The 72,089-nt window shown below is 32.5% G+C and overlaps 3 protein-coding genes and 1 pseudogene across 7 annotated transcripts; 3 read left to right on the plus strand and 1 right to left on the minus strand.

Annotated features, from left to right (window-relative positions):
* The window catches only part of LOC131656547 (uncharacterized), a 7,210-nt pseudogene extending 1,383 nt beyond the window's left edge, over nt 1–5,827 (plus strand).
* Nucleotides 5,828–12,025: 6,198 nt separating this feature from the next.
* On the plus strand, nt 12,026–26,430 carry LOC131662348 (protein ENHANCED DOWNY MILDEW 2-like). 3 transcript variants are annotated; one of them, XM_058932113.1, is made up of 19 exons: nt 12,026–12,407; nt 12,608–13,071; nt 13,178–13,274; nt 15,893–15,952; nt 16,072–16,223; nt 16,402–16,498; nt 16,612–16,710; nt 17,523–17,770; nt 17,867–17,959; nt 18,042–18,533; nt 18,698–18,848; nt 18,928–19,029; nt 20,232–20,324; nt 21,238–21,279; nt 21,518–21,628; nt 24,314–24,385; nt 24,517–24,635; nt 24,984–25,047; nt 25,145–26,430. In XM_058932113.1, the coding sequence occupies exons 2-19, from the start codon at nt 12,656–12,658 to the stop codon at nt 26,279–26,281; spliced, it is 3,645 nt and encodes a 1,214-aa protein (XP_058788096.1). In that variant the 5' UTR covers nt 12,026–12,407; nt 12,608–12,655; the 3' UTR covers nt 26,282–26,430. The 3 variants fall into 3 exon arrangements, with proteins under 3 accessions (XP_058788096.1, XP_058788097.1, XP_058788098.1); XM_058932114.1 differs by having other exon boundaries at nt 12,613–13,071; XM_058932115.1 differs by lacking the exons at nt 12,026–12,407; nt 12,608–13,071; nt 13,178–13,274 and adding an exon at nt 13,290–15,584.
* Nucleotides 26,431–28,192: 1,762 nt separating this feature from the next.
* LOC131656548 (probable long-chain-alcohol O-fatty-acyltransferase 5) lies at nt 28,193–29,534 on the plus strand. The gene has a single exon (XM_058926243.1). The coding sequence runs from the start codon at nt 28,368–28,370 to the stop codon at nt 29,406–29,408; it is 1,041 nt and encodes a 346-aa protein (XP_058782226.1). The 5' UTR covers nt 28,193–28,367; the 3' UTR covers nt 29,409–29,534.
* A 12,000-nt stretch (nt 29,535–41,534) lies between these two features.
* Nucleotides 41,535–52,680, minus strand: LOC131662351 (nodulin-25-like). Of its 3 annotated transcripts, XM_058932116.1 has the most exons (23): nt 52,529–52,680; nt 52,402–52,455; nt 52,123–52,176; nt 51,949–51,984; nt 48,506–48,553; nt 48,350–48,385; nt 47,506–47,562; nt 46,668–46,715; nt 46,106–46,159; nt 44,551–44,598; nt 44,339–44,401; nt 44,183–44,236; nt 44,016–44,069; nt 43,838–43,891; nt 43,665–43,718; nt 43,489–43,542; nt 43,309–43,362; nt 43,146–43,199; nt 42,975–43,028; nt 42,796–42,849; nt 42,436–42,489; nt 41,853–41,969; nt 41,535–41,749 (listed from the first exon to the last, which is right to left on the minus strand). In XM_058932116.1, the coding sequence occupies exons 1-23, from the start codon at nt 52,632–52,634 to the stop codon at nt 41,730–41,732; spliced, it is 1,281 nt and encodes a 426-aa protein (XP_058788099.1). In that variant the 5' UTR covers nt 52,635–52,680; the 3' UTR covers nt 41,535–41,729. The 3 variants fall into 3 exon arrangements, with proteins under 3 accessions (XP_058788099.1, XP_058788100.1, XP_058788101.1); XM_058932117.1 differs by lacking the exon at nt 46,106–46,159; XM_058932118.1 differs by lacking the exon at nt 42,796–42,849.
* Nucleotides 52,681–72,089: the final 19,409 nt, after the last annotated feature.

Here is a 72,089-nt window from a genome sequence, read left to right on the forward strand (position 1 = left end):
CACGGCTTCAAATGCGCGATTTTGAGCGGCGGAATCAATTCATTCGGCGAATAAAGCTCAAAACCAAATAATAATAAATCACCAATTTGGTTGATATGTTGTCATTGTTAGATAGAGCATTAAATAATCTTTCCAACGCTTCGAACCGGGCGCAAATCGGAGTTATGGTTCTCAAGATATGGCCAAAACAAGATTTCAATTTTCTGTTGAGCGGGCTAAGCGGGCTTGACCGCGCTAAGCGCGGTCTGGGCGGTTTGGAAAGTCATTAAATAGGGGAAAATCACATTTTTCTAGGGTTATGATTTGGGGTATTTGTTCCCAAAGTCATCACAACCATTTTTGAGTAGGGAGAGCTTGAAAACAACAATGGAGCATGCATCTTGATGATCGGAGGTCGAATTTCTCATCGATTGGTGTTGACAAACCAAGAAATGTTTGGTTCCTCTTCTTCTCTTCTCTTTGTATTTCTCTTTTGGTGAGTTTATATGTAAATACTCTAAACCCATGGATGTTTGTTACTCTTTTTACTAGTTGTATAAAGTTTGCTTTACAAATCTTAATCGGTGTTTCCTTGATTTTTTTGCTTAAATGTTTTGGATTTGTGTTGTTGTAGAAATAGACATCACAAATCTTGATTAGGGGGATATCTGTTAGCTTTTGATTCTAGATATAGGATTGGGGTTAACATCCATATAATATCTGAGTTTAATGTCTCTGTGTTGTTCGATCGGTTGAGACATCGTCGAAAGAGCAATATAGTTGAATTCCCGTCGGTGTTGCAGACATGGACATTGATGTGAGGGATATGTGGTGATTCTGATGAGTATTGTAGATTGAGTACGGCAGAGTGATAAATCTAAGTTTGTGAGGAGTAGTTTAGATTCAAACCAGATAAGCTATTCTCTATCAAGAATGAATTTATTTTATGTTCATATGTTATGTTTTCCTTGTTTACTTAAAACCCATTTAACCCAAACTCAAGAACTCAAAATCCGTCGAACGGCAGTTCAGTATCACCAATCTCTGTGGACACGATAATTCCCGGATAAATATTTCCAAAACTTTTGTTGCTTGCCGCTTTACCGCTTCAACAAAATGGCGCCGTTGCTGGGGATTGGGGTTTTTATTGAATTCGCATTGCGATAGTTTCTTTGTTTTTGAGTTTTGTGAATATCATATATTTTGTGCATATTCTCATACTTATATATTCTTATATTGATACATGTTTATATTTTCATACTTATACATGTTTGTGTGTTTGATTTTGTTCCTCTTTACATTTGCTATTTAGCAAAGTGAAGTTGGCTAAACATATTGAACTCGGATAGTTCGTAAACTCTAAATCTTCACTTTTCAATTTGTTTAGCCAATTAAGGATTTTGTAAATATTGTGTTTTATGTATATTTGTGTTTTTACACATACTTGTATATACTTTTGCTTTTGATTCGTTTGTTAAGTGTTTGGTCAGGTCGCTTTCTTTATGTTGCGTTTGAGGCGAAAGCATTGACGTGTTGCGAGGAAGTCACTTGCCATTCGCGAGACAATAAAAGGCGTCGAGCTAACGACGTAAAACAAGCGCTTGTTGGGAGGCACCCCAACGCTTTTATTTTTCTGTTTTTCTGTAAATGAGTAGTGTAGGTGGTAAGTGGAGGCTGCATTGGAAATTCTGGTTTTCTGGTTTTTTTGGTATAGCGCGCTTAGCGTGCTCACCGCGCTTAGCGCGGCCTGGGAGTTTTGTCCAGTGAACTCTTTTTAATGGTTCACTCGGCTCGCCTTTTTCCACTTCCACCAAGGCCTTATAGAGTAGTAATTATTAGTAATATGTTTTAATTCTTTTGTTGTTGTTTAGACTCAAATTTTGGCTCGATTACTTGAAGTCGCATTTGGTAATTCTTCAATTTTGATTGACTCAACATGCCAATTGTGCGATAATGATTGTTCGAATTTGTACACAGCAAGGTACTCGTTTATCGCTTTCTATAGCATAACATGTTTAGGAGACTTTTCATTTGTACAATTTTTCATTCTTTTTGCATAACTTGCTCATGACTTGAATCACATTAGTTTTCCCTTTTTACCATAAATGTGAGGTGGCTTTCCATTGTGTATATATGCGAGTGACCAGCATTTCTTGTTTTAACTGGATATTATTATGTTTAATCTTTCGTTTGTATTGAATTTGTGAATGCGCGAAAGTGATCAAGACACTTGTTTGATTTTGAGCACAACTACCATAGCCAAATGTCAATTCACCTTGTGAGAGTGTAACCATTCGTAACCCCTTTGAGCCTTTTTGTCAATATCCATATTGTTTTTGCTTAATGCGTGTCTATGAGCGTTTGGTTTTCATTTGTGTATGGATGTTGATTCTTTGTTTTCTTGAACCCTCAACTATGATTTATAGTTTGAATTTTTACCTTGCCTTAGAAAGTAGGGAGTATTCTTATTATGATGATAGTTGTATTCAAGTTGGGGAGAGGATGTTTGCTTACTTATATTGTGGTTGGTGTGAGGTTGTGAAAAGAAAAAAGAAAAAAGAAAAAAAATTGTGAAAAAGAAAGAAAAGAAAAAGAAAGAAAAAAGAAAAAAAAATTGGAAAAAGAAAAGAACAAAAAGAGTTTGGAATAATATTTGTGTTAATAAGTATTGTGTTTGGTGTGAAACATGTGAGGAAGAAGAAGTTTGATTGAAATTATATTGTTTGAAACTTTGTGGAAGTAATTACTCCCTTAGGTTTAGGCAAGTTTTTGTTTCGATTAGCTTTAGGACTTATCACTTGTTTGTTAACCAAGCCACATTACAACCTTTAAAGCCCTATGTTTCGTGCCGTTTCGTTTTCGATACTATTTTTGGATGAACGCATAATTTTGTCTATTGTTTGCAAGTTTGTCGGGTGTGTGTAAAGTCCTCACCTTTCGGTGTTTTTCATCTACTGATGAATTTTTGCTAGGCGTGATTCGTGATTGAGCTTGTTTTGTTTTAGAATGTTTTGTATGATTTTTGTACTTAGGATTCGTTTCTTTTTCATGTTGTCGTTGTAGGATTGTGGTAAGTATTTACTTTGTTGGTACGTTTTTGTTTGAACCGTACAATTGTTTCGTTTTTCCTAATCTTGTTGATTCTTGATTCTTTGATTTTAACTTTTGAGATTTGAGTGTTTGGCCTTGTTTGAGGATAAACAAATTCAAGTTGGGGAGAGTTGTTAAGTGTCAAAATGTAGTTATTTTGTGTTTGTAAATAGTGGCATTTATCGATACTTTTTGTTAATACCGTTCGAATAATACCCCGTTTTGTGTATAAATACGTATACTTTGTAAATATATGTATCTTCATATACTTTTATACTTTTTGATAGTTTTATATTCATTTTGTAGGTATTGAGGCGTATTTGGAGCATGAGCAATAACGTGGCGAAGACACGGCTTCAAACGCGCGATTTTGAGCGGCGGAATCAATTCATTCGGCGAATAAAGCTCAAAACCAAATAATAATAAATCACCAATTTGGTTGATATGTTGTCATTGTTAGATAGAGCATTAAATAAGCTTTCCAACGCTTCGAACCGGGCGCAAATCGGAGTTACGGTTCTCAAGATATGGCCAAAACAAGATTTCAATTTTCTGTTGAGCGGGCTAAGCGGGCTTGACCGCGCTAAGCACGGTCTGGGCGGTTTGGAAAGTCATTAAATAGGGAAAAATCACATTTTTTAGGGTTATGCTTTGGGGTATTTGTTCCCAAAGTCATCACAACCATTTTTGAGTAGGGAGAGCTTGAAAACAACAATGGAGCATGCATCTTGATGATCGGAGATCGAATTTCTCATCGATTGGTGTTGGCAAACCAAGAAATGTTTGGTTCCTCTTCTTCTCTTCTCTTTGTATTTATCTTTTGGTGAGTTTGTATGTAAATACTCTAAACCCATGAATGTTTGTTACTCTTTTTACTAGTTGTATAAAGTTTGCTTTACAAATCTTAATCGGTGTTTCCTTGATTTTTTTGCTTAAATGTTTTGGATTTGTGTTGTTGTAGAAATAGACATCACAAATCTTGATTAGGGGGATATCTGTTAGCTTTTGATTCTAGACATAGGATTGAGGTTAACATCCACATAATATCTGAGTTTAATGTCTCTGTGTTGTTCGATCGGTTGAGACATCGTCGAAAGAGCAATATAGTTGAATTCCCGTTGGTGTTGCAGACATGGACATTGATGTGAGGGATATGTGGTGATTCTGATGAGTATTGTAGATTGAGTACGGCGGAGTGATAAATCTAAGTTTATGAGGAGTAGTTTAGATTCAAACCAGATAAGCTATTCTCTATCAAGAATGAATTTATTTTATGTTCATATGTTATGTTTTCCTTGTTTACTTAAAACCCATTTAACCCAAACTCAAGAACTCAAAATCCGTCGAACGGCAGTTCAGTATCACCAATCTCTGTGGACACGATAATTCCCAGATAAATATTTCCAAAACTTTTGTTGCTTGCGGCTTTACCGCTTCAACAGATGGGGCTTCAAATATGAGAGGTGAGTTTAATGGTTTACAAAGAAAGATTCTAGATGAAAACCCTTATGCTTTCTATGTCCATTGTTATGCTCACCGTTTGCAATTGGTGGTTGTGTCTGTTGCTAGTAGTTGCTCATCTATTCATGATTTCTTTGAGTACATCTCCTTAATTGTAACCACAACAAGTGCATCTTGCAAGAGAAAGGATGCTATGAAGAAGGTGCAACACCAAGATATTTTGAATAAACTTGAGAGTGGTGAGATATCTCAAGGAAAGGGCTTGCACCAATCATCTAGTCTCGCTAGACCCGGAGATACTAGATGGGGTTCACATTATACTACCTTGATTCGTTTGGATCAGATGTGGTCCTCCGTGTTAGAGGTGCTTAGTACTGTTGATGAAGATGGACGTGGACCATCTCAAGCGGCGGGTTTGATAGAAAAAATGGAGAGCTTTAAATTTGCTTTCATTTTGAAGCTTATGTTAAAGTTGTTTGGTATCACTAATGAACTTTCAAAAATCTTGCAAACAAAAGATCTTAATATTGTGCTTGCTATGGAATTAGTTGATGATGTTAAAGCTCGATTGGCTATATTGAGAGAGAGTGGTTGGAATGATTTATTTAGTGATGTCCAAGAATTTTGTTTTGCTCAAAGTATTCCGGTGCCAAATATGGATGAAGAAATACCGGTTCGGGGACGTTCAAGAAGAGAAGGGAGGACTGTCACTAATCTTCACCATTACCGTGCAGAGATTTTTTATGTTGCTATTGACAAAATATGTGTGGAGATGGAACACCGGTTTTGTGAAGGAAGTAACGTTGTGCTGGATTGCTTCTCATGTCTTGACCCCAAGAACTCTTTTTCTAAGTTTGATGTTGATAAGCTTGCTCGTCTTGCTAATATTTATCATGCAGACTTTTCTGATGATGACCGTGGAACAATAAGGGAGCAACTTGAGACTTATGTACATCAAGTGAAAAGGCATGCTTCTTTTACTTCTTGTGAAGATGTTCAAAGTTTGGCTATGAAGATGGTTCAAACTGAGAAACATTTGGTATTTCCATTGGTTTACAAGCTCATTGAGTTGGCTTTGATATTGTCGGTGTCGACAGCATCTGTTGAAAGAGCTTTTTCAGCAATGAAGATTATCAAGTCTAATTTGCGCAACAAGATCAACGATGTGTGATTCAATGACTTGATGATATATTACACCGAGCGGGAGATATTCAAGTCACTTAAAGATGTTGATATTATTCGAACATTCACCGCAAAGAAGTCTCGGAGAGGGCATTTACCTGTTAATTTTATTTAGCACACTATTCGCAGGTGAGGTTTCATCTCTCTTATGTAGCACACTTTATGCTATATAAAATTCCTGGCTCCGCCACTGCTCGCAAATGTAGTTCGAAAAGACAGTTGCGAAAATATTCCAACTTTCATTTAAAGAAACTTGTGATGATGAAAAACAAAGTTTTATTAAAGAACAATACATCTCTACAATGGCCATTTTCCAACTTCAGTGTTGCATTTTCATTAACAATTTACATGTTTGAAAAACCATACACAGAACACTCAAACTCAAGTGATGTCAATGAAAATGAAGACGATTTTGATTTTTGGATTTTGTGGATTTAAGGAAGAAGAACAATAAAAACCCGTAATTATTTTGTGATCGTTCTTTCCTTCGGTAAATTGTTCATAAAAGTTGGTCTAAACCACGTGGCATTCCACATTAGTTCCGCATAGCCTTATCCATTGACTTTGACTAACATAATAGATGGAAATGACTAATGTGATTCAATTCGTATAGTTAAAAGTCAAACATGACCTTTTTAAAAGTTAAGAGATCAAACTTGATCCCGAGTCAATAATAATGAATGCAAAATGGTATAGATATAATTTATTTGTTTTGAGTCTTAGTTTTGACTAAACTCAACACAGATAGGCACATACACACTGTCCTTAATACACATGATATATGTAAATTTTGAACATATCATGGATCCTTGTCTTCAACTCCTCACACTTTTTGTTTAAAGTCCAATGTGTCACCAAGTTCCTAATTTAGATAATAGTAAATTAGGTTTAAGTATTTAATAGGATAATTAATTCGATTTTATTTAAATTTCCATGTTAAAGTATTTAATAGTAAATTGTGTTTTGACTGCGTGACATGTTAAACTAATAAATGATCAAAATTAAATATAAAATTACTATTTATTTAAATAAAATATAGAATATTCTATTTGAATAAAAAACCAATAAAATTATAGGTTTGAGTTTACAAATTTTTGAATTTACGAAATGATCTAACAATGAATTTTTAGGTAAATCCTATAAAAAGAAATATCAATTTTTTTCTTCATAAGTTGATAAGTAAGGTTGATGAATAAAGTGTGGGAATTAATCTTCAATCTTAAAGATAATAACTCGAATCAATTTTGATGAACAATAATCATTCTTTCTGAATAATTATGTCTCTTGTTACTCACTCTTCACTCGAGTGAATCAACCATACATTAGTTGAGAGATGATTCACCTATGAAGCTCCGACACGCCAATCAAAAGGTGTGTCCCCGCACCGGACACATATCAGACACTGACACGCGTACGACACGTATCAGTCAGGTTTCTGAAGTGTCTAATAAAAAGATAAAATTAAAATGCAACAAACACAAATACAACTCATTATTTCAAATAATGGACACGACAACCTCTTGAATTTTCATAATTTAATATTTACACTACATAACAAAAACAAAAATATATTAGAAGTATACGTAGTAGCTAGGAAGAGTAATTCATGACATAGAATAATATATATTCAAGAGTGAAGACACACCATTTTATAGGAGAGACCATTGTTGTATTCAATATCTTTTGGAGTATGCACTCAAAATTGGGAGCAGAGAAATGAAATGAATCATCATATTTCAGCAATTGGTTAAAATAATCAAAAACAAAATTTTCAAACAAAAAAGAAAGACAAAAATATTGTGTTTTGACTGCCTGACATGTTAAACTAATAAATGATTAAAATTAAATATGAACTTATTATTTATTTAATAAAATATAGGATAATCTATTTGAATAAAAAACCAATCAAATTACAAGTTTTTGAGTTTACAATTTTTTTGAAATTACGAAATTTTCTAATTATGAATTTTCAGGTCAATCCTATGAAAAGAAATTATAAACTAGAAAAATTTTAAACAACAATTTTTTCTTCATAAGTTGTTATTTAAGGTTGATGAATAAAGTGTTGGAATTAAACTCCAAATTTGGAGAAAATAATTCGAACCAATCTTGATAAACAAGAATCAATCTTTCTAATTAACTATGTCTCTTGTTATTTACTCTTCACTCGAGTGAATCAACCACACCTTAGTTGTAAAATGATTCACCTATGAAGCTTTGACACCCCAATCAAAAGACATGTGTGTGTCCCTGCACCAGACACGTATCAGACACCGAGACACGTATATTATACATGTTTTTTAAGTGTCCAATAGAAGAACAAAAATTAAATGCAACGAACACAAATACGACACACTATTTCAAATAATAGACACGACAACCTCTTAAATTCTCAAAATTTAAAAAAATAAAAAACATTTTTTACTTTTCATATTTCATTTTCCCACTATAAAAACAACTTGTATTCTTTGTTTTTTTTTTATTTTCTCGGTTTGTTTTCATCTTCGCCGCACGCCGATATTCCACCGTCGTCACCACTGGTACTCCACTCATTCTCTTTCAACACTCATTCCTTTTATTTCTTAATTGAAAGTACTAAATTTAAGTCATTTTTCTGTTTATTGAAAGTACTAAGTTTAAATATACATAAATTTTGGTTCTCATTTTAGACTCTTTATAAACTGTGCTCATAAATTGCATTATTTTAATAATATACAAAATATTTATAGTCATGTATGTGTCCTATGTTTTTTACATTAGCAATGTCCTCGTGTTCATGTCTCGCGTCTGAGTTCGAGCTTCATAGTGATTCACGCTGCACAAAGTTTTAAAGGAGAAAGAAAGATGAATTTTCGGGAAGCAGAGAGAAATTAGGGTTTGGGAGAAAAGGGGAAAAAGAAGAAGTAGAAAATTTTGTAGAGTTTCCCTCTGCCTTCAAACTGAGAATTTTATTCTGTCGAGGCTAGCTCCTTCGATATTTCGATAGTTTACTTCGACACACAAGAATTTCAGCAACAACAGAATCTATCGAATTACATGCTTTGACACAAAATATTACACTTTCAACATACAATTGGGTAATTTCTACATATGTTGTTATGTAAAGTTGATGAAAAAAGTTGGCTTATTGTTCATTGATAATTGATAATGATGATAATTGTAACAATGTAATTGTAATTATATGTTTGAAATAATAATTTGATACAAGTTTGAAATTGAACCAGCTGATATTTTTTACAATACAATAAATCTAACTGGTACATTATTTAGCAGACAAAAATCTTCAACACAACTAGACATGCTTCATCTGCCCTTCAATGTCAATTCCTCTACTGCAAATCAAATTCAGTCACCTAGTTATCTTAAAAAATTATAAAACTATGTGGGATGAGATACTAATCTTAGTGTGTTTCTGAGCTAAACCATAAAATCTCTCACTACCCTTCTACCCGGTTCAAGGTATATGGATGTTGTGGCACTACACAATCCTGGTTCATTCACATGGAAATCTAACTCTGAAGTCGTGTTATCTAAGTAAATCATCCAACATTATGCATCACGAGCCACTCATCCTCTATGGAATCTAAAGAGTCATCGACAACCATATAACCCCGACGACTTATCTCATAAACATAACATTCGAATTTTGTATCATATTTCCACTCCAAGGATATGAAATGTGTATATTCCCCTACATTTAAGTATAAAATCGTGAGTGTAACCATCTCATATAACTCATAGTCCATGGGCTATACATGCTAATACTCAATTGTCAAGTGTGGCGTACATATAATTGATTATCCAACTATAACTCATGAGACTCTTGTTCCGAGCATGCCCGGGCGTACCGCCAGGGTTATATGTTGTGACCAGGATGACTCACATCCATTCAAAGCTAAGTTTCCAATACACATTCTAAGATCACCGATTCCATCTTTCACTCTACTTTTCAATTATAATCTTAACCATTTAAAAAGCTTAAGTTAAAAAGAATCAATTATAGATATTATTTATTTTTCAGATACACAAATGCACATATACAAAAGAGATCAATTTTAAAAAAATTACTTTTATAAAAAAATGTGTACCAATTTTGCTAATTTTCCTTTACTTACCTCAATGTTTTCCCATATTCTTTTCTTTGATTTTTTTGTTAAATTCAAGAGTTTATAATAGTAAATTATATTTAAGTATTTAATAGAATAATTAATTCAATTATATATTTTCATTAAAACATATCTTAAAATTTAGTGACTCCTTATAATTCAAGAGAGTCTTATATTTATAATAATAAATTAAATTTAAGTATTTAATAAGATAATTAATTCAATTTAATATTTTCATTAAAATATATTTTAATAGGATAAATAATTCGTTTTTTTTCATTAAACATATGTTAATTAAAAAGAATCAAATCAACTTATTAATTACCGCAACGAATCAAATCATTTCATTCTAGAGCAAATATCCTATTTTTAATTTTATATATATATATATATATATATATATATATATATATATATATATATATATATATATATATATATATATATATATATATATATATATCGGATTAAACTATTTTTAAAGTTGTTAGAAATTGAACTTGTGACCGTGTGGTTAAGCCTATGCAAAAGTGAAGATGATTTTGAAAAGTGCCACACGAGGATATTGATGATGCGACACAAATGTATGTTGTTGAAAGGTTATCATGAGAATGTGTGCCTTAAATTTAATATAATATAAATAGAAATAGACGTGACTAGTTTTATGAGAGTCTAACTCTAATTCAACACTCTGGCTTACCATCATCTCCACGTGTACTCATTTTGATAGAATATTGGGTCCACATATTGATTTAAGAACAATCATTTCTTATGCAATGCCTTTCCTTTTCTTCTCAAATAAAAACCACTAATATGACATTTCTTCAGTAATAGTAGAGGTTTATATTTCTCAAAGTTTAGCGTTCATGTATCAACATATGAGATGCTACAACTTAAAATGGAACTCGCAAATGTAGTTCGAAAAGACAGTTGAAAAGAGATTCCAACTTCCATCTAAAGAAACTTGTAATAATGAAAAACAATCTAAGTTTTTTAAAGAACAATCCATCTCAACAATGGCCATTTTCCAACTTCAGTGTTGCATTTTCATTAACAATTCACATGTTTGAAAAACCATACACAGAACACTCAAACTCAAGGATGTCAATGAAAATGAAGACGATTTTGATTTTTGGATTTTGTGGATTTAAGGAAGAAGAACAATAAAAACCCATATTTTTTTTGTGATCGATTTTTTCTTCGATAAATTGTTCATAAAAGTTGGTCTAAACCACGTGGCATTCCACATTAGTGCCGCATAGCCTTATCCATTGACTTTGACTAACATAATAGATGAAAATGATTAACGTGATTCAATTCGTATAGTTAAAAGACAAACACGATTTTTTTAAAAGTTAAGAGATCAAACTTGATCGCGAGTCAATAATAATGGATGCCAAATGATATAGATATACTTTATTTGGTTTGAGTCTTAGTTTTGGCTAAACTCAACACAAATCGACACATACACACTCTGTCCTTATACACACGATATATGTAGATTTTAAACATATCATGGATCCTTATCTTCAACTCCTTACTCTTTTTATTTAAAGTCCAATGTGTCACCAAATTCCTCATTCAGATAATAAACATGTTCATTAACAATAAAAGTAGATTCATTTGAAATTATGTTAAAAACAAAATGTTGCTTGATCTTGTCTTCTCCACTTTCAACGTATGAATCTAAATTTTTAGGTATGACATCAATACTCTTTTGAGAGTTCATTTCACCCTCAAACAACTTTTCATGATGATCTAAACAACAAGCTACAACAAATCATTCTTGAAATCACTATCAATACCAAAATAAAAAGCCGTCCCTTCCCATTACTATTTTTTTTTTAATGAAACAAAGAAAGATTAAATTATAAAATAAGACAAAACAAAAGGCAGTTTCATTCTATTTAATAATCTTTTCATACATTAGAGTAATAAACACATTTGTAGATAGTTTTTATTTATGTTTCATTTTAAAAAATTAGTTTTATTTTTCTTATATTTATTTCCAAAGCAAGTAATATTTATCTTCAACAATAGTCTTTCATTTTAAGAAAATACGAGACTTTCACCGTAAAATAATTTTATATCAATAAACGATATATTCCCACAAATTCTAAATATTTTAAAATTATTTACATGACCATTAAGTTGTCTATGATGCTAATCTCCATTAAATTAATTTTTTTCTTCAAATTTTTAAATTTAACCAAATACAAACTCGGAAAGAATATTGAAAATAATTTCTCAATATCATAAACATAAGCATACATAAGCAAAATGCAGGCTCTCACGGGGTCTTTATTGTATGATGATGTATTAGAATTAGAGTTAGATACATGTTGCAGTTTCACTGATATCAACACAACGCAGCCGGAGTTTATCGCCAACCACCAGAAAAGCCAGAAAATCCGCCCAAACTTCCGTTCCTTTTCCGATTTTCCTGCAGCGAGCACAAGGTTACGATTCCACCGCAACACGTGACGGCGATAACCGCCATTACAAAAACCGCACCGTAGAATCGCGTCATAGAAAAGTTCTATTCTGCACCGCGATTCCGAGCTAGAACTTGCGATTGAAACATAGAAGGTGATAGTAGTTAATCTTAACCATTTCATTCTAACGTATTATTAGAATTTCAACTTGTATGTTATCAATATATAGCTTTAAGTTTCGATTCTTCGTGTATAATTATGTAATTAGCATTTATCCCTTTCGTTTCTGTGTATAGTTAACTCTCTTATTTGATGTATAATACATGTTGTAATTGTTCTTTTGTTTTTTTGCAGTTTAGGTTTTAAGTAGTTAGGGTTTAGGTTTAGGTTTAGGGCGAGAAAATGGCATCATCGGATGACGAAATTGATACACAGCCATTGTCTGTGTCGAATTACCATTTTGAAGACGATAAAGACACGCCGATTTCTTTTTCTGTTTTGCCTATTCAATGGAGTGAGTCTGAGAGTCCGAAAGGGAAGAAAGAGAAGGTGTTTTTGCACGGTAATGCAGATAACGGTCTGAAGAAGATTTTTATGCAAGTTATAGCATGGAGGTTTGATCTTTCTAATGTGAAGCCTGAGATATCAGTGCTATCGAAGGATGGTAAATGGATTAAACTTCAAAAGCCAAGGAAGAGCTATGAGGATACGATAAGGACTATTTTGATCACGGTTTACTTCATGCATTTCGTGAAGAAGAATCTAGAAACATCAGCAAAATCTGTGTGGGATAGCTTGAGTAAGAATAAGGATTTTAGGTAATTTTCTTAGTTATAGACTTCTTTCATTCCTGATTGCTGTGGAAGTATTCAAGTAGTACATATAATGAATTTTTTAAAAATATATACATTTATTTTCTTCCAGTTATTATGAAGTTAAACCTTCGCATAATGATTTGTTAAACCATATGGCTTTAATGAGTGAAGCTGCCTCAAAGGATGCTGTCTTAGCAAAGTCCAAGGTACTAACTAACCTTCTCAAATGTGCTGTGGTGGTAATCTTGAAAATTAGCATTTGATCTTTCTCTTTCTCTCCTTTAAAGTGTCCTTTTGGGAGTTATTTAATCAAAATATGGTTTGCAAATATAGTTGAATATTTTTTGTATTATTTTAAATTAGTTGCTTTGAGATTGAAACTTATGTCCTGCATTAAACATTGTTTCTTTGTATGATGGCTGATGCAAGACTAAGAAGATTTAATGAAACATGTTTGCAAATCAGCCGTGGATGTTTTTTGGCCTTTTTTGTTTGTTTAGGGAAGAAGGATTAAGCTTAATCGCACATCTATTGATGAGTTCTGGTAAAATGTTTAGGAAGAGGTAAAGTAGGATTGCGTTTTTGAAGTAGATTTTAAATTATGGCATTTATTAAGGGGCTCTACTGAGTATTAAGGTTGTTAACGGGTGGAATTTATGAATACTAATATCAAATAGTATGTTTTGGTTAAACTTAAACTTGTTTGTTTCCTTAACTGTAGTTGGTTTTTATTAGTGTGTTTTACGTAAGTCATATCACTTTTGATTGTTAATGATGAATATTTCATGAATTTTGAGTAATTTGTTTAATTTATCAACATTTATGTGTTTATAGTATTAATTATTTAATCTGTATAAAATATTTTAGAATATCAGTCATCCCTCTATGCCCTATGCAACTATAATGTTTTCCGGTTTGGCCGCTACACAATGCTATCTGGGATTGAAACTATAGATTTTGTTTATAAATGTAATTTGTTAAATGTTTTCACTGTACTTTGCATGATCTCTGTCCCCACTTTTTAAAATTGTCATTATCCATTCTTATATCATAAGTATATTTGATTTTGATAAGATACCCTCAACCATAACTGTGCGATATAGCCTACATCAGAATGACTTCTATAAATTTCACTTGTATTAAATGGAGATTGCATAATTTAATTTGAATTAATTGATGGCTGTGTAAGATTTCTAGGTAATAAAATGAAGTTCATGCAGTGGTTTTCAGTTACAAACCTTTGCATGGGATTGAGTCACCAGCCTAGACTGTTAATATCCAGTATGAGAAATGTGGACCAAATGGACTGTTAGGACAACGCCAACCACCTAGCCCAGTAACTAGGGCTGTTCAAAAAAATCAAGAACCGAACTAAACTAAAGTTGAAATAACCAAACCGTTATGTTTGGTTAGTGAAACAAACCATAATGCACAAACAGTTCTAGAATTGAAACTGAAATCGAACCGAACTGAAACTGAAGCCGAACCAAACCAAATCTGAAAATGAAAAATACTTAAAACAAGTTAAAATTATTTTTTAAAAAAAATTGAAAAATAGCTTAACGGTTCGGTTCTTTAGTAAGCGGTTCGGTTTGGGAAAAATTGTCTTCTAACAGTTTGGAATTTCGAAATGGTATACCAAATCAATGATTTTGGCTGGTTTGGTTCTTAGTAAGTTTAAACGGTTCGGTTCAAGTGAATTTTTACTATGGTTTGGTTCGGTTCGATTTTCTCACGAACAGTACCATGAACAACCCTACCAGTAACCAACATGTTTATCCTATAATGAATAGGAAAGAGCATAGTGGGTTTGTTGGGACTGTCCATGCGGCAAAGAGTGAAAGAGAAATTCAACAGTGTAGTAGGATTCTGTTATAGAGGTGCTGAGAGGAGAGAGAAGGGTATCAAACAGAAGCATACAGTTTGTCAGAGGCAGAGAGCATCGGTTCTTTGGTATTTTCTTTTGATGTTCAGAAATGATATTCCTTATGTTCCATTATTTTCTTTCGTTCACTGTTTTTGTAATCCCAGTTCGCATCATAGATGCGGCATAATATTTCTTTTGACCTAGGGTGAAAGCCAGAAGCAGATTCATCCATCACAGGGCCCTGCTAGACTAACATCTATTTTCCTAAATATGGCTTTTGCTTGTTTATTCCAAAAGTAGTCTGCCTCTTAAAGGCTACAGATAATGAATTGATCCTAATCAAACTATTAATGATAAGGATTCTGTTGTGCATAATCTTATCATGATATAAAAGTTAAAATCAAAACTAGAAGTGACACGGATTCTGTTATACATAATCTTATGATAAGGATTATGTTATGCATAATTCTGATCAAAAATGCTAATCCACATTTTTTTTATAAATTAATCCTAATCAATAATTCAAAATTTAAGCTAGTGTCTTCTTTTTTCTTTGGAGCTACGTACCATATCAATTTCATTTGACATTAAGCTTGCCGAGATGTGTGATCTCAAATACTGTTCTACAAAACTGCCCTGTTATGCAGTGGTAATTTCTTCATCTCTCTGTTTATCTTACAATTCTATCCCTGTTTTCCTTGTATGTCAAACTTTCTCCTCGCTTGCTTTCACTTTAATTATGATATATTTACTCTCTCTTTTGTTTTGTTTTAAGAATTTAGTTATCCATTGACTTGCCCTTTTACTGTCTGATAAAATTGTAGCGCTGATTTCTTTAACTTAATATTTCATTTCTTTTTATTTTAAGAAAGACGATTAATTTCTTGTCTGTCTACTTCACATTTGCGTCTTACTTTAATGACAATTTATTGATTATTGATTAATTCATTTTAACAGCTTTTGCTCACGGTTCTGGAAGATAAGGATACAATGAGGATTAAGAAGCTTTCCGATGAGGTTTGTCAGATATTAGTTTTTAGTTTTCCTTGAAAAATATTTTTCTTCTTTGCTTCCTTTAATTGATGTCACATATATTGTTTGTGATATTTTTTGAAAGCGTATTTTATTGATTCCAGGAAGTTAAAGAGCTAGCACGACCTGGATTTATAATTGATGATATTGACAATGATGAAATTGATGAGACTGTTGCAGATGAAGAATCAGATGAAGAAGATGCGTTATTTGATTCTGTTTGTTCGATTTGTGACAACGGCGGAAATATTTTGTGGTACAGTTTTATTTGTGTGTGGGTTAATATAATTCTATTTGGTTTCTTTCTCCTGTATATTTAGGTGACATTGCACATTTCTCAAGAGTACCCGACATATTATTGCTTTCCTTTTTGTTTTAGAATTGTAGTTGATTCTTTCTTTTTCAAAATATGTGTTATAAAATGATAAATGCAGTTGTGATGGAAAGTGTATGAGGTCATTTCATGCTAATAAGAAGGATGGTGAAGATTCTGCTTGTGCCTCTCTTGGATTTAGCCAGAAGGAAGTTGAGGTAAGCTAATTTTATTTTCTCTTAACATTTCTTTTGGTTGTCTTCTTCCATTTTATTTTTCATTGTATAGTTACGTGAAAATTTGATTGCTTTTGTGCATTTCTTTTTCGCAGGAGATCCAAAATTTCTATTGTAAGAATTGCGAATATAATAAACACCAATGCTTTGCATGTGGCCGACTAGGCTGTTCTGATAAATTTGCTGGTGCTGAGGTATAATTATATCTAAAAAATTTGCTGCTCTCTTTTGATGACTTTGTTCATATATATTTTCTTCTAGCTCTATGGAGGGCCACCCAATTCGTGGTAGCCAATATATATAGTAGCTGTAAGGATGCATTTCTGTTAAGACTGGAAAATGCTCTTTTTTCTTTTGCTTACATGAATTTCTGGTAAATAAATACTAAATGGGCTTTAGGTCCTTTGTCCAAAATTTAGTTCTATCATCTATGGGAGCTTAAGTTTTAAAATGCTAGACGCATGTCTTCCAATTATCACCATGTCATCCGACATCCACATAAGACTACTACGAGAATCCAACCTCCCTTGGATTGTTAATAAAATATAGAGTGATCATGGAAACTGCTCCTTTTCAAGCCTAAATCACGGGCTAGGTATATGTTTAGGTGAGCCAAATTTGATTTTGAATTTACTGATTTTGTGAAATTGATTTGGTTAATATTGTGTTTGAAGTGAAGTGATTATTAATGTTTGGATATTTTTACTCTAAAAACAAGTTTGATCTAAAATCAGTATAATTTTTCAAACCCAACGCAAAAGTTACTAATTATCACATCTGAGATTTGGAGAATTCTACTGCAAAATAATCAAACATACCAGAGTTAAGTTTTTTTTGGAGGAAAATCATTTTTTGCATTGCCCACCTTGCATCCAAACAAGCACTACTTTGCCTGAGCCCTCATATAGAGCTCACAAGAATATTTTCAATCCATTCAATGATAGCTGTTGTTTATAGCTTCTTTGTTATCTACAGGAATGAAAGTTGTTTTGAATTTCTCCTTCAGGTCTTCAAATGTGCTTCTGCAACCTGCGGTTTCTTTTATCATCCAGAATGTGTCACGAAGTTACTAAAGCTGGTGGTTAAGGATGATCCAGCAGAACTTTTAAGCAATATAACCAAGGGGGAGCCTTTCACCTGTCCTGCTCATTATTGCCGTATCTGTAAAGAAATGGAAAACAAGAACGAGCACGAGTTACACTTTGCTGTTTGTAGGCGTTGTCCCAGGTCATATCATCGCAAATGTTTGCCAAGGTTATTTTACCCATTTTGCCTGTGTTTCTAGTATATTCATATAACTATGCTATTTGATAGTGTCTGGGGGCCTGATTCTTACGTTGCTTTTATCAGAAAGATTGCTTTTGAAGACGAAGTGGATGAAGGCGTTATGGCCAGGGCTTGGGAAGATCTTTTGCCAAACAATCGCATTCTTATTTATTGCTTGTAAGTATTATAGTAAGCAGGTCTGTTGTTCCCCAAATTTACCTTGACATCTAGTAACTTCTTTTTCCATTTCTTGAAACAGAAAGCATGAGATAGATGATGAACTTGGAACTCCTATAAGAGATCATATAAAATTCCCTGGTGTTAAAAAGAAAATAAAGCCTGCAACCAAAGAAGTTATATCAAACAAGAACAATGCTAAGTTAGATGATTTACTTGTTAAAAGAACAAGTGCTAAATCGTCTACATTGTCTGGAAAAATGTCCTCCGAGAAAGTTGATATCAAGAATTTTAGAAAAATATCGGGATCAAATATCCCTAGAAATAAAGCAAATGATGCGACAAGAAGGTGTTTGAGTGAAAATAAGAGGTCAACTTTAAATGAAACAGAAAGGTCTAACCACGAGGAAAATCAGCCCTCACTGGGTGTGCAACTTTATGATCTCTATCATAGGGGTTCCGAGCAAATTAGTTCTGACAACCATGTTGATATTGTTGCTGATAACACAGTGTCTGTTAAGCCTAAAAAGCTGAGCAGTGCACCACCCCAATTAGACGTAGATTCAGAGAGGAGGTGAATCTTATCTGACTTGCTTATTTTTGTGCTGTTACTGTTGATGGTTATTTTTCTAGTGGTTGGTGTATCGAAATAATGAAATTATTTTGGATTCTTGTGTGGAACTCAAAAGCTGTCCTGATAATATGGCATTATTCTTAAGATGCTTTCTTCTGATGTAGATTGTTGGCTTTGTTTAAAGAAGCTTCATCATCAGTTACAATGGAGAATGTCATAAAGGAACATAACTTTACTTCTTCTACTCATGCTCACTCGCTAAAAAATATTGTGGAGAAGACTATTACAATGGGAAAGTTGGAAGGATCAGTCGAGGTATCTTCCTATATTTATTGCTAGTGATATATTGTGGAATTTGTTTTAAGTTTGTATGTTTTGTCATGTGTGTATGTAGGCTGTTCGAACGGCTTTAAGGATGCTGGATAAAGGACATAGCATTCGGGATGCAGAAGCTGTTTGTGGTCCTGATGTTATGAACCGGTTATTCAAGTGGAAGGTACTTTACTGTTTTTTGAAAATTTATGAGTAAATTATTTCTCATACCATAAACATTGAAAGGTACATGAAATATATATAGAACTCCTTTACTAATTAAGGAAATGGTAATTATGTTGTTCTAATTACATATCCCTAGAATTAAGGAGATTCTCCTAATCATATCAATATGTATTCAAATAATAAATATATTGTAAATTCCCTAAATCAATTTCTTAAATACTGGGAGATTTCCCACACTCGCCCTCAAGCTGGCGAATAGGTGTTATCCATTCCCAGTTTGGACAAGATTCTTTCAAAATTGTGGCTGTTGAATCCCTTAGCATAGAATATCTGCAAAATTGATTTTGAGATGACATGTTTGGTGTGCAGATCAAGCCACTATCAAGTGTTTCTTTGACGAAGTGTATGTCAACTTCTTTATGTTTGGTTCTATCAAATTGCGCTGGGTTATGAGCTATGCTAATTGCTGATATATTGGCACAATAAAGCTTCCTTGCCTTGGCTCTTCCCATTTTATCTATAAATCTTCTAGGATGATTTTTCAGCCAGAGGAGCTCACACATACCTTGTGCCATGGCTCAAAATTCTTCCTCAGCACTAGACCTTGCTACTACACTTTGCTTTTTTTTACTTTTCCAAGTTACAAGATTTCCTCCTATAAGGGTTCAATACCTTGTTGTTGACCATCTATCCACAATTGACCCTGCATAGTCAGCATATGCATAGGCTCCAAGCCTAACATTTCCATTACGATTGAATAAAATTCCTCTTCTCGGGGTTCCTTGAAGATACTGAAGATTTTGAGTGCAGCTTGCAAATGATTCTCAGTTGGGTCATATGCATAAACTGGCTGACTAAACTCACTGCATAGGCAATATTTGACCTAGTGTGAGATAAGTATATAAGTCTAGCCACCAGTCTTTCTCTACGTAGACACCTTCTTTGGCATTCCTGAGCTTTTGTTTCCGACGATCCTAATGATAATAAATAATAATCTCTCTAAGAAAGTGACAGTCGACTTCTATATGCTTTGTCCTCTCAAAAAACTGGATTGGAGGACAGGTGCAATGTTGATGGGTTATCGCACACAAGTTCCACCCAACCCAACCTTTTTTTTCATTCACACACAATAATGCAAGTCTAGACTTAAAAAAACAATTCAATTATGTTATCATAACTTTATTGAGGGAATTACTGCAGGACAAGTTGAAAGTATATCTTGCACCTGTTTTATATGGCAATCGCTACACTTCATTTGGCCGCCATTTTACACAAGTGGAAAAGCTGGAAGGGGTATTTAATTCTTACATAATCATTTTAATTATTTTGTCAGATATATGTATTCTTGATTTCTTTTCCTTATTTTAACTGTTAACTTTTTTTTCTATATCATTGGGTATTGCTGTGTTGAGAAGATAGCTTTATAGTCCTCCTTTTCATTGAAAAGTATTATTAATCCACTAAGCCCTTGAATATGTAGATTTCTAGGTGAGACGTGTGTCATGAATAAGTAGAACTAGTTTAGTTGGGGTAAAGGAAAACATATTCAAAGTAATTATTATGCTTTTGGCATCCTTAGAGATCTGTTGGATTTAAACTGCAGGTATTAGCGTTACTATCTTGTGAAACTCGATTAGATGAGCAGCTGAAATTTTAATTATTAGATTAGGATTGGTACAGATCCAGCTTTAGACATGGCTGTGTTAAAGAATCAGTTAAGGACCAAAGTTATGATTTTAGACCCATACGGAAGAAACTTATGCATTGAAAAAGTTATGGATATGGTATTACCTGACCTTAATAAGTTAATCGATTGAAGTCAGGTTATTTGTCATTTTCCCAAAGTTATTGCAATTAGTTTAAAATAGTTTGTAAGATAAGCTACTTTGTGTAAAGGTTTTTCTAAGGTGTTTAATTTTATATATAATCACTTTATAGCATGTGTAACTTTTAAACTTTAATTTAACAGCACTAGTATTTGCATAAGAAATAGGAGAGTTAAGAACACAGTTGACAATGTAGCTGCATGTAGTCTTGACAATGTAGCTGCATGTAGTCTGCTGTTGATTTGGAGAGTTATTTGAAGAGTGTCAAACATGATGACCAACTTTTTGTTGTATTGGAATATATTTTTTTTTGTCTGGCCTGTCTCATTATATCTGTTAATTGTTGCTTAAAAAATGGTTTTGAATTTTGATATTTGCAGATTGTGGATAAACTTCATTGGTATGTTCAGAATGATGATATGGTAAATACTGATGTTGACCTCAATTTGTCTTTTACATTTCTTCTGTTATTGAGAATTATAAATGTTCCAGGTCCTTGTGTATTTTCTTTCTCTGCCATTTCTGTACAACACTCATTCAGCCTTTCCTTATAAAATTATGATATACTATTACTGTGCTGGATCACCATCCTGAACATTGTTAATCTACTCTTAAATTTGAATATTGTTTACCTGACTGGGGATAGTTACTTATGACCAGATTGTGGACTTCTGCTGTGGTGCTAATGATTTTAGCATTCTCATGAAGAAAAGACTTGAAGATACTGGGAAGAGATGCTTCTTCAAAAACTTTGATTTACTTCCAACAAAGGTGAATACACTTATAAAAGCTGTTTTCATTCTACGCGTTGTAATTCAGTTTTTTGCTCATTACCACTGTAACCCGTGACTTGACTTATAGACAACCGGCTATTTCTTAGCCCACCAACTAACCAAATTAGACCCTAATAAGACACATGCACAATAAATATATCTTCTGCCTTCTGGGCCAGATTCCCAATTAAAATCACAAAAAGCCTGGAGAGTCACAAGAAAAGAATGAAAAGGTTTGAGCAGCACAGTGAGGTAGTGCCTTTGAGGTAACAAAGGACGCGCTTGACAACTTGCCAATGGGAGTCAAAAGGGTGAGATATAAACTTGAAAACCCTGTTGACTGAGAAGCACATGTCAGGGCGAGTGATCGTGGCATATTGGAGTACACCTACCACAGACCTGTACTATGTGGAGTCAACAAAGGAATCACAACCTTTCTTTTAAAGTTTGATCCAGCTACCATGGGAGATGGAAAAGGCTTAGCTTCCTGCTCGTTGGTCTTAGCTAGAAGATGCCTAATGTATTTCCCTTGGGATAGAAGAAAGAAGCCATTAGCCTGAGGTTTAATTTCATGCCTAAGAATAATCCAGGTCACCTAACTCCTTTAAAGAGAAATTGGAGTTGGGGTTGGTAAAAATGGTAGTGATCAGCTTAGTATTATTGTCACTAATGTTGTTATCATCAAAATAAACTAGCATATATAGAAAGTTAGCATCCTTGGAGTAAACAAACAGGAAGAGATCACACTTACTACCATGTAACCCAAGTTGTAAGAGAGTGCCTTTTTCATCTGTCAAACAAGGCCCTAAGGACCTGTTTGAGACCATACACAACCTTATGGAGTTTGCAACCTAGGGTCTTGTTGGGGGATTCGAAACCAGGGGGTTGAGTCATGTAGATTTCTTCAAGCACACCATTGAGGAAAACATTATGAACATCCAACTGCTCGAGTTGCCAAAACCTTGTTAGAGCTCTAACAGTGACATGTTTGATCACTGATGAAAAAGTCTCGCTGTAATCATCACCATATCTTTGGTGAAAACCTTTAGCTACAAGCCTGACCTTATACTTGTTAATGGAGTCATCAGGGTTTTCCTTGACTCTTGAAAATCCACATGCATCCAATAGGAGTCCTGCCATAAGGGAGAGGAACAAGAGACCTGGTGGCATTCTTGATTAGTGCACTATACTCAACATTCATGGTAGCTAACCAAGTAGGACTGGACAGTGGTTTGTTTAGTGATTTTGGGTTCAGCATGGGCAAATAAGAGTGTGGGATTAACCCTTGGGCAGATGAACCCAGCTTTGGGTCTAGTCTCCATTGGGTAATTATTAACTGTTATTGAGGCAGGGACAGTGTATGTTGGCCTTTTTGGGACAGTGGGTGAGATTAGAGTTGTGAAACTTATCAGATGAGTGTGAGGTAGAGGTAGTAGAAATAGATGTATTAGAGGATGTTAAGCCTGGCTTGGGTTAGGAGTCTGTGATGAGGGTGAGTTAAGGCTGGTAGGAATAAGGTGTATTAGGGGAAGGTCTGATTTGCATAGGGAAAGAGTGTTGAGGGTGACTTAAGGGTAGTGGAACTAGGTGTGTTAAGAGAGGCGAGGTTGAGCAGTTAAAGGAATGGGTGATGAGATTTCAAGGATGGGAACTTTGTTAAGTTTGGTGGGAGAAAAATCAGGATAAAGGAGCATATGCTCATTGAAGATGACATCCTTAGAGATGTACATACGATCATCAGAGGTGGAGCTAGCAAGCAACCAGACCCTAACTGGTTTGGTACTGGGCTACTGGCTCACACTCCCTGACAGTTTTTTTGAAAAATTGTCTGGCTTATCAAACTAAAACAATTAAATGGGTTGGTTCATATGGTTCAGTTATCCATGCACACCCCTAAATTAGTGATCATCTTATCTGTCAGGATGAAAATTTTGGTTAACCATTCATTCTCTAGGAAGAATTTGTGGTGCTAAATTTGTTCAGCAACATGACATGTTGACATGCCTTCTGGGCGTGGTTCTAAGTGAGTGTCCTTTTATGGAATTCCTTATCCATATTAATTTCTTACATCATCAGATTATACCATTTAGAATCAGTTTAAATGGTAAATGTAATAGTGTAAGAATGCCAGTGCCCTAAGAAAGGCTTGTGTACTTGTAAAGCTAGTTTTCCCTTAGTGTGTAACTAACTGTTGCTGAGTCAGCACAGTTAGTTACTCTAGGCTTCTCTATGTAAACTCACTAGAGTGAGTTATTGTAACTAACATTCATGAATGCAAAACAGAAATAACAGAATGAATCTCTCTCTGCTTTCTCTTTCTTTATCATTTTCTAATAAAATGCATATGATTAAACTCAAAGCATCTGGTGTGTATGGGGTGGGTGTATAAAATACCTTGTAAGATTGAATAGTGGTCTGTTGTGCTTTGAATTTGTTTGGGGGTATAAATAAATGATGTTGGGTGTATAAGTAAATGATGTTGGATAATATTTGATAGGCTGTAAGAAGGATTACATGGTTTTCAGGTTTGATTATGTTATGCGCGTAATGATTTTTATTTGATGATTTCAACGAGTTTTCACAAATGATGAAGAATACAGACTATATTAGGGATTTTAGTCTATTGTTATCGTGTTATTTTTTTTAATCTATTTACCACGATGTTGTTTTGATTTGTTTACAGAATGATTTTAATTTTGAAATGAGAGATTGGATGACTGTCCGGCGAAAGGATTTGCCTTCAGGGTCACGGTTGGTAAGAGTTGGTCAATTGCATGGTTGAGATAAGCATGAATATCCAAGATGGTCAATTCGCATATTTTTTATTTCATCATTTTTATTTCATCATTTTTATTTCATCATTTTTATTCGCTGCTGCTTTTACAGATCATGGGTCTTAATCCTCCCTTTGGGCTTAAAGCAGCTTTAGCTAACAAGTTTATAGACAAGGCTTTAGAGTTTGAGCCGAAGCTCCTGATTCTTATAGTACCTCCAGAGACAGAGAGGTAGTTTCCTTTTTCTTGTCCCTTTTTTCTAGGATGAGAGCTAAATGGTCTTCCATCCAAGCATACCGATGCCAACCTGACAATTGTCACTATTTTGTTTGGGAGTGTTAGAAGTAAGAATATGTAGATATTCCTTACAAACTTCCTAGATTGATTGTTAATATTATTACTATTATAAAACTTCCTAGGTTAGTGCTTAATCATAAAGATTCGATGTATTTATTGTTACATTACACTATTATAAATACAAGTGTGTGATCTGATGATACACACAGAATTTACAGGAATTACAGGGGGAGAGAGTTCATTATTCTTCCTGGTTTTCACATTTGCTTCCTTATTTTGTAGGCTGGATAAAAAACGGTCACCATATGATCTTGTCTGGGAGGATGACAGGTTTCTATCAGGCAAGGTAAAATAATACCAAGTTATCTTTTGATTGACACACTCTTTGGTGTACTGACTTCTGTCTTTAATTTTTTCCTGTTCCTGTCCCTGTTTTTCCCCAGTCATTTTATCTACCTGGATCAGTTGATACTAATGACAAACAATTGGAGCAATGGAATGTAAAGGCACCCCCTCTCTACCTTTGGAGCCGTCCAGACTGGACTGATAAGCATAAGCTCATAGCCCAGAAGAATGGTCACCTGTTCAGACAGCATGATGTTTCGAAAATGGAAAGCTTCGACAGGGAAAAATCATCTGCCAGTCATACTATGGATGATGACTATATTGATGATACCATGCTGGATCGTATGCTGGATCATGATTTCTTGAAGTCAACTAATGGTGAAGATTGCTCATTTATGGTTGGACAGGTGCAACAAGGTTTGTCTCATGGAAATTTTGATAGAGAGAGTCAAGATAGACATGAGTATTTGGGGACTAAGGCTGAGAGCACCACGTGGAAAAGGAAGCGATCAGATGAAAATGATGGAAGAGGACCAGCTGTGACCTTACCAGCTAAAAGGCAAGGTATAAATGAAATGTATGAGGGAGTACTGGACCATGGTACCTCCAGTCCACCTGATTTTGAGGGAAATCAGTCCGGATCAGACATGATACTTTCAGATAATGATGTTGGTGATAATGGTTATGAACCTCTGGAGCCCCACTCTTCCATTGGTGATGATGGCCAAAGATGGCCAAATGTTGCTGATTCCCTCCCTGATTATGGGCTGGCCGATTTACAGGAACACAGTAGCAGGCATATGGGAGACAATACAAGTAGCCTCGGATATAGACCTCATCTCAGGGAGGATGATAGTCACCTGAGGGAATTAGAGACAAGACAACAGATTATCCCTCCAGGACTTCAGAATCCCAATCCTATGAGTAGTAGTTATCTATCTGGTCACGGTCCTGCTTATAACCAAATGGGGTCTACTTATTCAGGACTTGGCTCAAGATCTGAATTGCCTTACATGATGAATACACCAGCTATGCCAATGAATACGCCAGCTATGCAACGATATGCACCTCGTCTCGATGAATTAAACCATGTTAGGACAAATTCTTTGGGGCCTGAGCATCCTACAGTTAATAGAAGTAACACTTCTGAACGTAGTACCCCTCAACCTGGATATGGAAATGTACTGCCTGGTTTTCCAGGTGGTCCTTCCCATTTGTATTCACGCCACTTTTAGGCGTTCTCCTTTCTTATAGATAACAAAGATATTGTGTTATGTACATAGATGATATTATGATGGAACATGCTGTCCTGTACATGGGTTGTTTGATTGACTACTGCTCAATCCGCCTCTTCATTTTACTGGAAAGCACGGTTTCGGTAGTATATTTTGTTAGATTTGAGAAAAATAGGGGCTGCTTGACAAATTATATTATTTTAGGCTGGGTTTGTTTCCCCCCCCCCCCCCCCCCCCCCCCCCCCCCCCCCCCCCCCTTTTTGTATGTGACTCTAATGTGACCCTAGTGCTTACAGATCTGGTGTTCCATTAGATTGTTTTTCACTATTATGTTGGTGTGAAATTTTAAAGTGAATGCTTAAAAGAATCGCTAAATTAGGGTCTTTGTAAAGAAGGAAAATTGAGACAATTTTTTTAGGGCATCACCTTGACATGTACTTGTACAAGGGATTGGTACCTGAAAGTTATTTATCCTTACAACTGAGAATAAGATGATTTTTGAAGTACAGTCATTTTTTTGTCGGACTGACTTTGATTAAGAAATCTCAGACGTTACAATAAATAGAATCCCAATCTTCTATTTTTTAAGATCTTCGTCGATTATTGCGTGACTGTAAGATGATTTTCAAGCATTAGTCCATGGGGCACCACAAATCTTACCTTATGAAAGTTATGTGATTTTCTTGTCATAAATATGGAGTTTTATATTTATATTTTTTTGGTTTTAAAAGGTCTAGCAGTAAAACCCAATTATTTTCAAAATTAAGAGTTTGAACGCTTTCGTATCATGAATAAATTTCGATTGGGTCGTATTTTTTTAATGCATGAGGAAAGTTATTGCAATCATCCGAAATATACTAAGCTGAGTAAAACAGTTTTTGTTTTAGAACTAAATGTAATTAAATATGATAAAATCATATTTAAAATTTTAATATATTAAATATATGTGTTTAAAAAAATATTTTTATAAACACATGTTAGCCTTTCAAACTAATTAACTCTTGTAAATAAGATAAAAAAGTACTACGTCCCCTCTAAAAATTACAATTAATATCATAGACTTTGTGAAAAACATTATACACCTTTCTTTTTGGTTTTATCTTTGCCCTTAGAACAACAACCAACACTTATTTAGTAAACTAAATAGATCGGTTACATGAATTAATTTTTCTTACATTTGAGAATATGGTTCATTCTAATTTGTTAAATTCAAAATTTTAATAACTTTTTTATAATTTAGTTTTTTTTTCTTTCTATTTTTAGTGTAACTTTTGTTCCTCTAAAATATTCTTTTACAATAAGCTATTCTATCTGTACATTCATTAGATAAATGATGTATCTAATCTTTATATCATCCAAATATAATATTTATTCAATGAATCCAAAAAATCAAAATTTACTTATAAATAGGAATGGAGGAAATATATTCTAACACTTTTAATAATTAAAGATTGAGATATAGTAAAAAAAATTATTAATTATTTATTGAAGTTTGTTAAATGGAAAAAATTAGAACAATTCTCTTCCTTCTAAACAAAACTTATTTTTTTTAGAAAGGCCTTCCAAAATAACTTATAATACAGGATAATTGGAGTATATACAACTTGTAGCAAAATAAGACATTTTTTTAGAGATCAATTAAAGTAAATTGAATAATATCAAAATTCAATAAATAAATTAAAAATTAATATTAATTACGCATACATAATTTATTATGGGTGATTAAAATATCAACTGTTCAACCAACCAAAAAAATATCAACATTTTGCCACTATATCAAATTATTCGGCTTGTAACTAGATTAATTGACTTTGTTAGTTTGTTTTTGAAAGTGACATTATTTGTTTTTTCAATTCCACCCAATTTTTTCTAATACTAGTGGCCTCTTAGTTAAACTGGATCTAGTACAGCTGTACTGACCTCACAAGACAGCCACCCAAAAGTACAAACATTCAATTCAACATTACCTAAAAAAAATGTAACTCTCTTCCTACATCCATTTGTTTACAACCTATTAAAACACCACACACACATAAACATAACCAAAACCTATAATAACATTCTTTCAAGAACCTAAAAACAAGACATGGAAGATGAAATTAAGAAATTCATTAAGGTATGGCTTACATCTACAATATGTCTATGTTATTGTTATTACATATCCTCCAAAATCCCAAAAGGCTTTTTAAGGTTTCTCTCTATCTCCCCAATTCTCTACCTCTTCATTACCCTTCCTTTAAACCTTTCTTCTTTCCACCTTGGTGGCCCCACAATCTTCTTCCTTGTTTGGCTTTCGACTTTTAAACTCATTCTTTTCTCCTTAAACCAACCTCCTCTTTTCCCTCTCCCAAACACAGTCTTCCATTTCATTTCCATTGCATCACTCCCCATTAACCCAACTAACCCAACAAACCCAAAAACAACTTTGTTACCTAAAAAACCGAATTTGCCCCTTGTTTTTTTCAAAGTAGTTATATTGGTAGTACTCATATGTTGCTATGAATATAGAGAACACATGCACCCTCATTTGATTTTATTCCTCTACTGCATCCATATGTACCTCGGTATAGAGCTGGTCCTAGCACTTTCTGCTGCACCGGTTCGAACCGTGTTTGGGTTCGAAATCGAACCGCAATTCAACGAACCTTACTTATCAACCTCGCTTCAAGATTTCTGGGGGCGTAGGTGGAACCTCACGGTAACGCGTACGCTACGCCCTACCGTATACAATCCCGTTCGCCACGCCGTTTCATCTTATGTCGGTACAAAGTTTGCAACTTCGATTGCCACGCTGGCAACTTTTGTTGTGTCGGGTTTAATGCACGAGGTTATTTATTATTATCTTGCACGTGTGTCTCCCACGTGGGAAGTCACGTGGTTTTTCGTGCTTCATGGTGTTTGTACTTCGGTTGAGGTTGCGGTTAAGAAGATTGTTCTCCGCCGTGGGTGGAGGTTGCACCGTGCCGTGTCGGGTTTGATTACGGTGGCGTTTTTGGCTGTTACGGGGAATTGGTTATTTTTTCCTCAGTTGCTTAGGAATGGTGTTGATAGGAAGGGTATTGAAGAGTATGAAGTTATTATGGATTTTGTGAAAGATAAGTTAGTGCAATTACATTTGTTTAGTTGATTAGATTTTGATTTGTAGTCGACATTAGTTTTTATAAACTTGCAAATTTGGAATTATAGTTTTGTTTCATTGATTGAAATTGATTTGCTATGATCATGAGCATGTTGTTTTCGGCTCTTATTTATACAAATTATATATAGTTGTGTTTTTCAACTCATTATGGGTTTGTTTGTTTAAGCTTGAAAAAAATGGATTTTTTTTTTTTTAAAATAGATTCTTCAAAACCCTTTTTTTAAATATTATAAATTTTTTTATATTCGTTTTCTCTAAAATGAAACATTAATTTTGACATCTTAGAACATAAACAAAGATTATTGAAGACAAAAATTTAGTTAAAATCGTAATTTTTTAAAAAAGTGGGATTTCAAAAATGATTTTTATGAAAATCTTTTTGAAATAACTTCAAAATTAAGTGATTTTTTGAAATTTTGATATCTAATTTTTTTCCAATAAATAAATGAAATACCTAAAATCACATTTTAAGAATAACTATTCAAACAAAATTTTTATTTGAAGCTTTTATAAAAAATGTATTTATAAATTTTTTTTTCACAAAATTTTGTAACACTATAAAAATCATTTTTTAAAAAAACCAAAACAAACATGCCCTATATTACTGGAAAGGTCTTTGTATTCAATTGTTTCCTTTCAACTATGAGTCTCTTGATTTCAAGCTATTATGCTATTCGGCTATGAGTCACTTATAACTAATCTAAAAGAATATTAAGTATGGACAAGTGCAATAGGGAAACCATCAACAAATGAAAAAATCGACTCTAATGGTCCACTACACAAAGCACAAAAAAACACATATTGAGTCAATTAAAATATTATGCATGAATACGTTTTTTCTATTAGATTTCTTTGTTTATAAGGAGTTGTCAAAACAACATAATCACTTTAGAAGGACCTTGACTAGCTTAGATAAGAAGCATAATTAAGTCCCCAATGGCAAACCAGTGCCAAGATTAACCTAGAGGGCGGAATAAATTGATACTACAAAGTAAATGACATCCTTGTCATGCTCCGCCACAAATGGTTGTTTTTCGGGGAAAATGTCGTTTCCTATATAATTAAAAGGAGAATAGCAATTAGCTCATGTTCCCAAACAAAAAGAGATCTCCCCCAATACATATCTTAAACCAAAGGTTCCATTATCCTACAAGCTATTCTCTTTCACACATCGATCTTGGTAACTAGAAATACTAATGAGTCAAGGGAATCTAATTCTAAGCGGTATTTGCACCCACTCAAGGGTCATCCCATAAAGAGGAATTATCGACTTTCTGCAAACCAATGAGAGAAATCATCGACTTTAGATGTTAGAAGAGAAATACCTTTTTCATCAGGTAGAAGCAGAACATAAGCTAGAAATATACATCCCTTGAAGAAAGAAACAACGTGTTTCCCATATCTAACATATATGACATAACATGAGGGTCCTAAGGCATCTAAGATCAGCCTCTAACCCTATTCCTTGATAAGAGCTAAGTTTACGAAGTAAAGATCATGAACACCCAAACTACCTCTCTGCTTAGGTTTACAAACATCAATACACTTTAATATTAGAATCACCTTTCACCCATCCCACACGAACCTTCTTTGAATCCTAATTGTCCTCTTCAAAACCTTAACATGAACTTACATAAAGGTTAAAAAGAAAAAAAATAGGACATTATTAAACTGAATTGAGAAAAATCACTCTCCCTTAGATTAACATACTCATGTCTCCACGAGAGCAAGTGCCTAGAAAAATACTAGGCTCTCAAGTTGTTGACCAAGTTATTTCAAACACGAGAGAGAGAGAGAGAGAGGGGGGGGGGGTGAGTTGCATTATATGCTTTTGAAAGCTTTTTATAAAAAGATTGATTTTAGTTAGATCCATTTTAAGAAACAAGGATGAAGCTGAGATTTACACGTGGAAGATAAAATATAAGGAAAGAGACAAGTTATAAAAAGCACACCGAGAGTTATACTGGTTTTGCCTTAAACCACGCGATCTACTCTAGTCCCCAAGAGTTTCTCCTTGAGTGTTCCACTACGAACTTACGTTTTTATCACATGATTAGCCTAAAATCTCCTTACACCAAGCTTTTAACCTTTATATCAATTACAATGTCAAAAAACATTGAACTCTTGATTTACAAATACAATTCTATTTGACCAAACTTCAAATTATACAACTCTTACTTTAAAACTTCTGCTCTCTTAGCACTAAGATAATAAAAAATGTATAAAGACAACTTATAAAGAGAGTGAGTAACAAAGAAGAGTATAACATCGCATTTTTATGATTAGAAGTGAACACGAAGATTCCTTTATATAGGAGACAAAATTTAGCCAATAAAAGAAATAATCCATAGGCCGAGGCCCATCTCCAATTGATTATCCCGTAGCTCTAATTGATTAGACCTAACTAATTTGGAAAGAAACCAACGAGGTGTTTGCGAGTGTCTTTGGCTCAGGTACTCTAGTTCTATAGAGAGATGTATGAATTTTTGCGACCTCGAATACAATGTATGAGTCTGTTATTTATACTTTTCTAAAGATAACCGTTCATAGTAGTTAATCCCTAAAAGATCAAACACGATTCCCACTAGTTGAATATCCGCGTTATGACTTGCTTCCTTGCGCCTTTAGATTGATAACTGCTAAGGAACTAGACGTCATGATAACCGTATTCCAACGTTCTTTGAGCTTCCCAACCACCTTCAAGCTTATATGATTAAGTTTCAGTAGCATTTGTTGACACACTTCCTCGGTTACTTGATATTTGGACATATAAAATAATTCTTGTTAGAACAAGATCTGTTCTGATCAATATTCTTAGTTTTGATGATAACAATGTATATGAATTTTGTATGAGATAATGTGGTACTCTAATACTATGCAATTTCCATTTCAGGAATTATATAAAGAGTATGCACAAAATCAGCGCAAGAAGCACTGACTCAGAAGGTTCAACATGCAACATCAGAACATGGTCTGGCAAGACATCAGAATATGGTCAAGCAGAATCAGAACATGGTCTATGGAAGCATCAGAAGGACTTGAGATCAGAAGCAGAAGCACTGATGTTCTAATGGTATCACGCTTAGAAGCACTTCAAGGTCAGAAGACAAGAAGATGCTCTGCACCAAGCTGTTTGACTCTGATGATATTCAAACGTTGTTTACACAAACATCATATCAAAAGCAAGTACTAGCTGACAGACTACGCTGACTGACAAAAGGAACGTTGAAAGCTATTAAAGGCAACGTCAGTAGACACAGCGAAAACAAGGCTCGAGGTAGTTGAAACATTAAATGCAATGCTGTACGGATCACGCAAAGCATTAAATGCTCCCAACGGTCATCTTCTCAAACGCCTATATATTGAAGTTCTGATGAGAAGCAAGGTTACGAATTCTGATATACAACACTTGCGCAAATATACAGAAACGCTGTCAAATTCAAAAAGCTCTCAAACTTCATCTTCAACCTCACTACATTGCTGTTGTAATATATTTAGTGAGATTAAGCTTAAACTTAAGAGAAAATCACAGTTGTGATAATAGCTTTATAAGAAGCATTGTAACTCTTAAAAGAAGTTGTTTACATTTATTTGTAAGAACTAGAGTGATCAGGTTGTTGATCATAATACTCTAGAAAGTCTTAGAGGGTATCTAAGCAGATTGTTCCTAGAGTGATCAGGTTGTGATCAGTATACTCTAGAAGACTTAGAAGTTGTCTAAGTGGAAAACCATTGTAATCTTGTGTGATTAGTGGATTAAATCCTCAGGTGAGGTAAATCACTCCAAGGGGGTGGACTGGAGTAGTTTAGTTAACAACGAACCAGGATAAAAATCATTGTGCAAACTGTTTTTATCTTACAAGTTTTAAAGCTACACTTATTCAAACCCCCCCTTTCTAAGTGCTTTTCTATCCTTCAATTCTAAGTCCTAGACAACTGGTGACCTTGCCAAATATGACAATTATGTCAAAATCCTTTTTTTGAGATTTTGGACATGTTTAGAGGAGAGAGTGGTCCTAATCTTATGGATCTGTTCTTGAGATTCTTCCAAATCAGGCTTACCACGGTTCGTCGAACGCTTTTGGGTTGACGTGTTTGATACGTTGAACCCCCTTCAGTCGAGATTCCTCAATACTTAACATCTTTCAACATAATTATCTAGTCTTATTTGTTGACTTTCTAGAATTATTTATTGACTTTCTAGAATTATTTATTGACTTACTCCAACTAGAATTTCCAGGCTAACACCCAGTTCGTAGCTTAATCTATTTAAAGGGTTCTTTATTGATTAGGTGATGAGATCACTTCATAATCACTTAGATACAAGTTCTAATTAATTAGTATACATACGTTATGGCTTTATGTGACTTTTCTTCTAAAAATTTAGAGGTTGTTTTTTGTGCTTTAGGGATTTCTTAAATTTTCAAAATAATAGACCAATGTCTTTATCACTTTCACTTTGACAATGTTCATCTTCTGACTCCATGTACTTGACATCTATAAATTTTAGTGCAAGACTTTTCTTTTTCTTATCACCTTCTTTACTTTCAACAAGACATTTTAGCTTAATATCATGTTCCTCCAATTCACCAAAGAGAGTATTCAAATCCATAGAAGATAAATCTTTTGATTCATAAATCACAATGGCGTTAGGTTGTCAATTGCGGTTGAAACATCTAAGGACTTTGTTAATTAAGTCCCCATTTTGAAAATGTTCACCCATGATTAACAATATGAAGATATCATTTTGTATTTCCTTAAATTTTTCTTCAAGTTTTATTCTAAACAGTTCATACACGTGATTTAATATGTTCATTTTACCCTTTTGTACCTTCATGAGTAACTTGAAGGGTGTCCCAAATTTCTTTAACAATATTACAATGTGAAATACATAAGAACTCATTCATTCTGAAAACAATATTGGTGATAGTTGTAGTTTTCAAATTGTACTGCACTTTTTCTTTATTCTATTTGACCGGGAATTCTCTAGGTTTCCCCCCATAATACCATCAATTTGATGTGTGGGAACAAAGAGACTGTTTTTTAACAGCAACCCAAACATCACAATCCCCTCTATAAATATTTTCATATCCTCTTTTCAATAAACATACCCCTCTCCAATAAAGGATGATGGTTTGTATAGTGAATTTCTTGAAGTTACTCAACCTCCTGAGAAGATTAGTCTGATAACATGAGTTAGACTCTTATGTCACTTGTTGACCAAGTAACTCCAAACACAAGAGAGTGAGAGTGAATTTTTCTATATGGTTTTTGAAAACTGTTTTTTTTATAAAATTATTGATTTTAGATTTTTTCCATTTTTAGGAAACAATATGAAGCAGGGATTTAAGCGTAAAAGATAAAATATAGAAAAAGAAAAAGAGAAGAGTTATAAAGAGCACACAAAGATTTATACTGGTTTCACCTTAAACCACGCAGCCCACTCTTGTCCCTAATAGTTTTTCTTTGCGAGTTCCACTATCAAATTAATTTTTTATGACATGATCATTCCACAACCTCCTTTCACCAAGCTTTTACTCAGGTTCAACTTACAACCTTATATCAATTACAATGTCAAAAGAGAATTGAACTCTTGGTTTACAATTACAACACTTTCTGATTAAACATTAAATTACATAAATCTTACTTTAAGCCTTTGGATGTCTCATTACTAAGATAATGAAAAGTGTATAAATATAATTTATATGAAGAAAGTGAGTAAGAAAAATGAGTATTACATCAGGTTTTCGTAGTTAGAAATGGAACGAAAGACTCTTTATATGGGAAAAAAATTTGGTAAAGAAAGGAAATAATCCATCGGCCGAGGTCGCTCTTTAATTGATTAACCAGTGGTACTAATTGATTAAACCTAACTATTAAGTGGGTTCCTAATTGATTAAGTTAAGAAATCACTCTATATTCTATTAGGTACAAGTTCTAATCGATCAAAGAACAATATTTTTTTAATTGGTTAGTGAAATTGCGATGTTGGTAGTAGGGTTATCCTCGTTTCTCTTCATCTGTATTTTGATGTTTGCATGTATCATTATCGATTTATTGTAATTTGATTTATCAATTTGTAATTTATTTATACTTTGATAATTTGTTATAGATTGTACCTTGTGTCTATCCTCATATTCAATAACATATATTTGATCCATTTCAATGTTTTTTTATTTTTAACATCTTAGTCAAAGTCAGCATACGTGTGCCTTGAATCACAAGTTATAAAATTTAAAACAAGGTCTTTTTGATGCTGAATCACAAGCAAATATTTGATTCGAATAAAAAACAATTGGAAATCAGGATTTGGCTATGTATTTCTGCTTCAAATCAAGGAATTCTCTGACTCGAATTAGAAGACGCCATGACTCGAATCATAATTCTCTTTGAATCAAACCATGACCAATTTTTTTTATAAAAATCAACCATGATTCAAATCAAGTATTTGCTTGACTCAAATAGAAGTATATCATTTCTAGATTTTATCACCTTAATTCAAGTCATTCTTTCCTCTGCTCAATTCATAATTGTATGAATTGATCCAACTTTGTGTTCATTTTTCCCACCTTTTGTGCTTTTCCTCTAGAACCTATATACGTCTTTTTTTTTTGTCATTTTCGCCAATAATACGAAAATTCTTACACATTCATAAAAACTTGTTGGCTGAGTTTTTCATGAACAAGTGAGATAAAAAATCCATAATTTCACAAATCTTGAGAAAAACCTTGAGTGTTCTTCCTTTCACAAACACTTATTATCCTTGTTTCAACCTTGTGAAAAACTTCCTATACCATTGTTCTCGTGAGATTCTCTACATAATCATCATCATCATCATCATCTTCAATATTAACCCAAGAAACCATTGTTGTGGTACTCAATTCAAAAGATTGAGTGTGAATGGTTGATTCAAGGTACATTAAGGAAGTTAATATTTTTTGTGAAGTTTTGCTGTGACTATCAGGATAAAGAACCACTTTGTGATTATGGTATCTGGAGATTAAATTCCATCAAAGAGAAAAAGTGATCTCTATACTCCATTGAAGACTTTGGAAGAACTGTGTAAAATTTGTTGCGACATGAAGTTGGAGTTTCCAGAATCCCGTAGGTAGAAAAAAAAAGGCCCCGACAAGGAACCAATGGGACTTTGTAAATTCAGATGCACAACAGAAGTTTGTCGTAGGATATTTGGGTCTAGAAAGGCATTTGGATCAAAATCAAGTGAACATCTTGAAATATTGGTCGTTTCAGTATTTTTCTACAATAAAAGGAAAATCAATTCAATAACATCTATTATGCTTTTTCTGTTGCGTTAAACAACTTTATTAAACTCTGATTTTCAAAAACGCAAACCTTTTCAAAAAATGGTTTTTTTGTAAACGAACTATTCAACCCACCTATTATAGACTATTCAACTACAATATTCTCCCCCAACAGGCAAAATGTTTCCTAATCAATAAAAAATGACTAGAAATGATTTTGAAGAAAGTTTTGAAATAGATGAAGTTTGTAAAATTATTTTGTGTGTGTGCGTGCTTTGCTTTCGTCCATTGAGAGTTACTCACACTTAATTACACTTTATTGATCCTAAACATATAAAATTACTCTGAGCCACATGATCACGTGAGCTTTCACAAGACTTTAATTCCTTGATGTTGATCTTAGCATTTAACTTGCCTTGCGCCAAACATCAATATCTTTTAGCTTCGATTTTTGATTTACTTCAATCTTTTTGTTCCATGATGATGCTTACGGTTACTTTTTATTCTTTTGTCATCATCAAAACCTATTATGGTGCTTGTAAAGCACATAAAGCCACACAAATGGTCTCAATACGGGGATTACCACCCTCCAGAAGACCAAAATATTTGAAGTGAAGGGTCTCTTGATTGCAATGGAGAAAATCATCAACTAGGTCCATAAAAGTTTGACCCACATTAACACCAATAAGGCCACTCTTCTCAAAATTGACACAGAGCCCCATGGAAAGCTCAAACATGCAGATGATAGCTTTTATTAACCAACGATTCTCACTTTAAGCATTAACCAAGATAAAAGTGTCATATGCATACTGAAGATGAGAGATCACCAAATAAAAGGATCCATCTCCAAAGATAGAAACACGTTCAGTTTCACCCTTACTAAACAACCCATAAGCCTTTCCATCGCAACTAGAAAGCAAAACGAATCTAAAAGATCCTCTGGTTTCAATCCTCTTTGCAGTCCGATCTCTTGGTTCAGACAACCATTCATCAACAAAACAAGATCTCTAGAAAAAACATGCACGAATCCAAGACAACCTCTTATCATTGAACTCAAACCTGATAAACATATAATTCTTAAAATTCCAACTTATTGTATCATAGACCTTTTCCAAATCCATCTTAAAAATAAGACAAAATTTGCTAGTTTTTTTTCCATTCAACAACTCATTCACAACAACCACCAGATCAACCAACAACCCCCCCTTTAAGAATCACTAACTTATTAGAGGAAATAAGACAGTGCATAACCTTAGTTTGTGTGGCCGAAAAAAATTTTCCGACATGATTGTAAAGGGATCCCACCCGAGAGATATGGCGAAATTCACTCAAGTGGGATACGGACTCAACATTTGGAATCAAGGTAATGAAGAAGGAGGAGTAACTATGGAAAGAAATGTCAAGCAATGGAACCTGACCAAATTTAAATCATCCCTAAGGAAATGCCAAATTATTTTAAAACAAGAGAAACTGAAACCATCAAGATCAAGACTTTTATCACCTTCACACCGAAAGACCGTTTGATTAATTTTAGTGAGGACAAACCAAGAAGAAAAGAAAACATTATCCTCTAGTGAAAGTGACCGGAAAACAACTGCACCTAAATGAGGATGCTTTCAAAAAAAGTTAAGTAAAATAATTATAACTATATGAATTAATAATTCAAGTCATTCTTTCCTATGTTCAAATCATAACTGTATGAGTTGATCCAACTATGTGTTTACTTTTCTCACCTTTTGTGCTTTTCCTCTAGAACCTATATACGTCTTTTTTTTTGTCATTTTTGCCAATAATACAAAAATTCTTACACATTCATAAAAACTTGTTGGCAGAAATTTTCATGAACAAGTGAGATAAAAAATCCATAACCTTGAGTGTTCTTGCTTTCACAAACACTTATTATCCTTGTTTCAACCTTGTGAAAAACTTCCTATACCATTGTTCTTGTGAGATTCTCTAGATAATCATCATCATCATCATCTTCAATATTAACCCAAGAAACCATTGTTGTGGTACTCAATTCTAAAGATTGAGTGTGAGTGGTTGATTCAAGGTACATTAGGGAAGTTAATATTGAAGTTTTTCTGTGAGTATTAGGATAAAGAACCACTTTGTGATTATGGTATTTGGAGATTAAATTCCATCAAAAAGAAAAAGTATTCTCTATACTCCATTGAAGACTTTGGTAGAAATGTGTAAATTTTGTTGCGACATGAAGTTGGATTTTCCAGACTCCCGTAGGTAGAAAAAAAAGGCTCAGACAAGGAACCAATAGGACTTTGTAAATTCAGATGCACAACAGAAGCTTGGAGTAGGATATTTGGGTCTAGAAAGGCATTTAGATCAAAATCTAGTGAACATCTTGAAAGATTGGTAGTTTCAGTATTTTGCTACAATAAAAGGAAAATCAATTCCAACCTGTGTTGGGCTAAAGAATTTTGTTGGCTTATAGTGTTCAACATTTTTTATTATCAATTGTACAAAAAAAAACCCTTGTATTAACTTTTAAAATTAGTGAAAGATCCTAATGAATTTTTAATGGTGAAACCATTGAAAAGTGTATAAAGCTCAAGCAAGGAAGAATGAGCCAAACACTTATAAGTTTTGTGTACACTATATTCATCCTTATCTCTTTTACTTCTTACATAGATTTTTTCGGCTTAGCCTTTACTGTTTTCTAGAAATTGTATGCGGATAGGATTCACTGCTTTCGTAGCAATTTCGTGTGTAAAACTAGGCGTGAGTTAGTCTAAGCCTCTGAAAGATCTTCTTGATGATTAAACCTGAAAACTATGATTGTAGAATCCTTATCAACTAAATAAGTTTTAAATACATTTCCTATATACGTTTGAATTTAGATTAATTATTACCCGATTGTTTAGAGAGTCTCTCGTGTTCACATTATATATTCTATAATTATCGTGCCACTATTTGTAATCATTCCAATAACATCTAATATACTTTTTCTGCTACGTCAAACAATTTTATTAAACTCTGATTTTCAAAAGCAAACCTTTTCAAAAATTGGTTTTTTTTGGAAACGAACTATTCAACCCACCCCTTATAGACTATTCAACTACAATATTCTTCCCCAACGGGAAAAACGTTTCCTAATCAATAAAAAATGACTAGAAATGATTTTGAAGAAAGTTTTGAAATAGATGAAGTTTGTAAAATTATTTTGTGTGTGTGTGCGTTACTTTAGTCCATTGAGAGTTACTCACACTTAATTACACTTTATTGGTCCTAAACATATAAAATTACTCTAAGCCACATGGTCATGCGAGCTTTCACAAGACTTTAATTCCTTGATGTTGATCTTAGCATTTAACTTTCTTTGCGCCAAACATCCAATCTTTTAGCTTCGATTTTTGATTTACTTCAATCTTTTGGTTCCTTGATGATGCTCATAGTTACTTTTTATTCTTTTGTCATCATCAAAACATATTATGATGCTTGTAAAGTACATAAAGCCACACAAATGGTCTCAATACGGGGATTACCACCCTCTAGAAGACCAAAATATTTGAAGGGTCTCTTGATTGCAATGGAGAAAATCATCAACTAGGTCCATAAAAGTTTGACCCACATTAACACCAATAAGGCCGCTCTTCTAAAAATTGACACAGAGCCCCATGGAAAGCTCAAACCCGCAGATAATAGCTTTTATCAACCAACGATTCTCAATTTAAGCATTAACCATGATAAAAGTGTCATATGCATACTGAAGATGGAAGATCACCAATTTAAGGGATCCATCTCCAAAGATAGAAACACGTTCAGTTTCACCCCTACTTAACAACCCATAAGCCTTTCCATCACAAGAAAGCAAAATGAATTTAAAAGATCGACTGGTTTCAATCCTCTTTGAAGTTCAATCTCTTGGTTCAAACAACCATTCATCAACAAAACAAGATCTCTAGAAAAAACATGCACGAATCCAAGACCACCTCTTATTATTGCACTCAAACCTGATAAACATATAATTCATAAAATTCCAACTTATTGTATCATAGGCATTTTCCAAATCCATATTAAAAATAAGACAAACCTTGCTAGTTTTTTTTCCAAATCAACCAACTCATTCACAACCACCACCACATCAACCAACAACCTCCCTTTAAGAAACACCAACTGATTAGAGGAAAGAAGATAGTCCATAACCTTAGTTTGTGTGGCCGCCAAAACTTTTCCGACATGCTTGTAAAAGGATCCCACCATTGAGATATGACGAAAGTCACTTAGGTGGGAAAGGGACTCAACATTTGGAATCAAGGTAACGAAGAAGGAGGAGTAACTATGGAAAGAAATGTTAAGCAATGGAACCGACCAATTATAAATCATCCCTAAGGAAATGTCAAATTATTTTAAAACAAGAGAAACTGAAACCATCAACATCAGGACTCTTATCACCTTCACACCGAAAGACCGTTTGATTAATTTTAGTGAGAAAAAACCAAGAAGAAAAGAAAACATTATCCTCTAGTAAAAGTGACCGAAAAAACAACTGCACTTAAATGAGGATGCTTTCCGAAAAAGTTCAGTAAAATAATTAACAACCTTAACGATTTTCAACCACTTCTTTTATCCAACCATCAGCGATCTACAGAACTACATACTCTTATTTTTTATACAAAACCTCTAAAAACATGCTAAACCTCACCTTAAGACTATTAACCCTTTTTAAAATTTAATTTTGTTTTTAAGAAAACCCATAGAAACACCACTATTACAAAACACTCCCCTTAGTTTGTTAACTTGTTACAACTTGGCCTCATAAAACAAAATCTTATATAGACGCGTATAATGATTTAACTAATCACATAAATTTCTATATTTTGCAGAAATCCAATTTCAACAAATACGCATAATAAACTTAATAAACAAACGAGTCCACAACATAATTATTATTACAAATATAACTTAATTATAACTTTTGTTTAATTTGCATAAGGTCTACTCAACTTAAAACAACTTTATTTTCTCATCACTAAACTTCAGTAGTGATTTTTAGGTTTCATCATTACTCTTCATCATGCTAACACCTCTATGCACTCTGATCATTGGCTGCAATAATTAATAAAATTTGAAGATAAGTCATACTTAATTTAATTTAATATTGATGGAAAATATAATCTGGTATAATTAACCAATTAATTTAATTTCTTACCAATATGATTTAGTAGTAATTTTCGGCTCCCAGTTGTAAGACTATCCTTTTTTATCCAAGGATATTTTGCATGGAAACTTATCCAATCAACACCCTTTTGGCCATTCAATGTCTCATCTAAATTAACAACAAATAAATAATAAAACTTTAGGTGTCTATTACAAAATTAAATAGAATATTTAACATATTTATAAACGGTGTTAAATTGATAAGAGATGTGTAAAATAAATTGATAAGAGATGTGTGAAATTATGGTATATCTTTCTTATCAATTTTTAAAGTTTTCAAAGAATCTATATCTTTTCGATAATCAAATTTTTTGTCTTAAATAATACCACGTCTGCTCTTTTTTATAAGAGATAAGTCACTTTTTAAGTTTATTGAATAATCAATATATTTGTAGACATAGATACATTGATTATTCAACGAATCGAAAAAATAAATTATTTCTTATAAAAGGGATCGAAGAATGATAGTAATAAATAAGAAGTTACAAGAGAAAAGTAAAGGAGGATAAAAAATTAAAAATAAACAAATTTAAATAAATAAAAAATGAATAAAATTATGGTATTATCTGTCTTACCAATTTTTGAAGCTTTTTGTGAATCCACGTCCTTTTGGTCATCAATTTTCTCGTCTTAATTAACAACAGATAAGAAGATACAAGAAAAAGTGAATGAGAAAAAAATTAAAATAAATAAATATGATAAAATTTAAATAAATAAAGTGTATAAAATAATGATATCATTTTCCTTATTAATTTTTGAAGTTTTCAAATAATCTACATCATTTTATCATTAAATTTATCGTATTAATTAATAGCAAATAAGAAGATATAAGAGAAAAAGTAAATGAAAATAAAAAATTGGAATTGGAATAAAAAAATATAATACAATATAAATAAATAAAAACTTGTAAAAATTTATGGTAACATTCTTCTAACCAATTTTTGAAGTCTTCGTGGAATCCATTTCTTTTTGATGATCAAGTTTTTCGTCTTAATTAATAGAGAATAAGAAGATATTAGGGAAAAGTGAATAAAAATAAATAATTGAATGAAAAAATATATAAAAAGTTAAAATAAATAAAAAGTGTATAAAATTATGATATCTTCATTCTTACCAATTTTTGAAGTCTTAATGGAATCCACGTCCTTTTGGTCATCAAATTTCCCATCTTAATTAACAACGAATAAGAGAAAAGTGAATAAGAATAAAAATAAAAAATAAAAAATATATAATATAATTTAAGTAAATAAAAAAGTGTATAAAATTATGATATCATCATTCTTACCAATTTTTGGAGCCTTCATGGAATCCATGCTCATTTGTTCATCAAAATTTTCATCTTAATTAACAACGAATAAGAAGATACAAGAAAAAAGTGAATACAAATAAAAATATATAATAATATTTAAATAGATGAAAAATATATAAAATTATGGTATCATCCTTACCATTTTTGGGAGTCATCATAGAATATGTGCTCTTTTGGTCATCAAGTTTCTCGTCTTAATCAACAACGAATAAGAAAATACAAAATAAAAGGGAATGAGAATAAAATATTGAATAAAAAACATATAGTAAAATTTAAATAAATAAAAAAATATATAAAATTATGGTATCACCATTCTTACCAATTTTTGCAGCATATATGGAATTCACACCCTTTTGGTCATCAAGTTTCTCATCTTAATTAACAATGAATACGAAGATATAAGAGAAAAGCGAATAAGAATAAAAAAAACAAAAAATATATAATAACACTTAAATTGATAAAAACTATATGAAATTATGGTATCTTCCTTCTTACCAATTTTTGGAGCCTTCATGAAATCCATATCATTTTGGTCATCAAGTTTCTCGTCTTAATTAACAACGAATAAGAGAAAAGTGAATAAGAATAAAAAAATTGAAAATAAAAAGTTTATAATTTAATTTAAGTAAATAAAAAAGTGTTTAAAATCGTGGTATCATCATTCTTACCAATATTTGAAGCCTTCTTGGAATCCATGCTCATTTGTTCATCAAATTTTTCATCTTAATTTAACAACGAATATGAAGAGAAAAGAGAAAAGTGAATATAAATAAAAATTAAAAAAAAAATTATAATAACATTTAATTAGATAAAAAATATATAAAATTATAGTATCATCTTTCTTACCAATTTTTGGAGTCTTTGTAAAATCCATGCTCTTTTGGTCATCAAGTTCCCCGTCTTAATTACCAACGAATAAAAAGATACGAGAAAAAAGTATATTAAATAAAAAATATACATTAAAATTTAAATAAATTAAAAAATGTATAAAATTATGGTATCATCACTCTTACCAATTTTTGAAGCCTTCATAGAATCCATACCCTTTTGATCATCATGTTTCTCATCTTAATTAACAGAAGATATAAGGTAAAAGTGAATAAGAATAAAAATTACAATAAAATTTAAATGAATAAAAGTGTATAAAATTATGATATCATTCTTCTTACCAATTTCTTTAGCCTTCATAGAATTCATGCCCTTTTGGTCATTCAATGTCTCGTCTAAATTAGCTACAAATATTTGAAAATAAATAAAAAATATGCACATTTAATAAACATTGTTGATATTATAATTTTTAATGTTTTAGATAAAAAATAATAATATACTTTATTCTCTTTTTATTATAAGTCATTTTATTTTATTTTTTCAAATAACTCACCATTAATTTTGAGGGAAGCGGGAGTTTTAGGCGGCATTTCATAAACAGCTGTATTTAAATCAAATGTATTAGTAAATAGCATATAGATTTATTTTTTAATTTGAGAAATATTATATATATATATATATATATATATATATATATATATATATATATATATATATATATATATATATATATATATATATATATATATATATATATATATATATTAATAATAATAATAATAATAATAATAATAATAATAATAATAATAACTTTAATTTATATACTAAACTGGTTTGCCGTTATTAAAAAATAAATTTAATCTAATTCATTTTAATAAAATTTATTTGTAAGAAAGAGCGAGAGATTATTTGCATATAAATGTTATGTATATTATGTATACTCTATTTTATATTGTTATGTAATTGAGTTTTTGCCTATATACTCTCACCCTAAATAATATTAGATTTGATACTTGAATATAAATAATGAGTGGTATGAATAGATGAATTTTTGATATCATATTCGAATTTGAATTTGAGTTTGATCTAATTCATCCATGCAAAATTAATTCATAAGGTAATATATGTAACTCTATATAAATTATTTGTGAACCTTATTTTTAATCAATGTGAAATTTATGTTTTTTTTAAATAATTTATGTTATTTAAAAGTTATTTAAAATTCAAAAATATTAAAATCATATTCAAATATATTTAGGCTGTGTTTGACAAATTATATTTTGAGCTTATAGCTTATAAGCTCGTATGATGATAAAAGACTTGTTTGATAACAGTATTTTCATCACAAGCTTATAGTTTATTTTATTAATTTATAGCTTATTTTCCAGATGCTATTTTTAATAGCGTTTTAACTTATAGCTTATAGCGTATCATTTTTCTTCTATTATTACCTTTATAAATTTTAATTATTTTAAATATACATTTAATTATTAATTAAGAAATATCTTTTTATGTTATTTTACAATAAGAGCTACTTAAACCGCTAATTTTATCAGACACTTTAATTAGCTTATCACCTATCAGTTATCACCCATCTATAAGCTATAAGCTACAATATAAGTTATCAGCCATCAGTCATAAGCTATACGCTATTAGTTAGCTTTTCACCAACCACTAACTTTATCCATCAGAGCCTTAAATATTTATTTCTTAAAAAATAATATTCAAACGAATTTAAATATTTATTTTTTTAAAATACTATTGACTTTTGGGACATTTCAAGAAGAAATGTTCAAATAAAAATTCATACAAATTAAAATCACAAATAATTTTAAAACATTAAAAACTATATAAAGTTGAATATTGTTTAAAAAGTTTAGTATTTAAATGTGTTTAAATATAATTTTAAAAAATTAAATATTTAAATTAGTTTGAATATTACTTTAATCTATGATTTTAGTTTGAATGTTATTTAAATGTAATTTCGATTTAATCATAAATATATTATACAAGAATAATAACATCAAGGATGTTGTTATTTAGTTGGCAAAATCATTAGTTTTATGCAAATTCAAGTTAATTCATGGCAAAATCAAAATTACACTCACCAGTTTTTGGAGATTTTACAAAATCCAAAACCTTTTGGTCATCAAATTTTTCATCTGAAGTAACAACAAGCATAAGTAAGAATGTGAATAAGATTGAAAGTTTGAAATGGAGAAATATAATAAAAATTGGAAAATAAATTTAAACGTATAAAAATATAAAAAAATAAAGCAAATAATATATTAGTTAACAAGTATTGTGAGAAGTAACAGAATATATCAAACTAATTAATAGGTAGGTAGGATGGAAAAATTTGCCATGTTAAAAATGGAACATATTAAAAATAATTTTTATGGTAGTAGTGAAATGATAAAAATAGATTTTGTTTACATTTTAAAGAGCGCAATTTAGAAATTCAATTTTTTTAAAAATTGATATCAAATAATTGAAAAAGAAAATAATATATGTATTTAATTTGAATATAAACAGAGTCAATATATTTTTTTTAATATTCTCAAGCATTCATAAATGGTAATATGATTTAAAGTATAAGTAATCATAATAACCAACTTAGAAATATTCTAGCATTACTATGACTTAAAAAAATAAATCAGAATGACTCACCATTAATATCAGAATAACTAGTGTGCTGAAGAGGCATTTCATAAGCAACTGCATTTGGATCAAGGAAATTAATAAATAGTATTAAATTAAAAAGCTCACATTATTTATTTATATTTATATAAATACGTAGATGATATTTATAAATTAGTAATTTTTTAAAAAGTAATATATATTTTTTGAAAATATCATAAATATGCAGCTTACATATAGAAAAAGAATTACAATTTTTTTCATATGTAAGAATATTTGGCCACAGCCTCAATTAAATTTTCAATTCAAATGCTAATATGAATATAATTCATTAACAAATCTATGATCAGTATTACTAATTATAGTATATAGGTGAGATAAAAAAATTATAATATATAGGTAATTAGTAACTACTCAATTACTTTAAGAGTCAAAATCAATATAATAATTTGATGGCTCAATAAAACAACTCAACTAATATTAAATCAGTGAAAATCACTGATATAAGATTCAATTCTTGATGATGATATTATTTAGGGTTTTTCTAACCTATGCAACCTTGCATAATACACCACTTTTTAAATATAAATTACCATATTTATATTTATTTATGTTCATCCATTAATTGGGTAGGAAAGAGAAAATATAAAAGATTATTTTTCAACAGAAAGATAATTAATATGATAATTTATATGGAAAGAAATAGTTTATTAATTGCCCTTATCCTATGCAATGTTGCATAGGTTAGAAAAACCCTATTATTTATTTTCATTTTTATATTAACATAAATAAATTATTAATATTTATAAATTAATAATTTTAATTTAAAAAATAATATTAAAAAAAATGATTGTACTATCTTCCTTACCAGATTTTGGAGCCTTCACATAATCCACGTCTTCATTATGTTCTTCAATCATTTCATCTGAATTAACAACAAATAATTATTTTCTTTTGAATTTAAGTAATCATAACTAACTTAAATATATTACTGTATATAAAAACATAAGATCATTTATGATTAAAATTTGAAATAGATTTACACCAAAAGTTTATCTAAGTTAAACTTATTACTTTTCTTTTGAAAAGATAAAAATTATACTATAATTCTTTTACGAAATTGTAAGTAAGACCAGACCCAACAAGATAATAAAGATAAAATAAAAAAATATTAAACCATAGTATTGATTTTCATATTTTATTAAATTCACGGAATTAGAATAATTATTTCAAATTCAAACAATTTTGATTTTATTTTATTGAAAATTGATGAGATATTCATTTTTTAACATACTTTTTATCAATAAAATTTCAAAAATAATTTATACGATAATTTATAACCTTTTACCTATGGCATGTGATTTAAAAACATAAATATCATAAATTTTAAGCACAAAAATATTAGAATGACCAAAATTATTTCAATTTAAAATAAAGAGATGTGAATCAGCTAAAATAGATGATAAATAAAGGTGAAGATCCAAAAGCACCTCATAAACAATATAACAAATCATAAACAATATAACAAATGAAAATTAAAATTTAATCACATATAAACTTTTTACTAACATTTGTTGTATATTTTATTTTTTAATTATTTAAAAATATTAGTATAAAGTTTAATATATAACAAAAAAGAAAATTCATTATATATAAATATTTCGTTTTACTAATATTTGTTAAAAAAAAATCTATTTTGCTATCCTGCTTACCATTTCGTGGTACCTTGATGTAATCCAAGCCCCCATCTGAATTTACAACAAATAGTTAACAAAAATTCAATTCTTTTTTTAAAAAACAAAGCTAAATATAACACAAAAATTCTTGAATTTGCATGACTTAAAAAACTGTATGTGTGAATAACCCACCATTAATGTCAGAAGAAGAAGTGTGCTCAAGAGGCATTTCATAAGCAACTGCATTTGGAACAAAGAAATAAATTAATTACTAATAAATAGTATATATGTTTATCATTTTATATTTAGTATAAAATCTTTGGCCACAATAGTATTGGACTTTTTGTTACAACTTTTTATAAAAGGATTTTTTTTTTTTTAATAATAATACTTCAAAAAATTGCAAAAGTAAGAAGCTATTTCAAATTTGTTTTTATAAAAATATTTTTATAGAGTATTATTTTAGGAAAAATATGCAAGCTTTTGTTTGATTTTATAAAATTTTCAATAGTTAATATATAAATTATTAGATGTCAAAATTACTCTTTTATTTTATTAAATATATATATATTCGACATAATATCTTCTATTTTGGAGTAAATTTTTATAATTTGTAAGATTAGAATCTCTATTAAGTAAAATTTGTAAGATTTTTAACTAAATGAATAAATATGCTAAGATCCAACTCTACAAAAGTGATAATTTATTTTTAAATGTAAAGTAAAAAAGAAATTAATATCATTTCTAAAAAAGAATAATTATACTCACTTATATTACTAACATAGTACTTTCATAATTTACTAACTTTAAGAGTATAATTCAATAAAAAAAAAATTGATGGTTAAATGTTATGTATCTCCATTATTTAACACCATGAAAAATTATTTACTCATTACCAGTTTTTGGAGCCATCTTGTAATCTACGCCCTTTTGATTATTAAGTTCCTCGACCGCATTGACACAAGTTAGTAACTCTTTCAACGATAAAAGAGAGATTTTATTTTTCAAGTATTTTAAACTATTGGTAGAGGCCAACCATTCTGTTGAATCTTCATAGAAACCTTTAGTTTGTATGCTTGCTAGACGGTTGAGCTCGTGAAGACATAGATATGCCAATTTGCGTTTGCGGGAGCGTGTGTTATTTTATACATCAGGTATCATTTCAAACCCTATTTTCTTCTTCTCTTTCTTGAAAATATCCGTTAAGGTTTGAAAGAAGATAGATTCAAAGAAGATTTATCTATAGTGGGGCCAAGACAATTCTAAGATCTGTTGGGTTAAGTGGTCTAATGTCTATAAGCTTAAATTTTGAGGTGGTCTGTCTGTCCGAGATTTCCACCTCGTCAATATGACTCTTTTGACCAAGTTGAGATTGCAAATTATCTCAGACGCTTCTAGTCTAGTGTGATATCTTATCTACCATATATGGTGTACTTCTAGCTACCTTCCTCTCATGGGGTCACTTTGCTGATTTTTATTCAGCGTGTTTTTGATGGAAAGACATGCCCATAATTGACTCTAAAGAAGATGATTCTTTTGATTGGTTTATGTCCAGTCTTAGTAAGAAAGTGGAATTTGACTTTCTTACCTATTCTAGAATGATCCTTGGGCAGAGGTCATTCCTCTGAGTTAGATTTGTTAGACTCTTTAGTATCTCTGATTTGTAGGGTTAGATTATTGGTTAGTTAGGTTAAGGTGTTTGAGAATGAGATTTTAACTTGAAATTTAAAGTGAAAGAGTTCTATTTTTGTTTACCATCCAGAAATCTTTGTGAATCTTCTATTAATTATTAGGGATGTGATCTTTTCCCATGTTTCAGATAGGTGGCAATGGTGTCATTTTAATGTTGTTTTTTAATATTATTTAGCTCTCGTAAAGCGCAACTTTTTAGTGAATCGTCATTCAATCCTTTGGGGTCGGCTCTCCCCTTAATATGGGGGTAGTTAGGCACAAAATGGTTGTGTTCTCCTAAAAATTTCTTTAAGATAAGGTTTCTACTAGAGAGAACATGCATAAGTGGATGATGTTCTGGATCCTGAAGGTATCTTATATGTAAGAGTTTGTCGAGTCGATTTCTCATTTGTTTGTAATAAGTGAGTTTGTTGTGTCTGTGTGATATATGATTTTTAAGTAGTTGGTGAAGTGCTTAATTCTTCCTAGATATCATGCGACTCATTTTCAAGTGTTTAGACCATTAAGAGGTGTGTATAAGATTATGAATGATCTTTCTATAATCTGGCATTAGATAATTAGATAGTGTTATAAAAATTTCAAAATGATTTTGTTTTCGCAGGTTGTTCACTGGTGTGAATTATGAGAAAGATAAATGTTTTTCTATTTTAGAAATGATATATGGGTAGATCTTGTGGCTTGACAACCCTATTATTTATTTGAGTGAATAAAAAATTGATAGTTTTTGACCTTGTGGTGGTATATTTTTTGTGGTTTCTTTGGAGAACTTGTTTTTTTGGCTATGTTTTAGCCTCTTACTTTTTGGTGTGGTGTTGGTGTTATTTCTGTGGTGAGGTGTTTATTGTTTGAGAAATGTTAGAGTTACATAAAAAAGTGACACTACACCGTATATAGTATATGAGTATTGCTATTCTTACACCATTTATTACACCAAATACTTACACCAAACACTGTTCACCGTATTTGGTTAATGCAGTGTAAAAACTTGGTTAATGCAGTACTGAAGTTGGTTAATGTAACATACAAGTATTAAAAATAATTTTTAGCAGTCACCAAACTTGGTTAATGCTGTGTAAAAACTTGGTTAATGCAGTAATAAAGTTGGTTAATGCACATTCAGGTATTAAAATTAATTTTTAGCAGTCATCAAACTTGGTTAATGCAGTGTAAAAATTTGGTTAATGCAGTAATGAAGTTGGTTAATGCACTTCCAGATATTAAAAATAAATGTCCGTACATGAATAATATTCGTCCGTACATGAATAGTATCCGTCCGTACATGAACAGTGTCGTCCGTACATGAACAGTGTCGTCCGTACATACGGTGTAGGTGTAAGAATTGGTGTAAGAATAGCATTTTTGATAGTATATACATACGGTTAGACTTGTTTTTCTTATTGTTTAATAATTGATCTCCTACATTGGTTTCTGTGTCACAATAAAATGGGGTTGAAAAAAACTAGGTGTATATATATGGTATAATTGAATTTGGTGTATACATAGCATACCTCTTATTGTTTTAGCTTTCTCTCAATTTTGGATAGTGATTATATATCTCCCTATCTAGGGACTTAATTACCTTTTTACTCCACCTCTTGTCGTTCTTATTTTGTTGTTTTTTATATTCGATTTGATATATTTGATGCCTACTTTAATTCGCTCTGTATATTTGTGGTACTTTTAGATACTTTTTATTTATAAAATTCAAATAAAAAATGTATTTAATTTGAGTATAAATAGTCATTGTCAAATTAAAATTAAAAGATAAAAAAAATTATTTACTTAAATATTATTTAAAAATTTTAAAACGAGTACTTTTGCTTTAAAAATAACGTTTCTTTAAAAAAATACTCTTTATTTAAACTGCCATATAATTTAAAGTCTAAATAATCATAAGTAACTTAAAAATATTATTATTAAGATCAAACCATTTAAAAGCTTACCATAAGTAGAGTCCTCAAGCGGCATTTCAGAGGATACTGCATTTGGATAAATAGTATAAAAAGTTAACAATTTATTTTTTAAAATTATTGATTTATAAATATTAACAATTTAAATATATTTAAATAATTATAAATTTGATCATTAGTAGAAAATTTTGAGCATCACATAATTACCAATTTTTGGAGCCTTCACGTAGTCCATGTCCTTTTTGGCTTCAAGTTCTTCATCTAAATTAACAACAAATAATTGAAAAACATAAATAATATATGTATTGAATTTGAGTATAAACTTGGTATATATAATGATTTTTTTATTATATTGTTCGCTATTCATATATGGCTATATAATTTCAAATTTAAGTAATCATAACTAACTTAGAATAATTATTTATGATTGAAATTTTAAATTAAGATATATTTAGATCAAGAGGAAATATGGTATTTTCTCCTTACACATTTTTGGAGCATTCACATAATCTAGGCCCTTTTGCTCATCCAGTTCCTCACCTAAATTAACAAAAAAAAATCATTCAATATAATTTATTCATAACAAGATAACTTTTAGATTAAAATGACTCACCATAATTAAGAGATGACTCAGAGGGTCCATTATAAGCTAAAACTTGAGAAGAGAGAATAACAGAAACACCAAGAAGAAAAAGCATATAAGAATTTGAGTAAGCCATTTTACTTCTTGGAGAATGACAATGCAATGCTTGATAAATAATTTAGGCTCTATATATAGGGTTAAAATATGGCTTACTCATGGGGCTAAGAGTCAATCTTAAATTTATTAAAGAAAAAAATGTGGCCATAGCAAATTTTGAAGAGAATGAAGTTATTAATATTTTAAAATTTTAATAAGCAACACTTATTAATATAGTTTATTTGGAGTTTTGATATTTTGGTCTTTAAATGCATTATTTGTTTGTTTAATTAAAAACGAAATCTAGCTATAGAAGTTTCATAAATTTTTAATTTTGTAAGTTAGTTGGGGTGTCCATAACCCCTTTACAATGGTCTTTCTTAATATCTATTGAATCCTTGAGATGACAATCGTATCTATATGAATATTATATATAACTGTAATGTAATGTGTTTTACAGCACTACAACAACATCAGTGGATGACGTGTGGCAACTTTACAATAACAATGTTATAGACACAATACAAAACAATCAATAAAAATAACATCCAAATATTATCTCTTATTTTTTAATATTTTTACGATTTAGTAATTTGAGTACAATTCTATGATTATCTTTAGAGCATTTATAATGGAAGAATTTTTGTTGTTGTCATATTTGTATTTATATGATTTCTAAGTAATTTTAACTATTTTTACTTTAATGATAATTGTAAATAAACAAAATATATTTGACCGCACTAATTTGTATTATTTTATTTCTACTACAATTTAATAATCAGTTTCTAAATCTCTTTAATATTGTAATCTATGCTAAATTATAATTTTTGTTATAAAGGTAAAATGAAATACATATATATATATATATATATATATATATATATATATATATATATATATATATATATATATATATATATATATATATATATATATATATATATATATATATATATATATATATATTAACGAATAAAGCAAGTCAATTTCGTATAAGATGTATCGAAAATGGCAAGAAAGAACCCAAAATTACAATCTAAAATTCTGAAGAAAAAATATCAGTAAAAAGTGGACATAATCGTTGATAAACAAGATAAAGGATTTAACCTCCCAAACCGTTTCTTGGAATGCCGTAGAGAATTCTAACCAATTAAGAATAATAGGCCACAGCCTACCGAAAAATCACATGTTATAAATAAATGATCTTTGTCTTCATCCACACCACAATTCGCCACGTATTTTTGATCGTTTGTGGCAAGAATCCACCTTCTAGCCAGATTGTCCTTAGTCGGAATACAATTCAGTAACAACCTCCTGACAAAAAAATTGGGAGTTAGCCAGATTATTGTTAACGTCAACTTCAGACAAATTTTTATAAGCACTACTGACCATGTAGCAAGAATAGGGATGTAAAATTCAAACCCAACGATCTTCTAAGTCCACCAGCAAAATAACTAAGGTTACCTGCTCAATACTCTCCCCTACTAACTTCTCATCCCAAGCAAGCAACCTCTACGCCATTTCAATGCCTCACCGTTCTCCCCCTCACCCCTAACTCGTTCATTTATGTTATTGTTGTCATTTTATTCTCAGCTAAATCAAACAGCCTACTAAATCTTACTTTCAACGTCATACCATCAAACCAAGGATTTATCCAAAACAGAGTAGAAGACCCATCTCCTATTCTCCGATCAATGATAACAAGCAACCACCCTCCATTAACCAACCTGACACCTTACCTTATATTTTTCAAATTTCTGCACCAAGCAGAACCACCACTACCCCCAAAACATAATCACCTCCCATCCTCACCATACCGAGCACACAAAACCCTATACCAAAGAGTTCCCGTCTCATTTAGAATCCTCAAACACAATTTGTCGAGTAAGGCTAAGTTAAACTTCTTCAACCTCCTAACCCCTAGACCTCCATTTTCTTTTTCCAAATAAATAGTATTCCATTTAATCTAGGAAATTTTTCTCACTTCCTCACTCCCTCTCCAGAAAAAACTAGAAATAGATTCAAGAGAAGATATGATACTTGAGGGCGTCTTAAAGAAAGAATGAAAGTAGACTGGAATGGAGGATAAGACAAACTTAATAAGAATCAGTCGACCCCCATAGAGAGAAAGCGACTCTTCCACCCCAAAAATCTTCTTTTAATACGATCAATTAGAGGATACCAAAAGTTAAGCTTCCTAGAATCTCCAGCAATAGGCAACTCAAATACAAAAAAGGTAGTCAATCGTGCTTACAGTTCATAACCATCGCTGCCTCATGCAACCAAGATTCCAAGACGTTAACCCCAAACAACATACTTTTATGAAAGTTAACTTCTAATCCCGATATAGCGTCAAAAAGAATCAACACCACCTTCAAAGCTCGGACATTCGCCCAACTTTTAACTCTATCAATAATGTATCATCAGGAAATTATAAATGAGAAACATTAGCAACATTTTGTGCCCCCTTCCCATATCCTGAATATGTTCCCTTTTCCACTGCAACATTCAACAAAACATGTAACCCTTCTTCTACTGCTACTAAATTCTAATTCTAAAATGTCTTCCTTAATATTTTTCCCATCAAAACTATTATTTATTTATTTATTTATTTATAATAGTAAAAAATATTAGTATTATTATTAATGTTATCAATTTGTAATTTATCTAAAAAATCTCCAACAAAAAAGTTGGCCCCTAAAATAAAATGATTTTATTATTATTATTATTATTATAATTATTATTATTATTATTATTATTATTATTATTATTTTCTATCAAAAATTTATTATTATTATTATTATTTATTAATTAATTAAACTACAACCAAATTATTAAAATTCATCTTAATGTAACCTTTCAAAATTTATTATAATTATTATTAAATGGATTTAAGATCAAACTCCCATCCTGACATGCTCTTCTAATATTACTTTATATTTTATTAAATTCACCTGTATTTTATCTTGTGATGCAAATAACCAAAATCAAAACCCCCAAATACCTTTTTGTTCAATGGAATTAAAATTTGAATCCTAATATCATGCAATCCTTGAGATCGACATTCTGAGATTTCTCGATATTACTATATTGTTAGATTAGTACACTTGCTAATTTAACAATCAATTTTTTAGAGCTGTTGTTGGGAACTACCAAAGATTATAACCAAATTGTTTCTAATATTTGTATGCGAGGAGAATCCTCAACTAATTTTCCTTTTGATACAAAAATTAAAAGAATCTTACACGCTCAGCTCAGGAAAGCTTAGTTGTAGAATCTAAAAGAATGAGAGATAATTTATCGCTCATCAGATACATAATTAGAAAAAGAAGTAAAGCAAACAATGGTTGAAGATCCACTAGCCCTTAAAAGACCACTCGAAGACTATGGAAGAAGTGCTTCGACGAATGAAGTAGACTTACAATAGTAAATCAAGCAGAAAATGTGCCTAACTTTCAATTACACCCAACAATGCTTCGTCAACTAGAGAAGAGACTTTTCACAGGTAAAATCAATGAAGATGCCAACAAACATCTGCATAGATTTCTAACAATGAGTACAAATATGAATATATAGGGGCATATTGAAGAAAGCAAGAAATTAAGAATGTTTCCTTTTACTCTAGTAGAAGATGTTGCAGAATGGTTTTACTCACTTCTAACTTACAACATTACAACTTGGCTAGAGATGGAAACAAATTTTCTGAATAAATATTTTCCTGCTTCAGTTTTTCTTAAAAAGCGATACGAAACCATCAATTTTAAACAGAAGGAAGGTGAATCATAAGGAGATACATACAAAAGATTCAAAAATTTGTTGGTTGTATGCCCTACACACAATCTAGATCATATAAGACAAATGTAAATGTTTGTTGATGGCCTTAAATTGTAGACTAAACAAGTGATTGATAAAGCTGCTGGTGGCTCATCAAATTTTATAATAGCTGTAATACGGTGAACTGAATTTTTAATCGAAATGTGCGGATAGCAAGAGTCGCCACCGACTTTTATTTTATCCAAATATTAGAAAGGCTAAAAGAACAGGAAAAACCTTTTAAATAAAAAAACAGGGTTCGGGGGGTAATTATGCAAAGGGAAGGTGTAAGGCACCCTTTGCATCCATGGTTTTCCATGGGCTCTTAATTGCTTTGCTCTTTGTTTTCAGAAATGTAGAAGAAAAGAATATGGACTTTAGCTCGTAAATGAGCGTAGCCATTTTGAAGGTTTATGAGAAAGAATATGAAAAAGGTTTTAGAACAAGGCAAAGCAATTAGGGGCAATTACCTTAATAATGTAGAAAATAGTTCTTTTAGCCTTTCAGGGTGAAAGGATCTTTCCATGCCATAAGAGGGCAGGAAGCCTTTCATTTGGAGGTTGAAGGGTCATCGAGAGTTCGTTCACCATAAGACTGTCACATGCCATAGAGGGGCAGGTAGTCTAAGGGAAGAACCAGAATAGCCTTTCGTAGGCAGCCAGAGGATACCTCAGCCTTTTCGTAGGCAACTTCCGAGGGTCGAGGTCATATTGGTGTATCGAAGGCAGCATCATTAGGGTCTTATGACCTTTGTATTTATCGAGGCAACACGGCTGAGGTATCCTCGTATTCGAGGGACATGGCTATTCTGCAAAAAACATAAGGCACAAGGCAACAGGCAACAGAGAGGTTACCCCAAAAGCGTGCGTGGGTGAAACAATCACGTGGTTAACTTCGATGACATTTATCTTGTAAAATTAGTGATTCTAGGTTCAATTCAAAGTTATCACTCCCTAAAATTACTAACCACAGCAATTAATAATTAAAGCAATAACGGGAGAGGGAAATTGAAACCAGCGGGATAAGATTTATAGGTTTGAGACAAGTAATAATTAAGATTTGAGTTTAGGGTTACCAATTATTCGTAGCCTTGGCAATTGACAAACCCTGAAAAGGTGGGAAAAATAGCAAGTGAAAGTAGGGTGAGTGCATTATCAATTCAGCCATAAACAGGGTTAACCCTAATCAATAAAAGTAAAAATACGAGAAAGGGAAAGAATACTTAGCTTCAATTGACGAAGGTTGATAGGCAAAGGTTTGCCTCGAGCCTTAAGCATTGATCCTGACCATCAGAGAATTGGAAAAGAAAAAGGAAAGGAATGAATGTAGGAGAAATTCTATATGCGAGGAGATTAAACCCTAATTAAACAAAATAAAAGGTAAATAATATTAATAAAAAAAAAGGTTTAGAACTTAGCTTCGTTCTTTTGACGTGGCGCATAGTCGGAGCGTATTCGAGAAGTGAACCTGAAAAAAGGCATAGAGAAACAGATATTTTTAGTGTAGGGAACGATCGTTGAAAACCCTGATTAGGGTACGAATTGAAAAGAAAAAGAAAATAATTTAATTAACTATTGGTCTGACGACCTAATTAATTAAATTGGGTCGAGAAAATAAAATCGAGCATGAAATATATTTTTAAGAATAAAAACAAAATATATATGAATTTTTGAAATAATATACATAATTAAATATATAAATAAAATAAGAAAAAGAAAATAAAATTAATATAAATAAATATAACTAAATATAATAAAACATATTAATTATATAAATAAGTATATTATATAAAATATATAAAATAAATAAATAAATAAATTATATATATAAAAAGTTTTTTATAAAATATATATAAACTTAATATTAGAAAAGAAAAAAGAAAAAGAAATAAATTGATATATATATATATATATATATATATATATATATATATATATATATATATATATATATATAAAATAAAACTATGTTATATAATTAAAAATAAAAAAATTTGGAAAATACTTAGCTGGATCCTGTGTGGCTCTCGCATGAGGGTTCACCGTAGAGCAGCGTCCCCTTGAAGGTCGGATCTGAACCTCTGAAGATCTGATGGTTGATCATGGAGGGCATATGGTAGGGATATGGGAGCGCTGTACACTGGATCAAGAATGTTTGTATTTCATAAAAAAACAAGAGGGAGCGAAGGGTCGAACCCGCGCCCTCAACCTCGAACGCCTCTCCCTTTTGCCAACTCAACCACACGCTTCAATTGTTAAACATTCACCATGCAATTATAATAAAATAACAATGGCAGATTAAATGAAAATATGCGCGCGAAGTTCAAATGGGCCAATCGTATGGCAACACATCATCGTCTTCCTCAAGAACCTGCAAATTAGTCTGAGAATATTGCTACGATTTAGCCATGGACAGGTTCGTGGCCAATGCACTTGTAACAATGAAAACCTCATACGAACATCATAAATCTTTCGCGAATATGCCATCGTGTTCGTCCAGAGTCCCTGCATATGGTAGGCTGCATAGTTCTTCCTAATTTCACCTATTTTAGAAAACCCTAATTTGGAAGCTCTAACCCTAATAATGGCGTTTTCTTTAATATGGCATAAAAATGCAATTAAGCTTCCAGAAACATTCAGAACATCAAAACAAACATACATATGCAATCGTATTTCAATATGGATGCTTGTATCATGCTATACGAATGAAGAAGAAGAATGACAAACCGTGAGCGTTTTGAGGTCGATTCTGGACTTGTTTCTTGAGTGTAAAGATCTGGATTGCTTCCAAATTCTTCCAGGGATATGTTGTGATCGATGAGATGTCTTGTATTTGCTTCAAACTCTGAATTCAACTTTAGGATTTCTTGGAATTTTGAGCTCGGTTTTGGAACTTAGGCTGCAAAAACTGATGAATCCCACCCCTTCTCAATGCCAATGTGTTGTGTACTTATAGGTGAACATATTAGGGCAACAAAACTGAATTGGATCTTTACCAATCTTTGATTGAAATTTCTTTGAAATTTGATTGAAATATATTATGGAATCTTTCTATTTTTGCCTTAATTGAATCAATCTTGCTCCAATCATACAATGCACGAAATTTGATTGAATTTTGGAGTAAATGTGGATTGGACTTGATTCAAAACAAATTTCCTTACAAATCTTTTGATTTTCTTTTAATTTTATTGAATTTAAATGAAATAAAAATTCTATAAAATTAATTGAAATCAAATAAATTCGTGGGCAACGATTTATGGGCTCCCAATACCATAAGGAAGGAGTTTGGATCTTAAAAATATAGGCCCATTTGCAAAGATGTTCAAGTTCCTTCACATTTTTCCCTCCAAAATAGTCCAACTTTGACAAGGCCTATCTCTCTCAATTTTTGAGGTTTGGAAGTGTTCTAGGAATTTTTGGAAACCTTAGGGAGTCCTTTAACCAATGTCTTTGGTCTCACATTAAAATTATTTTCCATTCTCCTTGTGTGTCGTTTTGAAAAAAGTGACTTTTTGTTGACTTTTGAAAAGGACCTATAATGTTTTGTTCCATATCTCTCAAATGAAGCATTTTTAGTCTTGGCATGTGAGACACAAATTTGTAGAGAATCAAATTTCCTTCAAAATGAGATTTGGATGGAAAATTTTGGATGTTCCATGTGAGAGTTATGGCTGGTCAAAGTTCAGTTGACTTTCTCCTATGGAAACCCTAATTTAGAAACTTTTTGATTTGTTGATTTTTGATCTTTCCTTGATGAACCATGATCAATTCTTGATCAAATGGTGAATTATACTTCAATATGAGGATCTTGACAAAAAATCAGGAGTTTTGACTTTACTTTGACCACAGTTGACTTTTAGGTCAACCTAGTCGACTATTGACTTTCTGAGCAATTGAGTGGTCAATCTTTTGAATTTAGACCTGAAATTTGTCATGGAGATAATGTGGGGTATCATAGACCATATGGGATACTTTGGAGCGTTTGGTTCATTGATTTTCCTTCAGAACAACAAAACCCTAAATCTTTGAGCCCTGTTTAGGAGAGGGTGTCTTTGAGCTTTGTACCTTGATTTGAATTTAAACAAGAGAAATAGTATGGGCAAATTTTGGGGTATGACAGCTGCCCCTGTTCAATTTTCTTAAACCTAAAGATGTAGAGTGGTTTGTATGCCAGTCGGAATCTGAAGGTGGAAGAGGATTGAACACTAGAATAACCAGGAATTTGCCCTAGTTGATGATGAAGGGACTTTTGTCGGAGACGGGCTTGAAGATGCCATCCAGGTGTATGATGGGGATGGGCTTAAAGATGCCATCCGGCTGAGCATGCATTAGATTATATCTGAAGTGTTTGAAAAGTAGTTATTTGTATGTTGGGAGTGTGAAGTGAATTATTTGTAGTGACTCTATTGTCATGACTCCATGGTCGTATTGTCGTGACTCGATTGCCGTGACTTCATCATTGTGACTTCATTGCCATGATTGTTTCTGACCTGAATACCGGGATTAGATATATGATTCAATTGTCGTGACTCCATTATCGTGACTCAGTTGCCGTGATTCCATTATCGTGACTCAGTTGTCGTGACTTTGTTGTCGTGATTCCATCATTGTGACTCAATTGTCGTGATTCCGTTATCGTGACTCAGTTGTCGTGATTCCATTATCGTGACTCAGTTGTAGTGATTCTATTATCGTGACTCAGTTGTTGTGACTTTGTTGTCGTGATTCCATCATCGTGACTCAGTTGTCGTGATTCCATTATCGTGACTCAGTTGTCGTGATTCCATTATCGTGACTCAGTTGTCGTGATTCTATTATCGTGACTCAGTTGTCGTGACTTTGTTGTCGTGATTCCATCATCGTGACTCAGTTGTCGTGATTCCATTATCGTGACTCAGTTGTCGTGACTCCATTGTCGTGGTCTTTTCTGAATTGAGTGTCATGATTAAATTTGTCTCTTTCTTTGATTGTGTCAGTACTGTTCATAGTAACTGAATTAGACTTCGGAAAAGTGGAGATTTTGTTCATCTGCTTCTACTTGTATCCTGAAAAAGGTAAAGATAGTCTTTATGCAATGTCATGATGCATGTATTGTGTGACGAGTCTCTCAAAATAAATGAGAAACTGGCGTGTTATGTATGAATTCATGTATGTAATGTATGAATATGTTTATGACATATGATGCTTGAATATGATTTATGTTGTCTTGAGTGAGAAAATAGATCTCTATATCATTGTGATTTTGATGTCTGATCTTGTTTTTGAAGATGCTCAGCTGGAGCTTTATGAGTTTTGCTTGGGGATGACCAGTAACTTGATGTACTCTGACTGGGGATTTAGAAATATTAATAAACCATGTTTGGAGAAGAGAAGAAGGTCGGGGAAACGACGATGTCAAAGATGTGAACTCTGTTGAGGAGCTATGTCTTTTGTTGGACGAGTACGTTTGAAGATATCTTCTTTGAGGATTACTCTGTGGGGATATGTTCCTGTGAAGTCGACTCTGTGGGGAGGCATGGATGCCCTGAACATTGCCCCCCAGTGTTTATAGTAATTGTCATTCCTGGACTCGCTTTGATTGGAACACCAGTGAGTATTGATCGAATTTTTGATTATGCCTTGTATAACTTTGCCCCGGCTATTAGGGAACTTATAAGAGGTTCGCCTCGCGAGGACTTTATGAGATGTGCACTATGGGTGACATGCCCCTAGTACTTAGTATGATGCCCCTAATTGATCGGGAAGCAGCTTCAGACCCACTAGGGTATATGCCTCTGATTGTTTGGCATTTTTAGAGATTCTTGGAATCTTGACCTGATTGCCCCAAATTGATTGGGCAAAACGTGTCATACCCCTTTGCATGCGTAGGAGATATTGCTTCTTGGAGTAATCTTATCTGTCGGGATAACTTTCAGTCATTAGTTGTACCCTGTGCAAGTTCTTTCTGATTCTAACATTTGAAATTATGTAGCAGAATATGTTTAACAATGAATTCATGAGATGCAATGCATACGTTTGTCTTGAGTTTTTGAAAAAATATTAAACAAGAGATGTAAAAGCGTGATATTTGTAAAAACATGCTATTTTTGTAGAAGCGAAATATCGACTCAGCATTTTAGTAAACCTTAAGGAGTCGGGATACCTTTTTGGTGACAGTATGCTTTCGAACTAACCATGCTTTAATTAGGACTTTCAAGGATTGTAACATGGCTTGGTTCACAGTTTAAGAAACAAAGGATAAAGGCTCGAAGTTTATTTGTACCCACCCCTCTTCGTGATGATCTTCAGTCCTAAGCTCAGTTAATTCAACTTACGCATTCAGGTTCCAAGAGGCTTTTGGATTTGCACCTTTGATAATGACGATGGTTCACAAGCAAAGAGAACTTTTGAGATGGCAGTCACTTCTTCCTTTTGGTAGTCACAACATTGTGTTGTTCAGGAATTTATTGACCTCTCTTTTTTCATCTTTTTGATATCCCTAACTTTTTCCTGAACTGTCTATTTTGAGCTTACAGTCAGCGGGATGCCTTGATTTTTGCCTAAGTCTTCTTTTTGATTTTTTGACTTAGCAGACTTTTCTTTGTATGTATGTTTTTTCATTTTTTTTGAAAGATATTGACCGCCTTGCTTAATGATTGATGAACCCTCATTGGTTTTTTATTGACATTTCCAACACTTCTTTGATGTGTGCGAATGAATGCTTGTGATTGAAACCTCTGTTGAAAGGTGTACTGAATGATTCTCTTAAAATAGAATGCACAGCCAAATTGACTGAGAACTACTCTGCCCTAGGTTATGATCAAGGGTTTTTAATTAGTATAAGAAAGAAACTTCTACTTCTTAGGCTCAAAGGGGTTGGCGAGGGATTAACATCCTTATATCTCCACTGTTTAGGAATTAAAACAATGCCTGTACATCGTCAGCATAGTCCGCTCAAAAGCATTCTGTATGAGGTTTGTGGTATTGTTTTCGTCATCCTCTCTCAAAAGGCTTACAGCTTAGCAGGAGTTGAATATCACAAAATATATGCAAAGTAAAAACATAATTTAAAATGAGTGATAGCGAAATAATTTATTCAAGACAAACATATGCAATGCACTAATGATGATTATTAAAACAAATAATGTCTATCATAAGTCGAATGTTTAAACAAACAGAAAAAGAAATTGCAACTGAAAGTAAAACTAATGATCTTAAAGTTCATCCTTCTAGCCATCCACAGCATTAGCAGTTGCATTAGGAGTCTCAGGAGGATCAAACTCAACTTCCCCAGCATCGATCATGTCTTGGATTTTGTTCCTCAATGTCCAGCAGCTATTCGTATCATGACCAAGACTATCAGAGTGATATGCACACCTCACTTTGGGATTATAGCTACGAGCAGAAGTACTAGGATTCTTAGGGGGATCCTTTAGAGTGATCAATTCTGACTTCAATAGGTGTTGTAATGCTTGAGCCAATGACATATTGATCTTTGTGAACTGACGCCTAGGCATGTCTTGCTTGTTTTGGCGACTTTTTTGAGGTGCCGGTGTGGAGATCAGAACTGCCCCAATAGATTGGTCATGGTTACTCCTTTTCTGACCATACACCTCATTGGAATCTGACTTCCCATTGAAATGCTTCTTTGTAACACCTGAGGTTGTAGCAGCTTGAATCTTACCGCTTCGGATGCCATTCTCGACACGTTCCCCAGTCAAGATAAGATCAGTAAACCCAGACGAGGAACTACCCAGCAAGTGACTATAGAACGGCCCAGTTAGCGTGCCCATGAACATGTCCACCAACTCCCTATCAGTCAAGGAAGGTTGGACTCTTCCAGCTAGGTCTCTCCACTTTTGCGCATACTCCTTGAAACTTTCCTTAGGTCCCATAGACATGCTTTGTAGTTGCATGCGAGTTGGTGCGAGATCGGAATTATATTGGTATTGCTTGTAGAAAGCAACAACCAAATCTTCCCAAGTACGGATGCTAGTACCCTCCAGTTGATAGTACCATTCGAGTTGAGTTCCCGATAAGCTTTCTTGAAAGAAATGGATCCAGAGCCTCTTATCAGCAGTGTGAGGCTGAATCTTCCTTACATAAGACCTCAAGTGCATCTTGGGACAGGAGACTCCATCATACTTAGCAAAGGCGGGGGTTTTGAATTTTGGAGGAATAACGACCCCAGGAATGAGTCCTAGCTCTTCAAGATCCAGTCCAGGTATTTTCTGAATTTCCATGGCTTTCATACGTTCCTCCAACTCCTTATATTTGTCATCAGGATGTTAATTCTCATGATAATAATCCTCTTCTTCTTCAGAAGGCTTGGCAGAATCATGGTTACTTTTTACATCAGTCTTGACACTAGCATCATCATCTTGCTCGTCCTCGTCACTGTCTTCATAGGCTTCGGCATCCCTGAGTTGCAAGATCGGTCTACGCTTTTTCACCTGAGTCTTCTTTCCCTTCTTCTTCTTCTTTTTAGTCAGCATGGCTTTCAGCTCTTCTTGCCCCTTGGACAAATTCAGAATCAAGGCTTGGAACTCAGTGTATTGAGCTTGGAGATCCTTAACTGATTGTTCGAGATTCATTATGCTGAAATAAACAGCGAGGAGTTGAGAAACCTGTGGTAGAAACCTGTGATGCGATGTTATGAATGCAGATGCAATGTTTTCAAGGATCTTTAAGGAATTTAGTTAGCAACATTAGAAATTTAATCAGTCACAGCTTCGTCTGAAGAACCTTGGCTTTCGTCTTTAAGCGTCCTTCTTTAAGAATCAAGCTCACCATATCGAGTGGGTCATCGCCTCTGATTTGGGATGCCCCTGAATTTGAAGGTATATGGCTAGAGGAAAATAAATCCTCTTGCCCCTTGATGGGTATGATGTCTCTGAACTGGAAGGTATGTGGCCAGAGGAAAGTAAATCCTCTTGCCCCTTGATTAGGAATTCAGTCCTTGATAAGGGCACCTGAAATTGTGCGCCCTAAATCCCTAGGATCCTTGAAAGGGTTAGTTAAATCATGTTATGCTTATGATGTCATGATGTCATGATGTTATGCGAATGCAGTTTATAGCGTGAGATAGTAAGGGCGAACAAGTCCTTTTAACAAAACCTGCAAGGAAACGAAGGTTAGTAGCAAACACAGACAAGTCACGCAGGTCACACAAGTCACACAAATTCCTTAGGCTCGGCTTGCATGGAGTTTAGATCATGTGAGGTACCCTTCCCCAAAGGTATTTCTAAGGATAGAGATGATATCAGCAACGGGTTCTACCGAGTTACCCAGAATTGTCAGCCCCTCTAAAGCACCCTCGAACATGATACATACATACCATGCAATGATACTTTGAGAAAAGACCTATCTGAGTTGTAGTATCGGGGAGCGACTATGCTCTCAACATACATCAAGAGTAGTTCCCCCACTACGTTCCTAAAAGTCAGGATGGGTTAAAGGTAACTAAAGGTCCTTAAGCTCCGACTCACCCACGGACATCCGCACGAACCTCCCTCATACAAAAGAAGCATGCAAACACCCATAGAGGCCTAACTTAAGCGTGAACTCTCATATTGACCAATCCTCCACATACATAAAGGAGGTCGCCATGATTATGCCACTTCCTATCTTAGATGTACTTGAATCCGGGTGTAGGATTCGTCCTTCATTTAATTCCCAAAATAGCCCTGAAAAATAAAGCAAGCAAAGCAAACAATAGAAAACAATTAAGTGAATCCTAAGCTTTTAAGGTAACCCCACTTTTATTCGAAAGCGTCCCTAGCAGAGTCGCCAGTTCTGTAATACGGTGAACTGACTTTTTAATCAAAATGTGCGGATAGCAAGAGTCGCCACCGACTTTTATTTTATCCAAATATTAGAAAGGCTAAAAGAACAGGAAAAACCTTTTAAATAAAAAAAACAGGGTTCGGGGGGTAATTATGCAAAGGGAAGGTGTAAGGCACCCTTTGCATCCATGGTTTTCCATGGGCTCTTAATTGCTTTGCTCTTTGTTTTCAGAAATGTAGAAGAAAAGAATATGGACTTTAGCTCGTAAATGAGCGTAGCCATTTTGAAGGTTTATGAGAAAGAATATGAAAAAGGTTTTAGAGCAAGGCAAAGCAATTAGGGGCAATTACCTTAAGAATGTAGAAAATAGTTCTTTTAGCCTTTCAGGGTGAAAGGATCTTTCCATGCCATAAGAGGGCAGGAAGCCTTTCATTTGGAGGTTGAAGGGTCATCGAGAGTTTGTTCACCATAAGACTGTCCCATGCCATAGAGGGGCAGGTAGTCTAAGGGAAGAACCAGAATAGCCTTTCGTAGGCAGCCAGAGGATACCTCAGCCTTTTCGTAGGCAACTTCCGAGGGTTGAGGTCATATTGGTGTATCGAAGGCAGCATCATTAGGGTCTTATGACCTTTGTATTTATCGAGGCAACACGGCTGAGGTATCCTCGTATTCGAGGGACATGGCTATTCTGCAAAAAACATAAGGCAACAGGCAACAAAGCAACAGGCAACAGAGAGGTTACCCCAAAAGCGTGCGTGGGTGAAACAATCACGTGGTTAACTTCGATGACATTTATCTTGTAAAATTAGTGATTCTAGATTCAATTCAAAGTTATCACTCCCTAAAATTACTAACCACAGCAATTAATAATTAAAGCAATAACGGGAGAGGGAAATTGAAACCAGCGGGATAAGATTTATAGGTTTGAGACAAGTAATAATTAAGATTTGAGTTTAGGGTTACCAATTATTCGTAGCCTTGGCAATTGACAAACCCTGAAAAGGTGGGAAAAATAGCAAGTGAAAGTAGGGTGAGTGCATTATCAATTCAGCCATAAACAGGGTTAACCCTAATCAATAAAAGTAAAAATACGAGAAAGGGAAAGAATACTTAGCTTCAATTGACGAAGGTTGATAGGCAAAGGTTTGCCTCGAGCCTTAAGCATTGACCCTGACCATCAGAGAATCAGCAAAGAAAAAGGAAAGGAATGAATGTAGGAGAAATTCTATATGCGAGGAGATTAAACCCTAATTAAACAAAATAAAAGGTAAATAATATTAATAAAAAAAGGTTTAGAACTTAGCTTCGTTCTTTTGACGTGGCGCATAGTCGGAGCGTATTCGAGAAGTGAACCTGAAAAAAAGGTATAGAGAAACAGATATTTTTAGTGTAGGGAACGATCGTTGAAAACCCTGATTAGGGTACGAATTGAAAAGAAAAAGAAAATAATTTAATTAACTATTGGTCTGACGACCTAATTAATTAAATCGGGTCGAGAAAATAAAATCGAGCATGAAATATATTTTTAAGAATAAAAACAAAATATATATATGAATTTTTGAAATAATATACATAATTAAATATATAAATAAAATAAGAAAAAGAAAATAAAATTAATATAAATAAATATAACTAAATATAATAAAACATATAATTATATAAATAAGTATATTATATAAAATATATAAAATAAATAAATAAATAAGTATATTATATATATAAAAAGTTTTTTATAAAATATATATATAAACTTAATATTAGAAAAGAAAAAAGAAAAAGAAATAAATTGATATATATATATATATATATATATATATATATATATATATATATATATATATATATATATATAAATAAAATAAAACTATGTTATATAATTAAAAATAAAAAAAATTGGAAAATACTTAGCTGGATCCTGTGTGGCTCTCGCATGAGGGTTCACCGTAGAGCAGCGTCCCCTTGAAGGTCGGATATGAACCTCTGAAGATCTGATGGTTGATCATGGAGGGCATATGGTAGGGATATGGGAGCTCTGTACACTGGATCAAGAATGTTTGTATTTCATAAAAAAACAAGAGGGAGCGAAGGGTCGAACCCGCGCCCTCAACCTCGAACGCCTCTCCCTTTTGCCAACTCAACCACACGCTTCAATTGTTAAACATTCACCATGCAATTATAATAAAATAACAATGGCAGATTAAATGAAAATATGCGTGCGAAGTTCAAATGGGCCTATCGTATGGCAACACATCATCTTCTTCCTCAAGAACCTGCAAATTAGTCTGAGAATATTGCTACGATTTAGCCATGGACAGGTTCGTGGCCAATGCACCTGTAACAATGAAAACCTCATACGAACATCATAAATCTTTCGCGAATATGCCATCGTGTTCGTCTAGAGTCCCTGCATATGGTAGGCTGCATAGTTCTTCCTAATTTCACCTATTTTAGAAAACCCTAATTTGGAAGCTCTAACCCTAATAATGGCGTTTTCTTTAATACGTCATAAAAATGCAATTAAGCTTCCAGAAACATTCAGAACATCAAAACAAACATACAGATGCAATCGTATTTCAATATGGATGCTTGTATCATGCTATACGAATGAAGAAGAAGAATGACAAACCGTGAGCGTTTTGAGGTCGATTCTGGACTTGTTTCTTGAGTGTAAAGATCTGGATTGCTTCCAAATTCTTCCAGGGATGTGTTGTGATCGATGAGATGTCTCGGATTTGCTTCAAACTCTGAATTCAACTTTAGGATTTCTTGGAATTTTGAGCTCGGTTTTGGAACTCCTAGGCTGCTAAAACTGATGAATCCCACCCCTTCTCAATGCCAATGTGTTGTGTACTTATAGGTGAACATATTAGGGCAACAAAACTGAATTGAATCTTTACCAATCTTTGATTGAAATTTCTTTGAAATTTGATTGAAATATATTATGGAATCTTTCTATTTTTGCCTTAATTGAATCAATCTTGTTCCAATCATACAATGCATGAAATTTGATTGAATTTTGGAGTAAATGTGGATTGGACTTGATTCAAAACAAATTTCCTTACAAATCTTTTGATTCTCTTTTAATTTTATTGAATTTAAATGAAATAAAAATTCTATAAAATTAATTGAAATCAAATAAATTCGTGGGCAACTATTTATGGGCTCCCAATACCATAAGGAAGGAGTTTGGATCTTAAAAATATAGGCCCATTTGCAAAGATGTTCAAGTTCCTTCACATTTTTCCCTCCAAAATAGTCCAAATTTGACAAGGCCTATCTCTCCCAATTTTTGAGGTATGGAAGTGTTCTAGGACTTTTTAGAAACCTTAGGGAGTCCTTTAACCAATGTCTTTGGTCTCACATCAAAATTATTTTCCATTCTCCTTGTGTGTCCTTCTGAAAAAAGTGACTTTTTGTTGACTTTTGAAAAGGACCTATAATGTTTTGTTCCATATCTCTCAAATGAAGCATTTTTAGTCTTGGCATGTGAGACACAAATTTGTAGAGAATCAAATTTCCTTCAAAATGAGATTTGGATGGAAAATTTTGGATGTTCCATGTGAGAGTTATGGCTGGTCAAAGTTTAGTTGACTTTCTCCTATGGAAACCCTAATTTAGAAACTTTTTGATTTGTTGTTTTTTGATCTTTCCTTGATGAACCATGATCAATTCTTGATTAAATGGTGAATGATACTTCAATATGAGGATCTTGACAAAAAATCAAGAGTTTTGACTTTACTTTGACCACAGTTGACTTTTAGGTCAACCTAGTCGACTGTTGACTTTCTGAGCAATTGAGTGGTCAATCTTTTGAATTGAGACCTGAAATTTGTCATGGAGATAATATGGGGTATCATAGACCATATGGGATGCTTTGGAGCGTTTGGTTCATTGATTTTCCTTCAGAACAACAAAACCCTAAATCTTTGAGCCTTGTTTAGGAGAGGGTGTCTTTGAGCTTTGTACCTTGATTTGAATTTGAACAAGAGAAATAGTATGGGCAAATTTTGGGGTATGACAATAGCCATTGGTATCAAAAATATTATTAAAGTCATTGTTGCGAATGAACATCTCAAGTTGTATGATAGATGCACAAATAAGGCGTAAGGAGTTATTAATCTAAAACTAGCCAGCCATAATATAAATTTAGAAGACCAACTTGAAGTTGAATTTAAAAGGAGGTTGGAAGCATTGAAAAAATAAATTCAGTAGGTATCCCATGTCTAAGAGGCATAACAAGTAAGTTGTACAAATTTTGGGGGTCTTAATTTTGTTATGTATTGTAAAGCCCATCTACTTTAAGTAGAGCAAGTAAATTACCTCAAGAAGAACAATCCTTATTCCAACACATCCAAGTTTAAAAATCATCCAAAAGATTACTACTCAGAATGCCCAATGCAAAATCATCCAAAGGAGCATTCATAAGCAAGGGCTAATGCAATATCATTGTCAACAATAATTTCAACAACAACTAGTCCCTAAGAAAGCAAATTGGGAGATAGCTCTTATAAATATTACTGCTTAGAATGCCCAATTTCAAGAACTCGATTAGGTTACTTCACTTCGATCGAACCTTTATAATTCCTAGTGTCACTACTCTTACCCTTAACTCTTTATTTTCTAATTATTTACTTTTCCGTTGCTAATTTAAAAAAAAAAATCAAAATGTTTTTAAACTCTTCAAATAACTGTAAAACGTTTTTAAACCAATGTTTTTCTGAAACCTACGATTCACCCCCTCTTGTGTGTGAAGTCACATGTTCAACAGCTTATGAAACTCATAATTAGATCAAATTGTTAACACTGGAAATCCAAATTTTTCTAGAGCAATTTTTAAAAAATTTCAATCTAAACTATCATATGCCTTCTCAAAATCAATCTTATGCATAAGAAAACCTGATTTTCCTTTGTTGGAATGCATATAGTTAACAATCTCTTGAGTTATACGTGCATTATCTGCAGTACCTCCTACAATATGTTAGTATGTAGTAAAGAAAATGGGTTAGAATCCCTCAGAGCCTGGTGCTTTGTACAGAGACATGGAGTAAATAATATCCTTAACTCCCCCTTTTGGATATCGATTGTAGAAGAGTATCGTGAAGATCCTGTAGAATTTGAGGAATAATATGAGGTAAGAGGCAATGTGATTCAAATTGAGCATTAGATTGAAATAACTTGAAGAAAATTAGAAGCTTCTGTCAATTTTGAAACTAGTAATCATGTTCCTTCTCCTCTGAATCACCTTTTGAGCATAATAGAATTTGGTATTTTTATTTCCAAATTTGATCCAATTTTCTTTAGATTTTTGAAACGATAAAAGTTCTTATTCTTCTAGAATAGTTGAGAATTACTTTTGAAGCTCTCTTTCCTACTGAATGATATCATATGATGAAGAGATATCCAATTGTCGGTAGACACCTTTAATACGAGCCTTAGCCTGTCTTTTCCTTTTAAAATATTACCAAAGACTTCCTTGTTTAAAATGATGGATTTTTCCTTGATGCTAGCCAATTTAGTTATTCTAGTAAGACCAGAAGTATTCCAAGTATTATCAACAAGTTTCTCATAATCTGGGTGAGAAATACAGGCTGCTTAAAGTGAATTTTTTGGAACGTTGACTTTTAAACTTGCTACAACTGATTAACAAAGGGTTGTGATCGGAATCATGTTGAGGGATGACTTCAGTTATTACATGAGGGAACCGTAATTGCCAATCGACGTCCAGATTGGTTATATCCAACCTTTTTTTTAATATGTCTGCCCATCTGAATATTCTTGCGCCACATAAAAATACCTCTGATTGTATGCGAGTTCACTAAATTACAATTACCTCAGCTAGACAACGAGTGTGTGTAAGATAGAAATAACCACCAGATACTTCAGAAGAAAACAATACTTCATTTAGATCACAAACTAGT

The sequence above is a fragment of the Vicia villosa genome, linkage group LG3, assembly GCF_029867415.1.
Source record: "Vicia villosa cultivar HV-30 ecotype Madison, WI linkage group LG3, Vvil1.0, whole genome shotgun sequence".
Taxonomy (NCBI): domain Eukaryota; kingdom Viridiplantae; phylum Streptophyta; class Magnoliopsida; order Fabales; family Fabaceae; genus Vicia; species Vicia villosa.

Coding starts and splice junctions, on each gene's coding strand:
- LOC131662348 (XM_058932113.1), top strand. CDS start 12,656: ATGGCATCATCGGATGACGAAATTGATACACAGCCATTGTCTGTGTCG. Junction 17,771..17,866: donor CATCGCAAATGTTTGCCAAG/GTTATTTTACCC, acceptor TGCTTTTATCAG/AAAGATTGCTTTTGAAGACG. Junction 24,636..24,983: donor GTACCTCCAGAGACAGAGAG/GTAGTTTCCTTT, acceptor CTTATTTTGTAG/GCTGGATAAAAAACGGTCAC.
- LOC131656548 (XM_058926243.1), top strand. CDS start 28,368: ATGGAAGATGAAATTAAGAAATTCATTAAGGTATGGCTTACATCTACA.
- LOC131662351 (XM_058932116.1), bottom strand. CDS start 52,634: ATGGCTTACTCAAATTCTTATATGCTTTTTCTTCTTGGTGTTTCTGTT. Junction 46,160..46,667: donor TAGTTATTCTGATATTAATG/GTGAGTCATTCT, acceptor TTGTTACTTCAG/ATGAAAAATTTGATGACCAA. Junction 41,970..42,435: donor ACAAAAAGCTTCAAAAATTG/GTAAGACAGATA, acceptor TTGTTAATTTAG/ATGAGACATTGAATGGCCAA.